Here is a 72,089-nt window from a genome sequence, read left to right as displayed (position 1 = left end):
ATGTTTTTAACTTCACATAATTAAGTCTTAAAAGACGTTTAACGTTTCGATTCAGTTCTAAACGTTTGTTGTAACGTTTGTGTAGTGTTAAAAAACTAAAACAGGAAGTGCGTCTGGACAAGCATTGTTTACATCATGCAAAAAGGTCTATACAGACACATCCAAAAACATCTGACACAAGACATATACTTGTATAACAGCAAGGCAAAGCCCTGCACTGTTTCCTCTCTCTCCATGCAGCAGCTGCAGTGGTGTGTAAGTATGACTCAGGTTCTCTCAGCAGGTGCATGATGGGAATCGTTAGGAGGGAGGACACCTTGCTGGGGGGTGGGGGTGTTCGCAGTCTGTTTATCAAGGTGTGCTGCACCGAGCCAGCCAGTGTTCCCCCTTATGCCTCTAATGTAATCCATCCATCTTTCAGTTCGTCCTTGTTTTCCACTCACCCTAATGTGCCCCCCTCTCTCTCTTATTGTGAGTGTCATGCTCTCTCTCCCTCTCTCAATTGTTAGTGCATTCGTCTTCATTAACAGAGTGAAAGTATTAATAGATTCCGAGGCGACTCATAAAGGGCGTTGCAGTTACTGTAGGTTTTAGAGGGGGATTTACTGAGCAAATAAATCGTTATAATGGAATGGGGTACTCTCGCTGTCGTTGTTTTCTGTCCCTCCTCTATAGCGCTCGACCAGCGTTTCATTTCACTCAGCTGTACTCTTGTTTCTCTAAAAGGGTTTGGCTTGAATTCAGAGACTTCAGCCCCTGTAATTGGTCTAAAAAATGGAGCTCATGCATGTTCGAGAGATATACTGTGACTTAATGCTGGGCAGAAGTGAGTGGCATTTCTCCTCCTCCGTGCCTTCATAAACAGATGAGAGATGTTAATTAAAATGTTCTTAAATTATATATTTTTCTCACATCCGAAGAAAACTCAGGGATTTGCGGTAATTGGCCAGCCTTCTGAAGCTTTGAAGTGAAATTGCTCAGGCAATGTCGGATAAAAAACTGGATTATGATTCATCAGGATATTCCTTTTCTTTCCTTTCTATTTTTTCCTTCTTTCACTTGCTCTCCTAAAATGGCACTTGTCCCTCAATAACCCTCTTTCTCTCTCCTCTCTGCGTGAGATGCCATATCAGAATTCACTTTCTTTCAGAAACAGATGAAAAAAATCGATTTCCCCATCGCTCCTGTTCAGTGGTCTCACCTCTCTGCTCGGTGTTGAGTTTGGCATGATGTGTTCTCCTCTGAGGCTATACTTGCTGCACTGGAGAGAGAATTCACACAGTTGTGCCACTGGGCTCGGATAAATGTGGCCAGCGGTGACGTTTGAGAATACAGCAGTCTGTGGAAAGATAACAGAAACATTCTCCATAATAATTGCTGTACTGTGAAGAAGCTATATGTGGAAATAAAACCAGTCTTCAAAACTGTTAACTCTTTTATTGATAATATAAACATACATTTGATAAATAAGGCTGATATTTAAAAACAGATGATACAAATGAAAAATGATATCCAGGTTAAAAACCATGGTTCTAATTTACAATAATAAACAGTACCGTGTTCAGACAGAGTACTCAACAATAGGGTAATTCCAGTGTTATGGACGTGACATTTTCAGTCAAAACTTGAATTATAACCTCTCAGAGAATGCATTTACTATATTGAACCATCTGTTTTTTTCCTAAAACCCCGTTGAGTCCAAACATCAGAAAAATATCAGTTTTCAACTAAAAAAATCTGAAGTTGCGATCGTTTGCACTTCCGTACTTTGACGCATTTCGGAGTTAAACAGACTGACGAATGAGAAAATAATGGCCGTGGCTTGCGTTTTTCGCTGCAAAATGATTGTATGTATACAAAGAGGAGTTGCATTTTGAAATGGAACTAGTAGCAGACTGACAGTTGAAGTGAAGGAGTTAACGGATGCTCGGCCTAACTGAGTGTTAACCAAACGCGACTTGTGCGAACGAATCGCGCAATTCGCGCCTAGTTGGACGCTTGAACATTTTGAGTTTACTCGCTTCATTCGCGCGTGAAATTCACAAAAGACGCAAGCTCGAAAAAATAAAATGGAAACAGGCCGAAACGCCTGTTGGAGCATAGTTTGTATAAATGTAAGTTTCATTTTCACTTTCAACAATTTCTGATTGCATTTCTACCGAGAAATTAGTATTGTAGTTTTTAAATATGTGATTAGTTATTGCAAAGACGCTCTCTGTTTATAATTCAAATGGACTTCAGTTGCGCTGCTTATCTGGGCTGCCTTGTGCACAGACGCTGCACGTCACTACTAGAGCAAGCTCCTGATTGGTTAACACAGCACGAATTTTCGCCAAAGTTCAGATTTTTCAACTTGCGCGAATCACGGGTCAAACGACCGAAACGCTCAATTCGCGCCGCCTCATTCGCGAGAATCGCACCGCAAGTAGGTCTATCGTGTCTTTGCATTGACTTAACATTTAAATCACTCGCGCTTAACGCTTCATTCGCGTCTGGTGGGAACACACAGTAAGCCATCAAATTTACGTCATTTGAGACGAATAGTCATAGGGGTGGAAGTGCATTTTCAGATTTTAAATAAAGATTATAAGGACACATGAATTTTTAAAACAGAATGACCCACACTGATCCACTATTTACAACGCTGCAATATTTAATGAAAATATAGGAATTGTAATTTTTTATTTCACTGGGACTTTAAGATGAAAGAAATACGTGTTATGGATGTGACAAAAAACACATGGAGATGACATACCTTGTAGGATTTCTGTAAATTAAAACGTACAAACCAGAAGCAATAATACAAACAAATGAAGGGATGGTTCTTCATGGAACATAATAGAGTTGTTATATTTTAATTTTCATGTACCCTTCATGAGGAATAATGAAGCGTTATGGATGTGACAATTCTGAAAGCAGCGCATTCTGTGACAATGGAAACTTTGTGACAGTATGGGGATTTGTTGTAAAAACAAAAATAAAGTGCTTTAAAAACCTCAAAGGGGTATTTAAACCACCAAATACTGACATTTGAGATGTCAGGAGGGTCATGGTGAAAACTCTTTTCATGGTAATATCAGATTTTCACTACATATATCATGATATAATATCACGATATCTATCCAAATAAAGTAATAAATAGAATTCCATCAGTCAACTTTATCTTTAAATTTGTTTGTTTTACATTTTCTTGAACAGTGAATCAAACTCTAAATACAAATGTAGGAGACAGAGAGTTTGTAACCATTGTGATTTTACCAAAAATTGTAAAAACGTATGCAAAACTGCCACTCATTACTGTATGTTAGAGTGTCTGATATTCTAACATAGATACCAGATACTGGTGCTGAATTATTAACAATGTTATCATATGTGTAGTAGTAACACAATATCAATAATCAAGGTGATGAAAGGGACAGTTCACCCAAAAATACATTTCCATGATCATTTAATCACCCTCATGTAATACAAAACCTGTATTTCTTTTATTCTTTTGTGGTTTTTGTGTCCATACAATGGAGGTCATTGGGAGTTAATGTTGTACGGTTACCAACATTCTTCAAAATATCTTCTTTTGTGTTCTGCAGAAGAAAGTCAAACAAGGTTTGGTAAATGATGAAAGAGTGGTAATGTTTTTGGATGAACTATCACAGTATATTGTGTCATGAAGCTCAAAAATATCACAATATTAAAATAAAATAAATCAAGATATTAAATATAAACAAGCAGTGAATTGAATGTAGATGAACTGAAATATAAATTTACAATAATTTGCATTAGAAGGTCAACAAAGTAACCATTAGTAACTATAAATGAGTTTTACATGTGTCTGATAGACAGGCTGCAGATTCTGGGGTGATGGGTACTTTGAGGACACAGACAACATTATGTCCTCAGAACATGTCTACGTCTGGGGTCAGATGTGAAGTGATGTAATGATTTATACACACTTTGGCTGGTAGTGAATGCTTGAGACAGAAGAGTGTGGGGGGCCTGACAGCTTGAATCACCTCATCATGTTTTTAATGGCTTCATGCACAGGTAACAGGAAGTGGCTCAGACAGCAGGTGGATGGAGAATCATTTTGTAAAAGCCCTTGAGAAAATCTCTCTCCCTCCGTTACCGCAGCATGTCAGCTATCTCTAACCCACGCACTCTTAAGGAGCACCGAGCATCTGGGGACATATTTGCATTTTTTCAATCAGATCTGAATATCTCGTATAATAATCTATATTTACGTGGCCCGTCGATTCAGCTGTTCCCGGTGTGAGGGAAGGTTGCGCGTGTCTGTGTGGGTCTTTTATTGTGTCGCAGAGGAGGCTGGGTTTCCTCCGATGGATCTGAAAGGTGATCAGATATCAGGCGGAAAACACATCAAGGGCATCTTTGGCTTGAGGGAGATTCCACCTTTATTCTGTAAATGTACACATTGTTCAAGGAACAGTTCACCCAAAAATGTTCTTGGACACCATTGACTACCATAGAAGGAAAAATGCTTTATAAATTTCTTTGTTCTGTTGAACACAAAAGAAGATATTTTGAAGTTCTGGGGCCCTTTTGACTACCATTGTAATTTTTCCTACTATGGCAGTCAATGGTGGCCAAGAACTGTTTGATTACAAGCATTCTTTCAAATATCTTTCTCTGTGTTCATCAAAACAAATACATTTATACTGATTTGGAACAACTCGAGGGTGAGTAAATGATGACAGAATTTTTATTTTTGGGTGTATGTCCCTTTAATGTTAGTTAATATCAATACAATCATTGTGCATTAACTAATGTTTCAACTTTTGACATTAATAAATGCAGATAAAAATGTTTCAGATGAGACAGCTGTCAAATGTTGTGCAACGCAAGATTAATTTCTCAAACTCAAAATCCTTTAGTAGCCTTTATGCTCGTAGAGTAAATGGCAGTATTAAATTCCAGGGTCTTGGCAGCCGTTTCCGTGCTGGCTCCGTACTGTCATGGCGACCTCGCAGTTCCTGTTCTCACTTGGACACGTCGTATTATGTTTATGGCAGGTTACGTAATGGCTCTTTTTACAAGGAGATGGAACGGATACTGTTTATGCAATGCGGGGTGTTCCACAAACAGTTTAATAGACGGCTGATCCGAACACATGCTTACACATACACGCGTGTTTGTATGTCTGAAATTAACCTCAACTCTGCACTCGGGATCAAAGGTAAATTATTACACCGAGCGAAAGCCTCATAATCCCGCTAAAGCTCCAGAGGCATTATGGGATGTTGTATGCATCTTATGTTTGTTAGCATCTGTGGTAAATTTCTATGCATTGAGCTTTGGTCAAACACACCCTTTCAAAGCACATTTTATTTTAACGGTGTCAAAATTACCCGAGAAGTGTTGGGAGGTAATTTACTAAATGTAGTGATGCTACAAACTCAGCTGCATTTTACAGTAGCTGAATGTGACATTTTCAAAGGCACTACAGCAACTGTGCTCCTGCAAAACTCTTACTCGGCATAAATGCTAATTACCCGTAATTGACTTTTCCCCAGTGTTCCCAACCTTGGGAAGCTTAAAATTCAAAACAAAGCACTCTTTTTTCATTGAACCATAAATAAATGGTAAAAGCACTCATTTACTAAATCATCTCCAAACTTGTTTCGCATCAGCGTTTCGCTGTTCTGAACAGGTTGTCTATAATTTATGCCGCGTTGTGCCAGTAGCATTTATTTCTGTTGTATTTATTTTCCACCCTTGAGTTTCGGAACGTCTACCGAGTGCTGCTGTGGGCGTCCAGGCATCAGTGCGTGGAGAAGAGACCTGATGTTGAAGCTGTCACAGTTTAAACAGACGTTCAAGTGAAAACTGTTCATACACTGACTCACAGATGACTGTGGTACCCTGGAACGAGAAGAGGGGGGCGGGGAACGGCGACGACTGAATCACCCTACAGAAAGTGGTGCTAGAGAAATCAAGAGCCACGAATACAGAGAAAAAAACGTCAGAGAAAAACATAAGAGTTATAATCGAGATGCCAGGTGAATTTGCCCAGTCATTTTGAATTATTCATGCCCGAGCTAGAAAAAAGCCAGGAGAGAGAGACTGCAGAATCAAAGAGAGCAAATAAATGAGTGCCAGTGAGAATAAGTGAGTGTTGGGTTCTCTAACTTCTCGATTCACGCCTGAGCTTCCTGTGAGTTGACACAAGACAATTCCCCAATACTTGCGTTTCGCTTTACTCTTTATCTCGTTGGGCAAAGTAAAAAAAAGCGTATTTCTCTTTATTTAAGTCAAATTTCCACAGAGTGTGATGATGCAAAGTGTCTTCATTATGAGAAATCTAACAGACACTTCAAGTAGGCTACAGTCAGAGCATACAAACTCAAAAAATGTTTTAACACCACCTCTCTGTAGCACACTTGAAGTGAGAGAATTCAGTGTGCGGAGAAGGAACTTATTAGCAGCTAACACTGAAGATTAAACAGACACCTGTTACCAGAAGCATTTTTTGAAACTTAAAAATGATCCTGTGTGCATAATAATCAGTTATTATTATGCTTCATAAAGGCGTTTACTAAGACAAAATCAACAAAAGTATGAAGTAATATTGAAAATAAAGAATGTGTGATTGATGAACACAAAAAATACATGAATGTGGCTGGATTGACTAAAAGTCTACATACCCAATAGCATGTGACAGCATGTTTGAAAAACTAAATGTAAATTATTGTTGCCTCAGCAATAAACTAAGTTGAGGGACTAAAATTATTAACTTAAAAAAAAAAAACTAGACTAAAACTTGTCATGATCCTGTCCTTCTTGTCAGGAGATTTCTAGTTCTGTGGACAGGGTCGTGACAGTACCATGAAGGGCTGTGCACGATTAATCGCGATTACCAATCAATCATGCTGAAATTGAGCTGGCTGCGATTATGCAAGGCATCGATTTTTTTTATTCGTAGCTTGCCCGTGAAGCACGGCTCTGGGATCAGTAGGAAATGCTGCTCGATCTAAAAGCAGTGCGAGTTTGAGTCGCTTATAATGTGCATTTAAAAAAAGCAGCACCCGTCAAACATGATCATTATAAATATACTTTAAAATCATGAAAATACCTGATGAGGCTTGAGTAACAGTGATAAAAACATGCCCTTTGGCTTTCGGGTGCAGCAGCATTTTACCGTACTTCACTTACAAGCTGTGCATAAATCACGTGATATATCTTTCGGTTAATCGTGCACCGCCCTATGTCTTTTGGGCTTGTTGTGTTCTGTGTGGAAACACGTGGCCTTTGTTGTGACTTTGCGCCACGTGTTCTCCTGTCGCATGCCTTGGCCACGCCCTCTTGTTTCCCGTTATCTTCCCATTAGCGTTTCCTTCCCCTTTTTGCACATTACTCCGATTTCACGCTGCATGTAAACGCCTTTACCGGTTTTCTCTCAGTTTTGTCTGACAGCGCAATAGTAAAAGTCCCAAACGGAAGTAATAGTAAAATAACGCATAAAAGTCTGCTCTCGAATCATGCAGTAGAAATGTCAAAATTAAGAACTATTGTTGCATATGCAGGTACTGCGGACACGAGAAGAGTTATAAAGATACAGCTTCTGACCGTTTTCCTGCTGCATTTTTATTACTAAACAGACTGTTGACGACGACGTCATTGCACGCGAGAAACCCAGCAAGCCTTACACTTCCATGTAAACGCGGTTTTCTGTGTAGCCGGTTTATTACTATGCATGTAAACACGTGAAAACAGGTTTCTTTTTAAGATGGTTTTTGATAGATATCCGTTTATTTTGTGCATGTAAACGCACTCATTGTTAATGTTCGTTTCTAGTCCTGATACTTGCCTTGTTCCAGTCTCGCCTTGCCTTGCCGTGTTTGTGGACTTATTATTCGTATTATTTGGACTTTGTTTATTTTGCCCCCTCGGGGGAAGTATTTGTTTTTGAGTCCTGTTTAAGTTAGTGTTTGCCCCCATCGTGGGTTTTTGTTTAATAAAGTTTTTTTGTGTTGCTACCTGCTGTCTGCGCGTTCTGTCCGCATTCCCTGACAAAAACTAAACTAAAAATATATTCAACTTAAATAGCAACATAAAAATAAATAAATAAATAATAATATAACAAAAGCACATAACAAAATAGCTAAAATTTAATCTAAAATTAACATTTAAAGAAATGTAAATGGCAATTTAAAATATTAATAAAACCACAATAAAACTGAAAACAAAAATATAATAACCTTGCTAAAGACATTCTTCAAAAATTCGAGGAAAATTTGCTAATTGACAAAGAAATATTTATACAAGTACAGAATGACAAATAGTTTGTTTCAACTTTACACCAAGACTCATTAAAACTGACATACGTTAAAACTCCATGTGACTTCCTTTTAACTTTCTGCACACACAGTGCTCAGTTTCAAAGTCTACACGATAACTTTTTTTAATACGTTTTTTTGTCCATTGTCTTCTATATAAGTGTCTTTTAGTTGCCTGTCAGACCTCTCTTTATATAGCCTAGCTCTTCTCTCTGACATCCTTTGCTTCTAAAGAATCTCTCTTAAAATGGCTTTCGAGCTCTGCCAGGCAGACACTAATGCCTTTACATAATGCCCTTCAAATGTTTTAATTAAACGGAAAATAAAGCATAAACCGGAGGTGTCTGACATTCAGCCAATAGCGGACAGTTTTAGACAGTTGGAGAACATCGTGTGTCTGATAATAGTGGAGCACCACGCCGATGTTTACAAGTGGCATTTAGTCATGCTTGTACTCGATTAGACAGATGTGAACTTCTCTAAACCGGAATTACTGCTAAAGCCCGGCACAATCGCGACAAATTACATCCGCGTTGCCGTGAATGATCTGAGGCGCTGCTCTATTGTGAGGATTAATCTCCCTCGGTAATGCTGACCAGACTGGAAATAGTCTGGCTTTCCCATCGCTTTCACACTCTTCAATCCTGCGTGTTTCTGCGTGCAATCCTGCGTGTGCGTGTTTCTAATGTAGCTAATCTGTCACACTTTTTATCCCTATATTAAGGGTTGCTCCGGGTGTGTCTAACAAACCAGTTTCGATAAGTTCCTTTTTCCATTTTTGCTTATATACATCGACTTTAATTTCAAGGGGACAATACAAAATATGGATCCATTGATATCATTCACTCTATTGGTTGGTCTGAGTACTGAGAAATCATAACAATACAATAAACTGGATTTTATGTACAACGTATAAACAACCTGAGAAGACCAGTCCAACAAACAAAAAACAGAATCGATGTTTATGTTGGCTAGAATCAATGAAGCAGGGTAAGTATGTGGTCTCAAATACATGTGACCATGTCTCAATATTTTCTTTTTTGGGACTCTTTTTACTCTGTATTTTCTATACAGTGTATTTAACGTAATATTTGTATATATAAACACAAACTCACAAGTGTTTGTAACTATTTTACAAGATGTTAATGGACCTTTTTCCACAAGCCTGTGATGACGCGTCCAACGGTCATCAGCATCGTAAATCCATCGTCATTTTTTTAATATTTTCATTGTTTAAAATGCATGTACGTTTATAACACCATACTTTGATTTATATTACCTTTGCATCAAGGGCCAGTTGCATGAACATAGCCACTACGTTATGACTGTGTCTTAACAACTGTCTCACTGACTAGCAATTACTTAGGATTTATAATTCTTACTTTTTAGAATTTAATTTGACCAATCTACATTTTTATGTGACTGAAGTTATGACCAGTTTTGAAGAAAAAAATGGATGACTAACTTTTGACTAACAGTTTATGCAACCGGTATAATGCCGAGAAATGCACCTGCCAGATTATGCACCCACCTTCCCCACAATGGTTAGAGTGAGGATTAGGTGTTAGGGGAGGGGTTAGAATTAGGTGTGGGGAGGGGTTAGAATTAGCCAATCGGACATCGTGTTATTGGAGGAGGTGCATAATCTGGCAGGGGTGCATTTCTCAGCACAACACCGGTGTCGTGCCGAAAACACACTCCCTGCCAGATTATGCACCCCCCCTCCCCACAATGGTTAGGGTGAGGATTAGGTGTTAGGGGAGGGGTTAGGATTAGGATTGGGTGTGGGGAGGGGTTAGAATTAGCCAATCGGACAGCGTGTTATTGAAGGGGGTTCATAATCTGGCGGGGAGTGTGTTTTCGGCACAACACCGGCACCAAATTACAAGAAAATAGTTAACGCTAATGCAAGGGTGTTTCTCAACAGCGTCTATGGAAGTCACGGTAAATTTGACATCATCTGGGTTCACACCAAATGCGAACAATCGCGTTCCACGCTCTTTATTACTCGCGGGAAAAGTTGTTATGTTCGGGTGAGTGACGCGATCTGACAAATATTTTCAACCTTCGCGGAAGATGAGATTGACGCGCGTTCGCAGCAATTTGCACCGCCCGATTCGCGTCATTCACACCGCCTGCCACAAGTTAGCGTCTACACGCGTCTTTGCATTGACTTTGTATGTAATTTACTCGCGCAAAACGCTTAATTCACGTAGGGCTGTCACGATTATGAAATTTGGCTGACGATTAATTGTCTAATAAATCATTGCGATTATGACGATTAATTGTCTGTTTTAGAGCTTTGACTTAACTCTCATACATTTTTTATTCAGTTTTGAAACGACCATATTGTTCTGAATATAAAGACTCTGCTCATTTTCTTGGAAATACATAGGAAAAAATTGGGTCATCATACTTAAGGTTAAGGCTTTTACCTGTCAATAATACAACCGCCAAATACTTGTAAATGAAGTAAATTGATCAGGTGTGAATTGAAGCCACCATTAAAATGCTATCAGTCATAGAAAAGCTTCTAGTCTGTTTTTTTCTCACTTGCAAGACTACAATAAAAGTTTACTTCTATGTTAATGAGATTTTGGTAGACTGGTTTTCACACTGAACTAATATTAAATTGTATAATAAGTGATTGTGTAGTGGTGGTACATTTTACAAGTATTACCATGCTTTAGTTACAATATATACACTAAAATATGCAATATGCAGATGCACTACAGCTCCCCCTAGTGTCTTCTATAGAGATGTGCAATAATTGCGATGATCTGAAACCATCGCGATGAGGTCAAACAATCGCGATGAGACGATTATTTAATAATCGTGACAGCCCTAAATTCACGTTTGGTTTGAACCCAGTGTAACATCATTCTCTCCTTTGACTGCCATTATCAGACTGTCTCTATTTTTTTTCATTTTGTTGAAAGTAGTGAAAACACTATCGTAGAGTTTTTCTTTTGCTATTTGAGTAAATGAAATGCAAAATATATTTGTGATTGTCTCCCACTCACAACTTTAGAAGTTTACCCAACTATGCAGACTTCTGCAGCTGAGAAACCCGGATATGTGAAAAAGGTCCATTCGTACGATCCTATTTGTACATTTCAGTATGATCTGCTTTGCACCAGTGACTGTTACATTTAGGGGTGGGGTTAGGGGAAGGGCTTCCGTATGACTTTTTTCCAATAATCGTATGTTTTTGTACGATTTACATCGTATAAATTCATACAAATTAGCCAACTTGTACAATAGTTATAAATTCCTTTGAGCTCAGGTTGCATAAACTTGTTCTGGACCACTTAGGGTTTTTTACATATTAGGCTACATGGAAGGCGGCAAGAGGAATTCTCCCACATGTGTACAGACACTTTACCATACACATGCAAAGCGATATTTAGCATGGAAGCACAACTGGTTACGATGGTAATGAATAATGACACTGTAACGGTTTCAGCACCACCGGCCACGCCCCCCATGTCGTCACCGTCAGCTCGCTTCACCCGTTCCCTTTCCCCGGAGTTCTGAACTCAGTTTCCCAGCATGCACCGCACATCCACCATTTTTGATTAGTCCACACCTGCATCACATCATCAGGATTCTATTTAAGTTTGCACCTTTTTGTTCTTCCCTGTTCAGTCTTGTTGTCTTCACTACAATTCTTTACCCCGATAAGTATACCTGTTTTTGGATATTCCTGTTTTTGGATATTCCTGTTTTTGAATTCTTACCTGTTTTTGGATATACCTGTTTTTGAATACTTACCTGTTTTTGGATATTCCTGTTTTTGAATACTTACCTGTTTTTGGATATACCTGTTTTTGAATACTTACCTGTTTTTGGATATACCTGTTTTTGAATACTTACCTGTTTTTGGATATACCTGTTTTTGAATACTTACCTGTTTTTGGATATACCTGTTTTTGAATACTTACCTGTTTTTGGATATACCTGTTTTTTGGATACTTACCTGTTTTTGGATATACCTGTTTTTGGATATTCCTGTTTTTTTTAAATAAACTCCTTTCTCTTATCTACCTCCGTGGTGTGCTCTCCGTCTACCAGAACCCTGACAGACCCCTGCTTGATCTTTCAAATGAAGTACATTCCACATCTGAGATAAATATTTTTAATACAATATTTCTGTATTGCATGCAAGTAAAATCTAATAAAAATAAAATGTTATTATTGAGACAATAAATCCTTATATTTATTAATTTAGGTAGATTCTTAACAAGCGGAGGAATGTGACTAACACACTGCCCTGCAAAGACAAAAAGCAGTAGCTACAACAACAGTAAAACTGAGTAAAGTTTGGTTTTACAGTAGATTTTATAGTTAGTACAGCACTTGTTGTGTACCATGCAAAAAACCTTTAGGAAAAAGCCATCTAACTGACATGTGAAGCAAACAACAACAGTTCACTTTGTTTTCACATGCCCAGTTTCAGAGCTTGTAAAATCTGAAAACAACAATAACAGTCCACATTCCACAAGCAATAAAGAGTGCATTTAGAAACCTAACATAAGCTAATAAGCAGCTAATGTTTTTTATGCGATATACATGTGGGCACTGTAGAGAATCTAGCATAAGCCAAATGGTCGGAGTCATTGAAAGAAGAGCCATCAACCCCCACTCCCTTTTGTCCTGGTTTCTTTTGCTATCATCATCAAAAGACCATAGCAAAAACCTGGCTCCAGGGGTCTGGTTTTAGAGTTTTGATAACGTTTTGTCTCTCTGTTTAATATTTACGACCCCTATGCTTCAAAGCATTGGTGATAAGTCTCTGTCTCATCTCTAACTTAACATCTGAGGCTAACCAGAGAAATGTCCCTGACAATAGGAACTTATGTGATTAAACTGTCCTTTTCTATACATATATCTAACTATCTAGGTTTTGTGTTGGCGCTCGTGCCATTTTAAATAGTCTGTGACAGTTAGATATACAAGTTTAATTCAGGCTTTGTTTGTATGCGTTCCATCTGAATGAATCATGACTTGTTGCAATTCAAACCTGTCCATTTTTGATATCTAAATGTTTGTCTTTACAATTCCCCCTTGTATATATACATTGTGTGACCATAGAACACTTTTTTTTCATTATGTTATAATTGGGAATGATATTTTGTAAAGTTGCCAGGAGGTCATAAAGATGCAAATTAGCTGTTGAGTGGACAAAGAACCTCTTCCCTGCTCAACTCTGATTGGTCGATTCAAACTCAGGTGGGCATGCCCTCTCATGAGGTTAAATATCGAGCCTGCTCTGAAAACCTTCTCTTGTCTTGTCGTCCTCTCTTCTCTTCCGGCTTCGTCCCTTCCTCCGGTCTCTTCGGAGACTGCCCTTCCCCCCCTGGGGAAAGGGATGGAACAATGGACTTCTACTGCCACGTGGTTAAGCCATGCGGGCCGATCACGAGGCCCGCAACTTTCGGCAGGACTTACCTTCTGAAACCTTTTGAACAATTCCATCTCTACACACGCATACGGATATCGGTCCAGCACAGAGCTTGCAAGTATCCGTTTCTATTTATAGAATAGCTGCGTTAAGTCTGTGCCTCTTTGTTAAAGATGATTTTTATTGGTGTTCAGAAATCGCTGCCATGCCCTCTCTCTCTCCCTCTCTCTCTCCCTCTCTCTCTCTCTCTCTCTCTCTCTCTTCTCACTCTTTCTCCCTCCGCGCTTCCAAGCGCATTTGTGTTTCATGTATTTGTTTGTTTTATGCGATCGTCATTGTTTTTGTTATCATGTAGAGTAGAGTTTAATAAACAACCATATATATTCATTTGTGATGGGTTTTCTGTATTCACGCTCACAGACTTGGTCCCTTTTACTGTGTTTCGATTTATGCTACCTTTGCTCTAAATCCTGTTTGGTAAAGTCACGTTACTTGTGTCATGGTTCTGCCTCACCTAGTCTTGGATTTCCTGGTCCTGAGACAGAGCCATGACAAAGTCTTTGGTTATGTGTGGAGAGAAACATATTATTGTCCTTTTGATAATAATATGCGTTCTCTCCAGTGTCTCGTCATTAGCCCCGCCCGTGTCATTGGATAACATTCTCTAATGCTGTACTAATCACGGGCATCATCATCTCCACACCAACACGTTCTAAAGCTGTCAGAAAATCACACGACTGTCTTTCCCACGACTCTGTGAAATGGTGACGAATCTTTGGTCCGAGTATGTGTCGTGAGTGCGTTTGCTTTAGTTTGTCCAGGTTGGTGTCCGTAAAAGAAGGTCCCGGGATTCACTTTGACTGGCAAACCAATGTCTAAACATTCCAGGAGAAACACCCCTCGCTCAGACTGCCTTTCGCATTCATCCGCTTGCTAGTGGCACGGAGTGCGCCATAGCAGCATAAGACATCAATTTTTCTTTCTTTTCAATTCGTTTCACGTATTGCTTGCCGTCTGTGTTTCATTACCCTCACCTGCCCTGTGTCATTATCCCTCGTTTGTATTCCCCTATATAATGCCCTCATGTTTCTTTGTCCTGTGCTCTTGGATTGTGTATGTACCGTGTACCTGTTCCTTGCGCTTGTGCTTGAATTCAGTGTTCCCGTTCCCGTCCCTAGCCTTGTCCGTGCTCTGTGAGGTTCGTGTGTTTTTACCCTGCCGTGTTTTTGTTTTGTGACATTGTGTCGAGTTTTTGTATTATTATTTACTTTTGCCCCATCGTGGGAAGTGTTCTGTTCTAGTTTTGTAGTTTTGTTCGTTCTCGTTTTTTGACACCCCCTCGTGGGTATTTCCTTTGTTCTGTACTTTGTCCCTTGTTATTAAATCCTTGTTTAACCCCTTCACTACCGCCTGCCTGCATTTGGGTTCTCTTCCACGCATTTCGTGACAACTTATGGCCATGAGATAATGTAAAGTATATAATATCATTGAGGCATTTGCTGGACGAATGCATACAAGTATTGTTATGCTTTATATTACTAATCAGAGACCGTAAAATATGTATATTTGATCACTAAACTAAACTAATTCCTTGACTGAAATTGATGATTTAAATAACTCATTTCATGGATATGATCTTGAAAGATCTGGTGGAGAACCATATTTGGTGAGCTTTGCTCGTCAATATAATAACGTTAGCTAAAACCGCTACAGCACGATGTATTAATCCGAATCTAAGTGTTGAAAACTATGAAACTATGAAGAAATATCTAAGCCTGTATTGCTGAAACACATCATGCAGTGTTCTAAAGTGTAGAGGTTTAAATCATACCCGTTTTCATTTCAATGAAGTCTTCATATTACACTTGAACCAACCCACACATTCATCACAGCAAACACAAGACTTAGAGCAGAAGAATGACTCCAAACCCTTAAGCTCAGCTCTTTCGGCTGAGGGACGAAACTGATTTATTGGACGTTTGATTGAACGCTTTTTAGAGACAAGCAATAAATGTATCATAAGTAACAGATGTGTCATAATGGCCAATATAGCAAGTGTCTGTTTTGTCATCTGATTCTCTGTGATGACAAAGCACAGATACTTTTCAAAGACACATTGATACCGATGATGAATTATGGCACAGGAGGAGGGCGATGCTGCAAAACTCGCACACGCACAGCTACTACTGTAAATTGGTTTGTGATGAGTTCAAACTCGGTGCCTTAAAGTCTGGACATACAGGTTACAATGTTTCAAACTCAAAGTATCTGGAAATACATCAAATATTAAAGTGACTTGTGGGTCACGTTTAAAGATTTAGTTATAATCTAATACTAAAAATCTTTTTTCCAACTCACCCAATCTCATGTTCACAGGCTGGTAGTTTGAGACCCTGCTTCAGGGTGTTCAGAATAGCGTATCCGACAGTTTTGTCTTTAAGTCTCACTTTATGATGTCTTACTTTTTTTGTCTCAGAAACACGCTGTATCTCTTGATCTGCGCGTCTGTCTCAGATGTGCTGCATTCGGGTACCTTAGATACTGAAACATCACAGAAGCGCAGGGTACAACACAGCAGTGTTATTACACCGACGTCTCCCCCTTTCTCCGACACGCACAAACACTGATGTTCAAACGCACACATCTCCGCCCACGGGACTTAACCGGTTTCTTCCTTTCTCGTCGATCTCCATCAGTATTTCACCGAGGCTGTTTGGAGAGAATAAAAGACCTCTCTCTCTAAATATACCCTGATAACAGAGACATGCTGAAGAAGGCCTCTTTTCCCCATCTGGAAGATTTTGAGTCAAATGAATCTTTCATATTTTTACTTTTAAATTCCTCATAGGGAAATTCAGAAAAAAACAGGGTCTAAAGAAGGGAATGAAGGGTTAGGGCGTGCAGATGCTGGGAACCCTGGGGTGTTGTCTTCTCACGAAAATTACCTCTCCCTTACTATCATTTTATCTGCTTAGAATATCAGGGGCTTACTACCAGTTGAGATCACAGATAAATTGCTCTGCTAAATCAGTAAGCATATACATAACTGTAGGGCGGCATAGAACTGAGCCATAGACGTGAATTATCCACCATTTCAGATTAAGTTAAATGATATCAGAGAGTTGTGACCGTCTCTGGAAAGCAAACATTTCTGCCTGCAAGCAAACATTTGCCATATTTATCATAATTTCTTCTTAAATATGTATTTTTGACATATTTTTGTATGCAAAACCATGAAGCGAGTTAGCATTTTAGCACGTTCGGTTTCATCGGCCCAAAGTCAACAGGTTTTTTTGAATGGGTTTTTGGTTAAATGCCTGAAATGAGCTGTGTGGTTAATATTTTCACGTTTTAATCTATGACATAAAACACTTGTTATAGCCCGCCTGTGATTTTTTTAAAGCTTTATTGTGTCTTAAAAACGCTGATGGCTAACAAATAAACAGTAAAAAACAGTTTTTCCCCTGTAAAATTACATCGTTTTTTGACCATATTTAAAAGTGGAGTGGTTGATTTGGAAAGGTGCTAACTTTAGCCTGCTAGCACTAAAATTATAATCCCACCCTCTATGCGATTCGCCGTCCAAAACCACGCCTCCTCCAAACACATGAATGCATTTCGTAAATCCACATAATGAATTACAAATTTAATCCATTAAATTCTTCTCGAAGTATGTACATACCTGTCCAGAAGAAAGAGAGCAACCATGGTATCGTCTTTCAGACCCTTTGCCTGCCGGAGCTGTAAAAGCTGAACCAATGTTAATTTGAGTTTTTCCTCTTTCATGATCCAGATGTTTCTTCGTCACTGCTTTTTCAAAAACTGACTTTCGTTTTGTAGATTTACTTCTTGTCAGTTCCGCAGGAAAGTTTGATTGTTGCTGATTGTCCGCCATTCTCCCTACATTGACACAGCGGACGTGAGCGCGCTGCGGCACTGATTACGTATGATGTCTGCGTGAACAGGGTGCGCAGTGATATGCAAAATACTTTGGATGAAAAAGTACACATGACCAGTCACAGCGTTCAACCAGAACGTTTTGATTGGGCGAACGTTTTTTGGTTCTACTCCTTTCACAGACGAAATATAATTATAAAAATATTATTTGACCACTATACTTCTTAATTGCTATCAGCATGTAAAGAGATTTCCAACCAACATGACAAAAAATGTTCACCCACCGTGCCTTTAAAAATTACATGAGAATTCAGTAAAAAAAAAGTTTTTTGACATTATATGTGGAAAAGTTTTTGCAAAATAACAGAATAATTCTGTAAAATTGCGGGTTTTGACAGTGTACCAGGGAACACGTTTTTTAAAAAGTTTGAGAGAGTTGTCGGAGGCTTGGTGGTAGTGGTGACGTTGATATCGAGGGACTGTGGTGTAGTCTGTTTATAGCCTTATGTTAGCTTTTTACTTCTGGCACTTGTATTTACGCATATTTACTTGTATTTATTGCCAATTTACTGTAAAAAATAGTAATGTTGTCAAGAATTCAAAGGGGAAGAACCCAAGCGCAGGCAGCAGCGGTGGTGAAGGGGTTAACAGATAAGTTTATTAACAAACAGAAACAAAAACACCCACGAGGGGGTAACGAGGACACGACTAATAATAAGAACAGAAACCAAAAAGACTTCCCACGAGGGGGGTAAAACAGCAAAACAAAAATAACTAAAAATATGACACGACACAACGTCTTACAAACAAGGAGGGGTAAATAAGGCAGGGCAAGGTAAAACACAAGACTCACAATTCAGCACAAAAGCACGACGGTACAAGAACAACTGCACAGGGTACACGCACAAGGTACAGGGTACACATCCACAATCCACGAGCACAGGACAAAGAAACATGAGGGCATTTTAAAGGCAAGACAAACGAGGGATAATGACACAGGGCAGGTGGGAAACATTAGACACGGCAGGGAAGCAATACATGAAACGAGAGGGGCGGGGCCAATGACAAGACACGAGAAAACACATGGAGTGTCAAAAGATAAAAACCCCATGGTTTTCTCACACAAAACCAAAGGCTTTGTCACGGCTCTGCCACAAGACCAAGAAAACCATGACAAGATAAGGCAGAGCCGTGACAGAAGCCCCCCCTTTAATGAGCACCTCCAAGTGCTCACCAAGGGGTAGACTGACAAGACAAGACCGACTGGGTGACAGACAGGACAAGGCAAAACAATGAAAACAAAATCAAGGGCAGACATGACAGGATAACAATGGGATTAGGGTGAGACATCAAAAATAATAAACATGGCAGGGGGGGGACAGACAAGGGCTTGTGGGGGGAACAGTCCTAGTCCCTGATTGCGCTTGAGGGCGCGGAGTTCTGGGGGACTTAAGGGAGGAAGTCCTGGGGGGAACCGCTGACTGGAATGTCGGCAGGACAAGGCTGGGCGCCGGCTGGAAGGCCGGCCGCACAAGGCTGGGGACCGGCTGGAAGACCGTCTGGAAGGCTGGCTGAGTCACCGGCTGGAAGGCCGGCTGGAGGGCCGGCTGAGTCACCAGCTGGAAGTCCGGCTGGACAGGGCTTGACGCCGGCTGGAAGTCCGGCTGGACAGGGCTTGACGCCGGCTGGAAGTCCGGCTGGACAGGGCTTGACGCCGGCTGGAAGGCTGGCTGGACAGGGCTTGACGCCGGCTGGAAGGCCGGCTGCTGCACTGGCTGGCAGGACAGGACACCGGAATGGACTCCGGCTGCACCCCACTGGATACCGGCTGCACCGGACTGGACACAGGACTGGGCGCCGGCTGCACCGGGCTGGGCACAAAACTGGACACCGGACTGGATGCCGGCTGGATCACCGGCTGGGCCGCCGGCTGGATCACTGGCTGGGATGCCGGCTGCACCGGACTGGACGCCGGCTGCACCGGACTGGATGCCGGCTGCACCAGACTGGATGCCGGCTGGATCACCGGCTGGGACGCCGGCTGCACCGGACTGGATAGTGCCCCCCTCCTCGGCTTCTTCTTCTTAGAGCAGCCCACGGAACGTGTGGCCGGCTGCAGAGAAGCGATGGGGGGCACGACTAGCTCCGTGTTGGAGGAGTCCCACGACTCCCTCCGTCCACGCCTGCCATGGATGCTAGCTGGTGGCAGAGAGGCTGCCGGGGGAGAGGAGGATGGCGTGGTGACACCCAAGACCCCGACCTGTAAGGGGCCATCCTCCTGGATGGTCGCCAGCCCCGTGAGAGGCTCCGCCATGGACATTCCCCTGGGTTCCTCACGATCCATCGCGAGTTGGACCTGGTCCACGAAGCCCAGGGGTCTCAACCGGCGCATCTCAGCTGGCTCGAAGGGTTCATCGAGGCAGCCGTTGAAGATTACCTTCAATTCTGCCTCGATGAACCCTGAGTAGCGCACAGTGTATTGGACACTGTAAAAGAATGCTAGTGCAGTGTTATTGTGCATAATTGATCAGCATGAGTGTTGGCCATTCATCAACCTTTAGTGACTGAATTGCCATAAATTCATCATCATGCTTCCATTAGAGGTCTGAAAGCCAGTGGATGGGTGGAGCGAGAATGATCTGTTGTCATTACAGACCTTCATTCAAAGACATGGTGAAGTCCCTGAAGAGAATGCAATAAAAATGATGCATGCGATTTAAAATTAGTGTTCACATATTATGTGCAACTATCCACTACAAACTACAAAAATAAGAGAGAGAAAGACGATTTACAAATATACATATGGACACGCTCACCAGTGTTGGGTGTAACTAGTTACTAAGTAATTAGTTACTGTAATTTAATTACTTTTCCCTTGAAAAAGTAAAGTAAGGCATTACTCTTATTTTTTCTGTAATTTAATTACAGTTACTTCTGATGTAATTAAACTAAATACGTTGTGTAATATATGTGTGTGCAATAGTGGAACTGACATCAAAATTCAAAGTCTAACTTTAAAATCCGTGCTTTAATGTCTAATTCTCACATTTGTAATACTTCGGTCAGTTAATAAGAGTACTTTATGTAGTTTAATATTATTTATTTGAAAGAATTAAACAAGCCGTTTCATGTCTATCCTTGAATCACTTAACTAATCAAGATGGATATAGGATATAGAAAGTAATTAGTAATAAATAACTAAATACTTTTTGGAGAGAGTAATTTGTACAGTAATCTAATTACACTATTGAATATGTAATTAGTAACTAGTAATTAATTACCTTTTCAGAGTAACTTACCCAACACTGACGCTCACACACAATCCACTAATCTGAATATCAGTGAAGCACTTTCAATTCAAGGCTAATTACAAGCTTGTGTGGGTAATAGGTCACAAATGAAAAGGCAACGCATACAACTCTCTTTTCCCTATTAAGATGTTGACCCAAAGGTCATGCAAATTATAAAAATAATTTTCGAAACATAATAAATGTAGATATTTTGCACACTTACATAATGGAAGGGGGATTATGAAAGAACACATCCTGTCATCTGTTCAGGCAATGATGAATAGAGTAGTGAGACAGAGAGAAAGAGATGAGATAAGACAGACTGAAATAGAGATAAGGCACTGGGAAAGACAGAAAGACAGAACTGGGCCAGTCGGGTCAGGCCGAGCACCGCAGACACATGGGGAAACAAGGGAGGAGGGTTTTTTGTGTTTGTCAGAGAGGTCAGGGAGACCTTTATGGAAAGGGGAAAGCAGAGGAAGGTTACACCACTCATAAATCTGCTAAATAAACTACTCTGGACTAGTATGTCTAGGATAAAGATGAAAAAAGGACTATTTCTGTCTTTGTTATTTACAATGACAGGAGATGGGGGAAAAATCACACACAAAAAAATGTTTTGTGGGATGATTTTGCTTTCCACAAAAGTACAAAAATGGTCTATACAGTATAAGTCATTCCAAGTCTCCTCAACTTATACAACATTCTCGTGTGGAAAACACTATTATGACCATTAACAGAATACTAAACAGAGAATAACTCTTGCGATAAAACTATAAAACCTGTCAAAAATGTTGTCTGTCAGCTGGCTCCCATACTTCAGTATTCATACTGAAAATTAAAATAAACATTTGGCTTGTGGCCTGATTTGTGAAAGCAGGTGTTCGAATTTAAAAAAGCTTGAAGTTTACTATACCTTCCTGTTCTCAAAAAGTGTAGAGGTTGCATTCGCTGTTCCGTGTGGAAAGTGGGGTAACAATCCCTGCTTTTTAAACGAATACTGCTTAAATTATTGCCATTTATCCATCTTTCTTAACAGCCAGGAACTTTAGCTGTCATCTGACGATCAGCTGTTGACGGATTGTGACCTTGCTTGTTGAGGCGACGTCATTTCTGAACCCGAGCTAAATCAAAACGACAGTCTCTTGGTACACCCACAGAAGGTCGCCAAATAAAATTTGATTGATTGACAGGGCCTGAAAAGCTGATTTATTGGAGACGCACTGAATAGCTGCAAATTTTTATGTCGTGGAAGCATCTTGTTATCGCTACAAGCTAAACAGCCAAGACAGATTCAATTACACCAAGCGCTTGCTAAACTTCTCAGCACTGCGTATCCATATAATCAATGCTAATCACGAAGCAATTTGGCACAGAGATCATGGTTGAGTGTTGTCCCTTAGGACGAAGTCTCCAGAAAACTTTGTATATTGGTGCGTGGGTGTTACGGTGCATATTGGACTGTTCTTGTGTGACTTTATGTGTGTCCATCAACTCTCAATGTAGGACTTTAGTGGGCCTTGGAACAACATTTAAATAAAAAATACAGAGCAACAAAGTGAACCACCCCTTAAAAAAAATGTCCCAGCCGCAGGAATACTGTCCCAGGATTGACAAGGATGTTGATCCAGATCTACTTGTCAAAATCCAACCCTTTACTTACATTTCCAAGCCTGCACTTGTGCTTGCATAAACGTCTGTGTTTGCATTATTTCGTACTTGAGTAATACAGACACAGCATGTCATAGACGAGAGGAAGGCAAAAAGGAGACGATTTCTGTCTCTACCTGTCTGTGTCACTATTAAAATGAAACAGCCTCCTGTCCTGTCGCACCCGCTCGGTGCCTGTCTGTCTCTTTAAGCAAACCGCCCCTTGGGTCCCGTTCATTTCACATGCTGTATTTGCAGAGTGCCAGGAGACTAGAAAATACACTCAGATAAAGAGAAACTGCAGTGATGCCAAAGAGAAGAATGAGAAGAGGATGGGAGGGGGGCTTGGGATGAGTAATAAAGTAAATGAGAAATAGAAAGATGGGATAAGAGACAAAAGAGAAGCTCTGATTCAAACCTTAGTAATCTGGTTTGATGCCGACTGCCTACATAGCTGACTTCAAACGTAACATCATGCTACCTCATAAGAGACCGATTTAGAATGTTCTACATAGGCTGCAAGTACACTTTACAAAATAGCACTGGAGACTCACAAGCAGTCGATTTCAAGTTTAGCTTGTTGCTAAGATAACTGTGTATTTTCATAGCCTGTGTCTCAATCAGCTCCCTTGTTCAGTAGTCAGGGCACTGACCAGGGAATCAGACATTTTAAGGGCTGTCTCATTCGCAAAATCATTCCAGTGCACTGAAACGATCATTCCCTAAAAATTCCCACAATGCACCGCAAAAACCAGGGAGCATCGATGCTCCCTAAATTCCCTTACCGGAAATCACGTGACAAGTTTTGAAGACGTTTAACCGAAATCGCAGGAGCCAACTCACACTTCATGAAACGCGATATAACTTTTGAAAAGACAAATGCTTATTTTATATCATGTATAAACAAACATTGCTAGACAGGCAGGCAACAAAACAGTTTAATTTCATAATCGACCAAATTTGTGCACTGATATGTAACAGAATAATAAAAGTGTTTCTCATATGTACTTCAACCAGTATTTGAAAAATAAAGTCAGAGAGATGTCGGTTTTGCCGGTTGTTCATTAATACCAGCTGTGAAGTATCATTACGCGCTTAAGCAGTTACGTCACAGGAAAATGTTTGCTAACATTCCAGAAACATTGTAGCCACGTCCTAAAATAACATTGTGAATTAATCCCATGAAGAACGTTGTAGTGACGTGGTATACTGGTCTTCAGATGACCTGAGCTGCATTTCCCAAAAGCATCGTAAGCCTACGTTGATCGTAGCTCCATTGCTTGTAGCTAAGCTAACATTGCATTACTCACACAAAAATACCCCCACACAAACATTGGGTAAACTTAATTATTTTTTTACTACACTAAACAATTTCTATTACATTTCAATATAAGTAAAAAAAAACACATTTTCATTTTATATTTATTTTTACTGAGATCTGTGAATTGCATTCTGGGTTTGGCTTATCTGCAATGAATATGCAGCGCCGTCTTCGATTCTGGCTTAAAACTATATCTTAGGAGGCAGCGTAATTAAGATGTCTATCTTTAAGAACAGCCTTCGAACGGGGAAAGCCAAAGACGTCTTAAAATTCTCTTACTTTTATTCCTTCAGAAAATGTGAAACACTTCCTGCACAAGAGAACAGAACGCAGGACGCTAAACCAATAAAAGAGGTACAATCCTAATCCAGTAAAAGTGATTGTGTACACGAGGATGTGTGTAGACGAGTGAGGGGGATAAATGTGTGTGAGAGTGTGTGTGTACTTGGCAGAGATAACCGACTACGAACGCTTGACTGCGATGTTCTTCCGGTGACTGAAAACTGTCACTATTGGCAGCTCACACACTCTCTCCTCCACTCTACTCATCAAGGACAGTCGTATCGTACGGTAGAGCGAGGGAGGAAAATAATAGCATTAACTCTCTCTCCTGTCTTTTTCTTCCTTCATCTCTCTCTTTTCTCTCCTCCCTTGTTCTCATTCATCATTCTTGTTTCACTCCCTCTCTTTTCCCCTCCCTCTCTCTCTCCCGATCGCTCTTGCTCTCCCTCCCTCACTTGTTCTCTCATGAATGTCACCTTTACTGGTGGTAGCCGCTGGATTTGCGCACACACACTCAAACAGACACACACACACTCGCTGGCTTTGGGGTGGAGGGGGGGTAATGTAGGGCTGTGGGGAGAGATAGCGTGTGCCAGAAGAGGCTGAAGGGAAATTTCTCGGAGTCCATTCTTCTTTTTGCCGGCTCCCGTCCTGCGACTCAGGGCTTTGTCGGTCCCAGCAGCTGAACCAGAAGTGCCTCTGGACGTCGGAGCCCTGGATTACCGCTCCAGATTATTATTTTTTTCAACACGAGTAAAGTTAGCCACAGGGACTGTAGGCTGACCATCTGCCTGGATCTGTTCCTGATTCGAGCTGTAAATCCTGCTAGTGGTGAGTGAAGAACTTTCTGTTATGGACCACCCAAGCAATGTTTTTCTCTGAAACAGTGTGCTAAACTTTAGGTTTGTCAGTGTCTTCGTCTTCCGAAAGAAGAAAGACACAGGGAGGGGAAGTGTGAGGAGCAGGGGGGGGGCAAATATGTCGGCAATGTCGCAACGATGACTTCGGCAGAGTCTTTCTGGTTCTTTTTGTGGAAATGTGACGTCGTCAATTTACGTTTCGCGGATTTGTTTCACCGTCAATATGTATTTTGCGAAACCAACATGAAGGACAATCCGTGGACGGGTTGTGAGTGGACCAGAACTTAACCGTTTCTCTTTTAGGATTGGGAAACACATCGGGAGACGTGAGGAACCTACTCTAATTCTTGCTCTCCGCTCCGGATTTGACCCTTGACTTTTATATCTTTGCGCTGCTGGTAAAGAAGGTGAAAAGTTTATCCAGAGAGGGTCTCCTAAGCAGACAGAGACCCCCCTCCCAAAGGTGAGAGGGGGGGGAAGATGGCAGCTCTCGCCAGTTCTCTCATCAGACAAAAACGGGCAGTCAAGGACGACCAGGCCAACCGACCGATAGCCACCAAACGCAAGCCCTGCCCCAAGAGCAACAAGTCCCTTTGCCAGAAACAAATTCTCGTTCTCATATCAAAAGTTCGGCTATGTGGCGGTCGCAGAGGAAGAACAGAAAAAAGGCCGGGTAAGTTCATTTCATGCTGGATTATACAAGTATTTTTGATTGGAGCAACTACATTCATAACTGGGCAAAAAATAACAGGTTCTTTGGTTTGAAAAGTTTTGACCTAATGTTACAAAGTGGTTTCATGGGTTTTCGTTAACACTTCACAGTGTCACTCAAGTTGTCACTGTAGTACAAATGTAAGCATACAAAGCTGTAATACATCGCATTCCAGTATGAAATCCAATTATGTCTCTGGAGTAGGTCACATAAAGGAGAAGCTCATTTAGTAGCAATCAGATTTATTTGGACTTTTATATGGGATGAAAAGGGTCTGACTGTCATTTATGACATGAACAAGCTGAAATAGGTGAGCCCTTTATAAGGTGTGATTTACAGTCTTTCGAAGCGTCCCACATGCATGGGCTATTCTGGGTTGCTTTAAGACCTGCCCTAAGGATGCTAATTACACAGAGACACACCATCTCCTCTACGCTCACGCACGAGCGAGCACGTCTGCGTATTAAAGCAACACTCCACTTAATTCCAATTGTTTTCCTTGAAAGATTGTTACTCTATGACATGCGATTGGAAGTTGGACTCCGGCCATGTTTTACTACCGTTAACCTTGCCATTGGCCCAACAGGAAAAAAACAGCACGCTCTCTGATTACAGCACTGATATTGAGACAAAAGCGCTGCAATTGTTATGCCAACCTACAGGGCAACAACGCAAACAGCAGCGTCCACAACTCAGTTCATGTTTTATTGAAATGACAACCTTTCTTTGCTTAGCCTTTGAGTCTTTGGGTGAAGATGGGGACCAAAGTGCTCATGTAAATATCCCGAGTTTGATTATAAAATTGACGCCACAGCCTGAGATTTATTGCACAGTGGATGAAAGAACAGTCAACGCAAAACAAAACTGAAGGAAGGATACAGAGATTAAGCAGTGAGTGAGTATGTGCTAGAGAGGGAGTGGGTGTTTTGTACGTAAATGAAAATGATTATAGTCAGGGATATTAATCTGGCTTTTTAGCCATCGCTCTTGCCATTGAACATGAAACGCACCGAGATGCAATCATGAGGGCTATAAATGCATGTAGAAGAGAAAAAACTGAGAGGGAAAAAGAAAAACATGAATGAAAGAGAGTGTGTTTGTGTGTATTTGTTATGGCACTGAAGTAACGCTGAAAGCCTATCAGGCTCCTGGGACCCTATTCTGTAATATTTACGTTCCTTTGAAATCTACCGAACACATTATCACATTACACTTCAGTACAGTAGTATAATGTGGCGGAATACACAAAAATGTATTTCCACACACGCAGACATGTACAAAAACAGGCTCAGGCAACTCCATTCTTATGGCATTATTAGTGTAAGTGATATTTCCATCGCATCTGGACCTCTGCACACCTGTCTTGCACACCTTTTTCTAGTTTAGGAAGGGTTCCCCTGCAGTGCTAAGATGGCAGCCAGGTCGACGCTGAGTGTACTGGTCTCTCGATCGATGCAGCTCATTAATGTATACTGATTAATCAATGATCACCCTCTCCGTTTGCCCAGTGCCCAATTTCACGCAAGCTGGAGATGGTATAGAAACGTGACACACACACACACACACACAATTCTCTTAATAGCAGAGGCTGTTTTACACCTTTACAGTTTTATGAAGCACTTGGCTTCCGCCGAGTGTTTGGTTTTATTCACCAACAAATCTTGTAACAGAGGAGAGAAAGAGGGAGGGAGAGAGGTGATAAATATCAGTAAAAGAGCAAGAAAACCCCTCTCATAGGGGCTGCGTTCACACAGTTAATGTTTGGGAAGGATGACTGTGTTTATTAACAGGAGTGAGTTAAGGATTGTCCTGTTCACACAAAAGCTTACAGAAGCGAACTGAATAATGGCCATATGAACAAATAACAGACGTATGGACATTTCTATTTTTGCAGCAGGTATGTGACCTTAGTGATAGTGATAATAAATGTAAAAATATAAAAAATGGTGACTTCCATGTCGCCACCACAATCTAGGGCATTCAATCGTGATTATCTATCAATTCTTTATAAACAAACTTAAAATAGCTGAAATAACTTCTGCCTCTATATCGCCATCTCTGTTTCAAACATAAAACTGCAAGTTACGTACTTATTTTTATGTGTGTTTCAGTTAAATGAAGTCAAACTGACATTTCCCATGAAATCATACCCAACAACGCAACTTAAAAATCTTTGTTATAAGCTAACCGTTGAGAATAATTGTGGGGTGCTAAAGGAACAGTTCACCCCAAAATGAAAATTCTGTCTTTATATACTCCCCCTCAGGTTGTTCCAAATCTATGTATACATTTCTTTTTTCTGATGAACACCGGTGAACACCTACTATGATTTTTAATACTATGGCAGTCAATGGTGGCCAAGAACTGTTTGGTTACAAGCATTCTTCCAAATATCTTTCTCCGTGTTCATCAGAACAAAGACATTTAAACAGATTTGGAACAACTCGAGGGTGAGAAAATGATGAAAGAAGTTTAAATTGTTGGGTTAAACTGTCCCTTTAAAGATTTAACACAGTGTACAAGCCTGATGTGATGCCACAACATAATACAAAATGTTTCTAATATAGAATCCACTGTTGTTAGTTGTGTATTGCTGATAAGGCTGGTTAGGACAAAAACACTTATTTTTTATGTACTTTCTCAAAAATCACTGAAAAAAAATAGTTACGGACTGCATCTTCAACTGACTTTGATTGAGTGTAAAATGCATCCTACTTCTTTTGTTGTTGTTGTTTTGCCAATGACCAAATTGTTTTTGCAGGGCTCTTAAGTTAACTAAGTGTAACTGATTAATACTACAGCTCAGATTGGTTTTAAACAAATAGTTTAACCTAGAACCATTGAAAAACAGAGTTACGACACTCGCATAGACGTCCGTTGGAAGACTAGAATGCGGAAGTAACTCGTGTCATGGAGTGACCAATAGTTCCAAACATTGCACTGAAGCCCATTAATTTCAATGTGTCCCAAGTGCATTTGCTGTACAGTTGGTGAAACAAAGGCATGTTTACATTTTAACGAGTTCGCAGACATATCTTGTATTCATATAAATATTATATTCATAGCAAAATGTATGCAAATATAGTTCCTGTTGTCTATCCTGCTTAAATTCATTCAAATAGGTTGACAGCAGGGATTTGTTTGGAAATATTGAGCGCTCCATGAACCACGCGACCACACGGTGGTGAAATAGAGTGTAATAACTCTGTTTTACAACGGCTCTGGTTTAATCCAAATGAAAATTATGTCATCATTTACTCTGCCTCTTGTCATTTTAAACATGTATGACTTTCTTTCTTCTGCAGAACACAAAAGGAGATATTTTGAAGAATGTCGGCAACAGAAGACCATGGGGACCAATGGTTTTTGTTTACCTACATTATTCAAAATATCTTCTTTTGTGTTTTGCAGATGAAAGAAAGTCATACAGGTTTAAAATGACAAGAGGCAGAGTAAATGATGACAGAAACTTCATTTTAGGGTGAACTATCCCTTTACGGTAATTGTATTTATGTAAAATTCCGGCGCTCATACAACCTTTAATATATCTACAAAGTCAGAAAGTTGAAAAAAGACAGAGGGAAGGTCTGCAGATGTGCAGGAAGGGGAATGCAGCAGTTCTGCACACTGGGTTGGGAGTAAAGGAGTCGCTCAGGGCACGAGGACGTGTCGCTGCAAGGAGGACACCATTAAGCTGACCGTTGAAGATGGGCTCTATCTCGCTTACTCGACAACACCTGATCGCACTGCACAGTGTTAGGTAGCCTCTCATCCGAGTACTCCGAGTGCCAGGGGTCAGAAAGAAAGAGAGAGTGAAAGAGACAGAGGTAAGAGATAGTAATGCAGAGAGGAAGGAAGTGGGGGAGAGAAGGAAGAAGGTGGACGAAAGGGGAAAGAGGAGGATAGGCAGGTGGAAACGCAAAACATGAAGAAAAAACAGATCAATGCAGAAAACAGAAGGGCAAGCGAAAGGAATGATGAAAAAAGAGAGGCAAGTAGTAAATTAAAATAGCAGTCAATATTTTCACAGCAACAAGGGTTTGCTCACTTACTTTTGCAATGATATAAGAAAACCTCCTAACAAAAACACAAAAGTTGTATTATCTTTGAGGAATGTTGAGTTCAAGATAAGGTAACCTTTACACTGAATTCTATTGATTACTACATAAAATGATTTAACTTATTCCTCAGTTTTTAAAAACAAACAAAGATTGAGTGTACAGTAATACACTTGATATGGAAGACTATAGGGAACAATATTTATAGGATACACATTAAATACACACTTTTATAAAGACTAACCACAAAACATACATAAAAATAAAAACAAAAGTGGTAGCTTTAAAATATTTCAGTCCCTTAGACTTCCACAGTATGTGTTTTACTAAAATACTTTTTTACAATCAGAGGGAAAATGTACTCTGTGGTTAGGGTTGTCATGATTATTAAACAATTGTCCAACTGAGGTTATTTGACCTAACCACAGTTATTTCAGATAATCACAACTACTGTGCACCTTAATGGTGTGAATATGAAGGGTGAAGGGTGAATATGTAGTATTTGCATCCACCGTCCCTGCTCTGCAAGTACTCTTACATTTTTCCATCATTTGAGTCGAATCAACTTTTTATTTTTGTGTTGATCAGTTTGTTCGAATTAATTCCAATTAATTCCAAAGTGTATCAATACTTGTGACAACTTACAAAGGATTAGAGTAAATAATCACAAAATTACTTAATAAATGAAGCACACAAAAGACAATTTGTAATCCTAATAATTAATAAAAAACCTAAAACAGACAATGAATCGCCATTAATCATAATTATTCATAAGACAACTAATAGACAACATGCACGCAAGGTGATGATGTACTTCCGTTGAAATCTCAGCCAGCTAAGCCACTTCCACTCTCATAGTGCTGAGGTGATTTGTCACCAAGCGATAACAACATGTTTACGTTTACTTAAAAAACGTTAAATTGTTGTCAAAAACATCAAGCCTCGCGTAAGTGCAAAAGTTTACTTCGTTTTTTTTTCATATTTGTGGATGTAGCTTGAAACGTATACGGTTAAAAAGTACATAACATGAGATCATGAAAATGACATTTCCTGTAATGTGTAATGTTGCCGTGTTTGAAAGTAAGCAGTGTGCAAAGTTGTAAATCCGAAGGTGAATGAATAACAAAGTTATTGGCTTGGAAAAAGGGAGTCGACTCTGAATCACGCAAACGAGTCATCCCTAGTCCGATTCGCGAACCGCCACGTATTTACGTCACTACATTTCGTCCCCGCCTACGTTTTGCTAGGACTGCCCGAGAAAACTTCACCCTTCTCCCACTGTACAGCTTGTGAGCCTCATTCGCGGTAGACCAATCACAGCAGACTAGACCATCTGACCAATCACATCAGACTAGGCTAGCGGAAAGGAGGGGATTAGACAGATGAATCGGGGAATGAATCATTTGAGAGTCAGTCAAGAAGTAAGGTAAGAATAACTGCCTATTATGACGTAATAATAGTGTTTTTACACCCTTTATGTACATAAACTTGTTGTTGGACACTCCATAAACCAAAGTAGGACCTTTAAAATCCCTAGATATGTACTCTTTAAATATATATTTTTACATTTTTATGAAATATTGCAGTGTTTTATTATAAATAATTTATCCGTGCAGATCATTTTTAACTAATGTGCCCTGATAGTCTTTCCTCAAGTAGCCTACATAAAATGTCTCGGCTGAGGCGGGACTATTCTGACTGTCCAATGGCCAGGCTTCCAACAATTCAGTAAATTCCCACATGCAACCAAACCCCATCCTATATTGTTTATTTTTTATTATTTCACCCAGACATACATCACAATTCATAAGAAACCACAACTTGCATTTCATGCCAACTTGGAAACTATTATACATGTACAGTAGTATTGATTATCTATCCGCTGGTACAGCCAAACTAACAGAATTCAGTTTGTTTTCTGTGGTCTAGCACACAGTACCTAATCAAGTAATTAACACAGTTCATTAATTACATTGTTAGCCCACAAATGAACAAAAAGATCAACACCTCTCAGGTCCTTCTGGATGATGCTAGAGGCCGAAATGTATGGTGATTTTAAATGAGAAAAAAATACAAACGACAGAAATGAAAGACATGGAGGCATCAGGTTACCGGGCGGTTAACACTATAGATCTGTGCGTCAGGGCCGAGTTGGACGATGTGTGATTGACCATCCAAAAGAGTTTAATAATGTGCCAGGGAAAAGAACCCAGATGTGACTAATGGCTCCTAAAGCACACATTTTATTGGTGTTAACATTAACCAAGGCGTTCTCGGAGCTAACAGCATTAATCTGCACTATCCTCCGCAAGAGAGCCATTAATATGAATTGAACTCTATTAAATGAAAAATTAGTGTGCTACCCATCTGTCAGGTTTCAGATGGGTACTAGTGCTTCGAGTTTTAGGCTCCCGAGTCTAAAATCTGCAACGTTTGACCCGACAACGGAAGCGCCCAAAATGTCTTCCAAATCTGCCATACCGGGAGCTCGGTTCCAGACAAATCCGAGCTCTGGCAATTGCTGCTCGCCACCATCTGTATGAAAGCAATATCCGATTAGTTTTTGGTGTGCAGCTGGAGTCGAACGAATTTCCCAGACTCCTTTGTTGATAATGAGGACGCCAAACATCAGCTTATGCCGTTACACAACCGAATATTAAGAAGGCTTCCATAATCTTTCAAAGAATTAAAATTTGAGATGTGAAGGGATTGATGATTTGGTTTTGGTGGATGATTTTGTTTTGGTGGGTTATTTTCGTGCAGCATATATATCACCCCTCGGGCATGAACGCTGGACTTAGCGTGCAGATGGGAGGGAAGGTCCATCAGTTCTGAAGAGATCAGATTAGGGCTTTATTTGTCTGAAAGAGATGAGAGAAGGCAACATTCATCATATGATCATATTCATCATATGCGTATGATTAGTAAAGTCAACTCATCCTGGAAAAAGAGTCACATACAGTACAGTACATGCAATGAACGTGCTAAAAAAATTAATCATATGTGGTAAAAGGTTTGACAGACTAGCATGACACTAAGAAAGGCTATGAGATTTCAAAAATTGTCAAGAAATATGGGGGAAAGGAGTACTATTGCAATGACGGATATGGTATTTGGTATTTGAGCAAACTAAACTAAAATTAGTGGGTGAAGCAGAGCTTAGTAATGAACAGAATAAAGAATGCTTTATCTTTTTGGTGAGCCAAAGGCGCTGTGTGGTAAAAGAGCAAAATGCATTTAATCTACTCCCTGTTGGACTTTTGTAGGGATATTTGTATAAATATGTGTAAGAATGTGTACATACATTTGCTAGATACCTGTTGTTATAGTACTAAATAAGTTTCATAACCATGTCTGATTGCCATGTACATTGTATGGTAAAACATATAGAATGAAATATGCACGCAGTTTGTACAGTATGATTACATACATTTCAAGACTCAACAGCAGGCATATAAATGTTACAGGCAGATACACAAATTTGTTTTAAAATGAAAAATACCACAAAGTTGAAAAAAAAAACATTGGCGAGGTCCAAGGATAACCAAAAATTAACTGATTATCATAATACAATTTGAAAGCATGTGACACTTTTATGGATATATAGGCTACATTGGTAAAACAACAGTTTGTTGATACGAGATGAAACAATTACCCCAAAATTAAATGAATTAATTTAAATTCATATGCTGCTTTTTGTATGTTACACACGGGTTGGGAATGACATGAAGGTGAATAAATGATTAACAGATTTTTTTTACTGTACTATTAAGATCTTTGTTGTTACTTTGCCATCAACAGTGGGCTTTTTAAAGCATTTAGAAATCTCTCGGAGTGCAATGAATGAATTCTGGCACCTTTTGGGAGTGACGGAAAGCTTTATTCCCCCCTAAAACGATGAGTAAACGCATCAGAATCGGAAACACCTTCCTGCCCTCTTGTCTCACTCCCTAATGACATTGCGAATGACAAAGAATGCCTTAATAGCCTCTCTCACACAGCGGTTGAAATTGAATTTGTGGATACTTTGATTAAACCTGACAAGGACAGATTGAGTTTGACCTCTAACAAGATGGACACACACAAAGGAGGAGTGCGTGTACGCGTGGGGCAGAGGATAAAGAGGAGCAGACAGAAAAAGTAGACATTTACCTCAGTAATTTCTGAGCACTTAAGAGCCTGGTGTTGACGTCATGAGCGAGCAAGGCTCCATTACTGGTGGGCTGCCATCCCAGAGACTCGGATTGCTTTATACTTAAGCAGAACACGTCCTCCACCGCAAGTACCGAAATCTAACCGGCATGTTAAATCACCTTTCATTCAAATTCTGAACATTCAGCAGCGTGCTATACAATATTTCAATGCTTGCTAGTCAGCATTTATCCATTCTTTCAGGCTGCCTCTCCATCTCATTTTGTCAATTCAAAACAAAAGAATGGGACGTGCCTGTCGTCTCAGGGGACGGTCCGTGAGGTCTCTGAATGACATTGACAGAGTCTTGTCAAACATACAACCCCAAGAAAGACTGCCTGGATCATCAATCCCTCAAAGAATAATACTAAAACACAAGCGGGGTATATACTGGAAATGAAATGTGCTCGATGATAGCATTGTTTATTTTTATACGCTGTTTGTGTTTATGTTGTACCTGGCACACTGAAGGAATAATGCAAATTAAGTAAGGATGGCAACACGTCCAACATGTTCTTGAAAAATGTGCTTGACTGCACCATGTGCATAGCATTAAAAAAAGTCTTTATCATTTGGTAAATTTCTGCTGCCATCAACAGAAAATGTACTAAAAAAAAAAAAATTAAGTACCACCTGCTAATTTCATTAAATATTCAGTTGCCCTAAGACAAGATTTTTAAATTGTACAAACTTTATAAATCGGATAAGAAAAACAGGTTTTGGTGCCAAAATATTGTGTGCAAAAAAAGCAGTACTCAATATGATATTCACGCAACTGGGTCTTGTGATAGAAATGTGTTTCGTAAGCCTCAGGGAGATGTGCGAGTGCAAAAGCAGCTCACATGGGTGCCTACTTTACTTATTCCTGCTATTTTCACCTTTGCTGATATTTCACACAGCGAACCCAACACACAGATGTAAGTAAAATGCGGTAGAGGGGTGCGGAAAGATAAGGAAGGGAGGTAAAGAAAGAGAGGCAATATCTGATGATGAAAAGAAGAATTTAAAAAGGTCTGACGGTCAAGGAGGACGAGTTCCGGAACCAATATTCCCTACTGCAATGAATGATAATGTAACAGATGGTGGATTTTACTATTTATTCATTCACGTTACATTATTTATTGAAAATCTGATGTATAATACAGTACAATTATTATTTTCTGAATGCCATGTGCACTCAACGGCATGTCATTTAAGATGGTATATCTACTAGATACGCACAACTGGTCTCTATTTAATTAAATTTGGGACATTATGCAAATTATCATTGGCTACATTCCTAAAGATCATTGACAAAAAATATTTATATGTTGACTGGCACAAAGCACAGAACCGGGCATAGAGGTAAATGAACTGGAGAATGAAAAGTCAAAGATTTTAGAAGTAATTCATACTTCGTTATGGTAAGGGTTAACGTTACTGACATTGTGGAGACTATACTTTGTTTGACTGCAATGTTAATCCAGGACTAAGCAAAAGAGGCTGACCAGGAACACATCCTTCTTGGCAAAAGCGGTCACGATTGAGAGAGATCAAAAGATTGACAAGCAGGGTATGAGAAAAGAGAGGAGAAAAGACTTGATGAAGAAGAGAAAGAGTGCAGAGGCGGAAAGATAATGGCGAGAGAGGGGAGAGATAAGACTGTAAAACTGCTGAGAGGTGCAGAGAGCAAGAGACAGTGGGGAGAAAGAACCTGGTAGGGAGTCCTAATAAAGGTTGAGGGAAGCCCTGGTAGTTTGGCCTTAGTCAGGGAGGGGAGTCACAGATGCCCTTGGCTGCTCGCTGAAGCAGCGCCTGTAATTACTCTGTACTCTCTTATCATTATGGGGTAAGCCTGCATCTCACAACTATAAAGCAGCAGGCCACACCATACCAGACGTTTTTACACTCTGTTACAGAACCTCTCTCATACACATACACAAAATAGAAACGTGCAGAAATCCGACTAAGTTGTTTCAAACATGCTAGCTAGTCCATAAAATGTGGTAGGCAATCTGGTATCTTGGACCACCAGAAACAAACAAGTTACCTGCTGGTTATACCAGGGTAAAGCGGTCAAGCTGTTTTTACAACGTGATAGCTGGTTGACCAACTAATGGCCCGCGTACACTATAAACCAGCTAGCATGACCGAGAACACAGCTTCAAAGGGATGGTTCACCTAAAAATTCTGTATCATTTACTCACTCATGTCATTCCAAAACTGTATGACTATTTCTTCTGCAAAACACACCAAAAATATAAATATATAAAAAATATTTTAAAGAATGTTGGTAACCAAACAACACTGTCCTCCATTGAATCACAAAACCACTGTGACGTTTCTCAAAATACCTTCATTTGTGTTGCGCGCAACAAAATCATATACAGGTTTTGAACAACATGAGGGCGAATAAATGATGACAAAGTTATTACTAACGGGAGAATGCTTTCCTGTAGCTCAGTGATTAGAGCGTGGCGCTAGCAATGCCAAGGTCATGGGTTCGATCCCAGGGATTGCACATACTTAGAAACAAATATGTAGTGCAATGCAAGTCACTTTGGATAAAACGTCTGCCAAAATGCATGAATGTAATGTAAATGAATGACACAAAAATCTGTTTTCTATGGTACACAAAAAGATGTTTGTGGCTGACAGCCTCGGTCACTATTCCTTTTAATTCTAAGACCATTCTACAAAATTAGTGACATTGTTCCATTAAAGAAAGTCACGATTAAACAAGACTGTGATTAAATAACAATTTTTTTGTGAACTAACCCGTCAAGCAGGATTTCCACCAAGGAAACACACACACAAATGCAGTTCATGCACGCACACACTTACGTACACATAAGGCTACAGCACAGTTAACCTCTATCGATCCATCAAACCGTCTCCGTACACCAGCAGAAAAATTAGGGTGCAACTTTTGGCTCTGTTTCAGCGTGGCTGATCAAACCACATACACATAATTGAACGCACACACAGAGGTCTCATCTCGCTTATTGGATTTTCTGTCTTTGAGAAGCAGTACAGGCAGTGCCGCATTTTAAATAAACAGTCACCGTTTTCGATACGGAAAGCAGTTGCTCCTTACAAGAAAGTGCATATTACAGTTTGCTTGTTGATTTTGTAAGTGGCCAAAAGATACTAATCAAATACAAAGCCGGATAGAACCAGAGAGAAAAGATTGATTATCTTAAACACACATTTGTATCATTTTAGCCAGTGTAGGGAATATCTGTGCATCAGTAATTCTACAAAACCAGCATCGCTCAATGCTGTTCCCAGGGGAACACAGAGAGAAGGATATGAGATTTTGTCGCATGTATGTACGTTAGCTGTTCAATTGCTTCACCGGGGGTGACAGAAGCGAGCATGAGAAACACAATGAAACAGTACAAGAATCCCACAGCCAATCATATTAATTAAAAGTTATCAATGCGTGAGATTAAATTAGACAAAGCAAGGGGTGAAAGGGGATCGTGGTAAGGTGGGGGGAGAGAGAAAAATATTGCTACAAACAATATGGAGAATATGATCTGTTGCAATGCAGAATATGCAAAAAGAGAGAACTGATTGAAAGATTGGACAAACGAAAGAGGAAAAGCCAATTGAGTCATAATGTGTTACCAATGTATTCAATCTACCCAACTGGGAATTCATTAATTTGTGTCATTTTGTGATACAAAGAGGAAAGAAAGCCATCCGGGTTGGAATATCATTATGGCAAATGATGAGACAATCTTTATCAGTCAAACTGTTGTCAATATTTACAAATCAATCTCGAATCAAACAAGACATTTATTTTGCAGTACGTTTATTAAACTCGGTTTCAAACAAAATGGCAGCAAAAAGGCACTTTCAATCCAGTGTTGATATGGTGCGGTCAGACAATGAACAACATCAAGGGACCAAAGTGTGAAGTGATTCAAGAACAGAGCAAAAACAGATGGCATTTCCTCTGTGAAAAACTGCAGTTTGCCAGCAAAGAAAATAAGGCAGAAAAAAAGCTGATGTCTGGGTTTATCAGTCAAAAGAAAGTTAGATCACTTCACATTAGCATTTTGACAATTGAGTGATAATGTGTTGCCAATGTATTCAATCTACCCAATTGGGAATTCGTTAATTTGTGTCATTTTGTGATACAAAGAGGAAAGAAAGTCATAAGGTTGGAATATCATTATGGCAAATGATGAGACAATCTTTTTCAGTCAAACTGTTGTCAAAATTTACAAATCAATCTCAAATCAAACAAGACATTTATTTTGCAGTACGTTTATTAAGCTCGGTTTCAAACAAAATGGCAGCAAAAAGGCACTTTCAATCCAGTGTTGATATGGTGCGGTCAGACAATGAACAACATCAAGGGACCAAAGTGTGAAGTGATTCAAAAACAGAGCAAAAACGGATGGCATTTCCTCTGCTGAAAAACTGCAGTTTGCCAGCAAAGAAAATAAGGCAGAAAAAAAGCTGATGTCTGGGTTTATCAGTCAAAAGAAAGTTAGATCACTTCACATTAGCATTTTGACTTAGTCAAAAGCAACAATTGAATACTTTCAAAGAGTAAAATTGACCCAAGACCTTCATAAGACACACTTTTACTTAATGTCGTAAAAACAGCTATTTGTAGTATCTGTAATAAAAAAATGTTTTTTTTTTCCAAAATGTATGTCGCATGCTAACATAATGCGCTGCATGCCAATTCGCAAATTATCTGTCTCTAATGACATTCATAATCAGTTTTTTAACCCTGATGTATCCGGATGGTCTCCAAATTACAAGTGAAAATCCGAAGCATTCCAAAGCACTCTAAAAGCTGACATTTCCAAAAACTCATTGCGAGAGGGAGGAGTTTAGTCACTGAATTAATAAATAAAAGTGATGCACCACTAAAGTAAACATTACAAAATTTGTCTATTTATTTTAATTAGGACGCAGCAATAGTGATGACTCATGTATTATACTGCTCTTTCTGGAGTCTACACACTGTAGTATGAAAGCCCTCAGTATCTAAATATATTAAATACTTTGAATTAAAAGTTTAATGTATAGTAAAATAGTGTAAAAGGAACCATGGTTTAACGATAGCAACCAATCACCACATCTTAAATGGTTTTATTTGTGATAAAACCATAGTAATCACAATTTACTGTTACCACAAAAACCACTAGTTTATTTATAGTATTTGTAGTAAAACTATATGCATGGCTGGGGAATAACGAAATACATGTAACTTTTGAGTTTAAAAATATGAGGTGGTAAAATAGGTGGTAATCAAATTACAGTTAGGGCTAAATTACCAATGTTATTAATTGGAATTTTAATGTCATTTATTTCGTTACAGATTACTTTTTAAATCACGTATTTTGTAATCTGTGTGAAATACATTTGAAAAGTAACCTTCCCAGCCCTGACTAGCCTATATGCAAATGGAAATCAATCACTAAAGATTATTCATGTAATTTAACTTCTCATCTTCATGAATTTAACCCAAACAAGTTATTACAAGATAACGTTCACCTTATGAGGCAGCAAATGGACAAAGTAAATAGATTTACTTTCAATACATTAACCACATCGATAGAAACGGAAACTTAGTTAGACCTAGAAAATAGTCATGTGACAGAAGTGGTCAATGTTCTCAAAATTGCGATTGCAAAAATTGCCATGAAAGTTCGATGGAAGTTATCAATTGCATTAAATTGGAAAAAATTAGATTTTCAATATTGGGTTCCCTAAAGACCTTTGACACAGTATGGCAACCCTTCCTGGATAAAGAACTGACTGACTATCTATTATTCTTATTACTTGATTACTATATTGTTATTTTTTTATTCCTAATTTACCTTTTTTTTATTAATAACTTGTTTCTCCTTGTTTACTTTCCTTGTGTATTTACTTAATTATCTGTTTATTAATTTATTTTATTTATGTTGAAGTTCTGGAGAGTTCGTTTAAAGGAGCACTATGTTGTAAAATTGTTAAAGTTTGATGGGATTTAAGAGGGTACAATTTTTATGGGGGTAATAATATAGCAGCACACTGCCTCATGATCATTATCTGTTTGTTGGTTATTCTGCTGGAAAATGAATAAAGAAATTGATAATACATTTTTGTCTAAACTTGTTAATTAAAAGAAATACCTGTTTTAAATCTGAAAGCTAATTCCTGAGTGATCCAGTGTCAGCTAGTGAGTGAATGTGTGTGATAAATAAAAAGGGAGAGTTTAAGGTAGTGACTGGCCCTCACAGGAAAGATTCCTGCTCAGCACACCAGCCGTCACTTGCTGTATCTCCAGCGTTGGGTTGGCAGCAGCTCAGTGATTTCTGACAAAATTACCATCTGTAACAGACTGGAATTGGACTCAGTACACTACCTCTCTCCACACACACCTCACCTCCACCGGATAAACAGCACCCAGGGGGGAGACCAGAGCGGTCATCCTTTCTCTCTCTCTCTCTCTCTCTCTCTCTCTCTCTCTCTCTCTCTCTCTCTCTCTCTCTCTCTCTCTCTCTCTCTCTCTCTCTCTCTCTATAGTTTTAGTCCCTTAGCTCAAATTACTTTTTCGGGTCATTTTTAAGTTTCAAGAAATTTACCTAAGTAAATTTTTTGAGTTGCAATGCAAAGATAGGTTAGCATGAAATTCCACACTGCATTAAATGCAGTTAAACACTGTAACTCATTAGTGTGTGCATGCTGTCATGCTGCCAGGGGTACGTTTCTCGAAAAACAACATAACTCGCTGGTTAACCACCATAGTACGATGCATCGTTGGGGAAATTAACGATGTAGTTACGACTGTTTCCCGAAACTGTAGTAACTCTGTCGGAGATAAATTGTTTGAACCAAGTTGGGTCAGCAATCTAGTTGATGAATCCACACAGGTGGTGGGGTAATGACGTCTACTAATAAATACGTTCAGATCGAATTAAAGTCAAATTCTTGCTGTAAATAACATACATTGCATTTAAGGACTACTTTTCTTGTCCTATTTTTGTTATCTGTTTATTTATTTCACGATATTTCATTCATTCATAAGTGTCCTCCTATTTGTATATATTTAGAATGATGGCTATGGAATGCACTGCATGTTGCTTAATTGCTTTGATCAAAAGCTTGATGCATGTAAGTCTACATGTCATAATTTAGACCTGTAGTTCCAACCACGCAACTTTGCGATGCTGCTTGCGATTGATCGTTGGAACAATGGTTTTGGGAAACGCTTAAATCGTTGAACTATGCTAGAACGACGGAACTTGCGACAGTAGTTGGCTAACGATGCTTTTGGGAAACGCACCTGGTTTGTGGATACAGTGATGAAGAGATGTGATATTAACTGAGATTCTGCTTAGCCCTGTCATGCTCGAGCTGCTTATCAAATGAGGGTGTAAGTATACGTTTTATGTCCGTCCAACACATATAGAGTTATATTCTCTAATGAAATGAGAGTATATGCGCTATTTTGCCACCGTGCCTGCCAAATGATCACTTAACTTCTTTTTTTAATGGCTAATGCATCACGTCAAGTTAGAAAGTGCCAGAGACAGAATTTCCTATTGCTAACAACCTATACCTTCTTGATGATCTCAGAAAAGAGAACTACTGCGACAACCATCACTCTGAGCTTTCGCAACTTCTTTGTGTCAGTGGAATTTTTATCAGGATTTGTGGGGGTGAGATCAATATGAGCTTTCACAGGTCCTGGGAAAAGTTCAGCAGATTCTACAGTCTTCTGAATCATTAAAGGTGTCGAGAAAAGCCACACATTCAAAAACGTTTTTCCTCACTCTCTCTTTGTGCGGGATGCTTAGTAAAAAAATAATTAAGCAGCCACCAGCTAAAGCAAAACAAGTGCAGACCATATTTCAACCAGGCTCACAATTAGACAATATAAACCTTTAACTAATATTCTTCACAGTGGAAACTCATAAGCCATCCTACCCTTTCAGATAACCACTTTGTAATTTTCTCTTTCATGAGAGATTTGTTTTGTGCACCTCAGGAGATCAAACTAAATATTATAGGTGCAGTTTTATTTAATATTTTTTCAATATTTGCTACCCTGTTAACAAACTTTGGGACTGTTTAAAACACTAAATTGTGTGGTTCTGTAAGCATGAAATGTTTACATAGATATTAAATAAACATGTTAATGAAATCCTAGGTTAAACGTTTTTATCAAATAAAAATACACCAGATTGGGTAACAGGGAGTTATATTGCAAGCCAGTGCAGCCCACATTTTCCATGGGCTTACAATTATAAGATACAATTTACCCAGTGGAAACTCATAACAAGCCAACCCACCCCTCTTGATAATGACTTTGAAATTACCCCGCTACCCCGCGAGTTTTATTTCATCAGAACTTTCATCAGAACGGATTGTAAAGAAACAGCACCTAACGCAACAACAACATGTTTTTTTTAAAGCTAGTGTGTTTACACAGAAGCGTAATGACACACTTTTGGTTTGTGATGGGGACATATTTCAAAACCTGCATGCTGACAGAATGGAACAAGCACCTTTCCCACTTGTTTGTCAAATGAACACAAAGTAGGCCAGAGGGACTGTGCTAATAAAACATTCAGCTTCTGTTGTTCTCCTCCAGTCTCATAAATAAACGTGCGATGCAAATAAATCTTTTAGGGAGTAGGATGCACTTTTACTTCCGTCAGTCATGCAGTGAGTTTCTTTAAAACTAAAAATGAGGTAAAACCGTAAAAGTAAATACAAAGCTTTAGATTAAGAAGGAATATCATAGAGCATGAGAATGCAAATGTTGTCTTGGAGCATTTTTACACGAATATGTTTTAAGTTGCATGGCAAAAGTTCAGGACTAAATCATGATCTGGCCCATATGTGAAGCCTGGAATAGGTGGCCTAGTCCGATCTGACCCATCAGGTCTTTGGAGTAGATGTTTGGAGATCTCAAGTGTAACAGCTGCAATCTGGATAGTGATGTTAAATTAGTCAATACCTGAAAAGCGATAGTCAATGTGGACAACTCTGGTTTGCTCAGTTTTTGTTGAAGTTCAACTGAAATTGATTATTTTTCCTTTAGTGGACTACATTTACATACACATAACAACCTCGTAATTTCTTTGCATTATCAAACCAAAGCAATTCGAAGCAAATCCTGACCTGCCAATCATGTTGATTGATGCTAGTGGTGCTGAAATTACTTAAAGGGGTCCTAGTTTGACTATTTTCAAAGTCTTTCTTATGTTTATGATGTGCTGAACAATAGGTTTATATTTTTCCATTTTCAATTTTTTTTATATTACATATTTCACCTGTGTTTTACACCGTCATCTCGATTCTCAGAAAACAGGCTGTTGAGTTTCTGGTTCTATGAAGTCCCTCCTTCTGAAATGCTCTGATTGGTCAAGCCGAGCCAGTCTTCTGTGATTGGTCTACTGCTTAGAGTGTGTGTTGAGATGTCCCGCCAATTTCCCTATTCGTGTTCCAGGGGGCAGGGTCGATGTTAATTTTGGGATTCATGATGTTACTAACTCACGAAAAAGTTTGTTGTTGTCCCAACGAGCCATTCGTTGTTCTGTTCAGAAAATATCTCCCTTTCTGTGAACTTTAAAACCGTGTCTACACCGGACGCAACCGCGCCGCATCCAGCGTGGACAAAATGTAAAATTATAATGAGTTCTAATGCATTCTATTGTCTCTTGCCGCGTCGCGCCGTGTCCGGTGTAGACACGGTGTAAGCGGTGCGACTCGGCAGATGTTGTTTATGCTCAAACAGCCTTACTGTTCACTAACTAAATTTAAAGAAGTGAAATTCCATCAGACCTCCCCTTTAAATGCAACATGGTTGTTATCTGATAACATTTAATTATACTGTACTCTACATTTATAAGTGCCCATAAGAAAAATCCCAGATGAGATTTTTTGATATCTCAGTTGTTCCTCCTAGACCAATGAGATTTAATGGAGAGCAAATGGAAACTTATGCTTAAACTTTCTGGGTCTCAGAAAATTCTTCTGATAAAATGAAACCCAGAAATCTCACAAATTTCTCCATTATTAGTATTAGAAGAGATCTCAATGACTTCACAAACAGAGCCCAGATTTGCCAAGTCTGCAATCAAGTCAATATTATTGAAGATTTCAGTGTGAACTCATTCATATCCCATTTCATTTCATCATTATTTCTAATCAAATTTACCCAAATCCAGATTCATTATTGATAAATCTGCAATAATTTAACAGCTTTATACTGTTAATGTATTTTAACATTTGTGTCATTTCTTTCTATTTTTTATTTTCCTTTAGGATTAATATTTGAAACTAAGTTGATACTAGTTGAAACACAACTGACATCTCCTTTGATTATAGTGAAGAACAATGTATTTGAGCATTTGTTGTTTTGTTTTAATATATTGTTTACACTAGGATGTTTTGTATGAATTCCAAATAAAATCTTTTTCATGTTGTGCACAACATGACGTGCGCTCCGTGTAAACTGTCATGCATGTAAAACACAAGCTGTGATGTTTTCTCCTCAGGCTAACAGCGTGTCATGTTCTCACTCTGCAGAGCCGCAGCTGAAAGGCATCGTCACCCGCCTGTACAGCCAGCATGGCTATTACCTGCAGATGCTGTCGGATGGCACCATGGACGGCATAAGGGACGAGAACAGCTGCTTCTGTGAGTGTGTGTGTGCACGTGCTCTTTCCCGCTCATTATTCACACCTGACATGCTCAACGTGACCCCTGATTGGTCAGTTGTCGAAAGCCTTATTGTTATGAGTTGTGTCGCGTCTGCGCGTGTCCGCGGCCATGACCGCTAGACAGACGTAAAATAAACTTCTGCTGTCCGCATCACTCATTTTCTTCGTCTTTGAGTCTCCTCACGCACGTTTCTGTCTGTCTGTCCGTTGTAATTAATTTGAGAGCTCAGTGTTGGCATGTGTCCGGTGTGTGAGGCCTTAGGCCAGGTGTATAACACTTAGCCTACGGTCACTGGTGCCAGTTTGAAGATTCACACTCCGTAACGTGATTGAAGATCACACTCGGTGCACTTTCTCAGCTGAAATGACAAGCTTAATGGTTTAATGCTGATTATTGCTGCTTTATATTTACGTATAGTCATCGAACAGTTGTTTTATACAAAATGATGTAAAATGAGCGAGCAGGAGCCAAAACAGCTACTCACCAACAGTTCACCCAAAAATAAAAATAAAAAACCTTTATGTGAGTCTCTCTTCTGTGGAACACAAAAAAAGCTATTTTGAGAAATGTCTCAGTGGTTTTGTGTCCATACAATGGAGGTCAATGGGGGCCAGTGTTGTTTGGTTACCAACGTTCTTCAAAATATCCTGTGTTCTGCAAAAGAAGGAATGAGATGAGGGTGTTAAAATGATGAAATCATTTTCATTTTTGGGTGAACTATCCCTTTAATAGGGACAATCTGTACTATATGGTCAAAACTTTGTGGACACCTAAAGACAACACCCATGTGCTTGTCGAACAAAACCACGGGCATTAATAGAAAGTTGGATGTCTCTTTTTTGCTATAACAACTTAACTGGATTGGTCTTCAACTAGATGTTAAAACATATCTGTGGAGATTTGATGCCATTCAGACAAGAGAGCATCAAAAGGTCAGGCACTGATGTTGGCCGATGGGGGTCTGGCTCAGCATTCCAAATACTCCCAAAAGTGTTCAGTGGGGTTCAGATCTGAGCTTTGTGCAAGCCAGTACTTTCATACAGCTCAGTAAATCATTTGGACCTCACTTTGTCCTCCGAGACATTGACATGCTGGAGCAGAAAAGCACCTCACAGAACCGTTGCCACAAAGTTGGAGGCACACAGTTCTCTTGAATGTCATTGTTAATAGATTTACCTTTACTGAAATTAGAGGTGCAGCCAATCCTATTAATTAGAAGTGGATATCATACTTTTGGCCATGCTGTGTATTTGAATCAGATGTCTGGACGTAATTCACTTATTCACTCTTGGACGTTGTCGTACTTAGTTAAAAAAAAAAGGTTTAAAACCAGACACAATAGGAAAATCACAATAAGAATTCCACAATATACGTTTTTCCTCTAGTTCCTCTAAAAACGATCTGCACACTCATGCAAGTCTTGTTTAAACCAACGTATTCTGTATGAGTTCAATTTGAGGTCTATGTCCTTGACTGATTGGTACAATAATCATTTTTTATGTTGAGTCAAAAGAACATCCCGAAAAAAGGAAACGAGAAAGGAAAACATACCAATGAAGGCAGACATGTGATGTAAGTTTGCTTGTGTTTTTTGTGTGTACATATAACAGATTAAGAATTACATTGGCTTGGCAGTTGTCTTTGTGCACTAGTGTAGCACATTCCTGGTGGTTTGTCAAAGACTAGCGTACATGTCACGGTTGTCTGTTGCAATGATGACAGTCGCACATGTTAAATAATCCTACATCCACAGCGTCCCATGAACATTGTGAAATGGTGTACATCAATACACAATAAAGCGCTATATAAATGCCTCCATTCATTCATTCATGCATCCGAACACTCCATGCCCAACGGGGTGAGTTTGATGTTGCTAAATACTGTCGGACACTAATTAGATACTGTCATGTACTGTATATGTCAGGCTCTTTGACGGCTAATTGTAGAAATAATCTTCCCCCATATTTTCTATGTTTATCATATTTTTATGTCATCATTTACATGCCCTTGTAACATTTCTGCCCTTGTGACGTGCTTCTGTTGAATACAAGAGGAGAAATTTTGAAGAATATTTTTACTGTTTCTTTCCCATGAAGACATTTTCCACCCTGCCAACATTCTTCTCTTGTGTCACACAAAAGATCGTCTGGAGCATGAAAATTAGTAAATGGTGACAAAATTGTGATTCTTGACTAAACTGTTCGTTTAAATGTGCAATATGGTATCTTGATAAATATCATGGATGATACATATCAAACAGTATCCGTCTTTCTATCAAGGACAAAGGACTGAAGACAGATAGTGTCTCTCGGACTCCCACATGCACGCACTTCCTGCCATTATCTTTGCCATCTCTGTTAGTCATTTATCCTATGTTAGCGTTGAGTCTAGTCCTTATTGCAGCCTTTTCTGGACCTTCTGGACTGGAAGAAGCCATCTGACTGACATGTAAAGCAGTGGTCCTCAAAAGGCGACAGCGGCCCAAAAGGGGACCACAGCTGACTCCCAAGTGGCCCCAAGATGACTAATATTTTAAAATGAGACAAAATGAGCATTGAAATACATTAAAAAAACTAAAAATCAAGATATGTCTTAATATTTGGCCATTTTTGTTACAACATTTTTCTATAGTTAATACAAAGCTCTGTTTAACTGGGTAGAAAGTGGGATGGGGGCCTTTGAATATTGTTGAATACAATGGGGGTCCTCAGAGTCAAAATGGTTGAGAATCCCTAATGTTAAGCACAGCTTTACTGTGGCTCAGTCAAGGTCATGGGTTCGATCCCAGGGATTGCTCATACAAAAATCGATTGTGTAATGTAAGTCGCTTTGGATGAAAGCGTCTGCCAAATGCATGTAAATGTAAAATGACTCATTTGTCTTGTTGTACTGAAAACTTTGTAAAAACATGCAGAATATGTATCTTTCTCCAAAGCGCTCTTTGTCAACCATATACCTTGTAAACACGTAATGTCTGCTTACCTACTGTTTCTCCTCACACACTCCATATGTTCCCCTGACATCCCTGACAATGATTTATATTCTTCCTCCTGTGTTTTATGTGGTTTTCTGAGCACACACCTCTTTGATTTTGGTCCACAGCACAGTTCAACTTGATTCCTGTGGGTCTGCGGATAGTGGCGATTCAGGGAGCAAAGACTGGCTTCTACCTGGGCATGAACAGCGAGGGGTACCTCTACACCTCCGTAAGTGACTGAAAGCTCTTTTGAAGATCGTGATTATTATCATAATTAGAATGATTATAATGATGCCCTCCGTGTGTCTCCACAATAATGATTCACAGATAATTGAAAATGTGCAGCTATTTGAGAGGTAAATTATACTGCAGAGAGGATAATTACTCGTTTCATATGAAAGAGTTGGGCCAAACAAACTGGCCTGAAAAAGTGAATGTTGGGTAATCAGGAAGATGCAGTTTCTGTCCGTGGTGCTGAAACCCTCAGGCGCTGTCTGCGGCACTGAATTCCTTGAGTTTTCCATTGGGTCACAGTTTGCTGCCGAGCTTCTGCGATTTTCCCTTGCTGGCAGATGCAATATTCACACTAACATGCAGACAATATTAAAAGCAAAGTAATACTTCTTTGCAGATCCCTAATACTTTATTTACAGATCCAAATTCACTCCACATACTCATTCTACTAACATGTAGACAACAACTTTTTGCACATGTTTATTTATTTACTACTGAAGCTTTTGTTGTCAAGATAGATCCTAATATACAGTATAGCAATATAGAGTCACGTGGCTTGTGACTGGCTCAAAAAATCCCTGTGTCCTCTGCTTAGTATCAGATTCCTCAAGCTCTCCCCATAGTGCCAAATTCCTTGGGTTCTCAACTTGCCATCAAATTTCTCAGGCCCTCTCCTTGGGGCCAAATTTTAAGTTCTCCTCTCAGTTTCAGATTCATCAGGTTCATACATCGATTCTGCTTATAGTGTCGATTTTGTTCGCATCAGGGTTGGGTATCGTTTGATTTTTAGCAATTCAGATTCTGATTCTGCTTATCGATTCCAACTCTTATTGATTCCCAGTTTCAGCTACAAAGTTGTAAAAAGATATTAACTTGTATGGTAATGTAGCCTACTTATTATCTGGTTTGCAAAATATATATACAGCCGCAGAAAGAATTAAGAAACCATTACAAATTTTTACTGAATGAGCATTTGAGGTCTGGAAAATACAGTTTTGTAAAGGTTATTCAATTTTCATAAAGGCTTTTATTGAGATATCAGCAGATCACAAGTTAACACATGGACATTTCTGAAAATGTGCACAGGAATTGATAAGAAGAATTGAAATTTTATATCAAGTATCCTGTTCCTAACCTTCGATTTTCGATTACCAACTCTAGTGCAAATTCAGATTTGTAGCAATCCACCAGAATGGTTTAGTATGCAGTTCTGTATGCTACAAAACATGTTTGAAAAAGTAACACTATAAGGAAAACCCAAAAGCCATGCACGCACACACGCGCACGCACGCACACACACACACACACACACACACACACACACACACACACACACACACACACACACACACACACACACACACACTAATCAGAAACCTCATATGGCTCTGGGAGCATTTTGAATCCTGTGTTAAGCGCACGAGAAACACTACTGCTGTATTAAATGTTTGCCGTTACCGCTCCCAAAGGTCAAGCTTTCTCATATAAATAAACACAACAATAACAAAGGATTAGCCAGTGCAGTGTGACCAATTACCCAAATTGTGTTTGATGTGGAGCAGAGTGGAGAGCAGCAGCATTAGAAGTCAAGGTGGAGCAGATATTTAGACTGTGTCACGTCTAGAGCGGGATAAAAGGCAAGAGAACGTGATGAGACAGCTCGCAGAGAGAGAGAGATCGAGTGTGTGTTTGTTAAGCTGTGTATATGTGTGTGCGAGTGCGCATCCCAGAGCTGGCGATTAGAATGTGGGGATGAGAGAGCTTTTGTCTACCGCCTCTCTGTGAACTGAGAAATGAGGGGATTTTCTTCTCAGAAGTGGTTCAAAGGAAACCGACTCTAAATCAAACCCAGCGTACTGATGCACCGCGATTGGGACATCCTGTCCTGTTATGGCTTACCTGAAACCGTCCCAACTGTAGATCTCGGTTTGGTAACTTCCATTTTTACTGTTTTTGAGTTAACTAACATAACCGTCCTGTGTCATTTGTACTCCCTGTCCCCTGTTTATTACTTTGGCTACAAGAGGAGTCAATTATTAGATTGAATTCTGGGTAATATCGTGCGAGACGGGCAGGTTCATTTTAATCAATGTCAGAAGGGTTATATAAGCGGATTAATTTGCCAACAATATCTTTGTTTACAATGCTGCTTATCTGGCATCTGGATGCAGTAAATCATGGAAATCATTTCTAGGTTCTGTTATATCACCAGCGCGTCTGTAACCCACGCGTGCGTATTTGCGCACGTTTGCGTACAAGACCGCACGAGCGTGTTCGATAACGATCAGCTTAGCAAAGTGTGTGTTGCCGAACAAACAAATGGGAGAGAGAGGACACAGCCAATGGGGAAACACCTCACTCCTTGGGGAATGGTGCTCCTCCCCTCCCCTCTTCTCCTCACTGCAGTTAAAGAGAAGGTCATTCATAATATGCCAGTATATTGTCAAGCCCTGCGAGTATCTCATTGTAATAAGCTCATGTAAATTAGAAGAGCTGCTTCAGGGACTGTGCTCTTCTGCTACATAATGGATTTTATACATCCCCTCGAGGAGACGTCACTCGCGTCTTCATCCACCATTTGGTGCAAAGCCTATAATGACCATTAGAGTTTTAAATGCCCCATCAAATGTGAAAGGAACTATTCGGCTGCATTGATTTAAAATCCACTCAATTTCCAGTTATGTCGATATTCCATTGCCATTCGATTTAGAAAGCAACACAATTGGGAAAGAATAACATTGTTCAATTCATGAAGGGATAGTTCACCCAAAATAAAAATGTTTTCATCATTTATTCACCCTCATGTTGTTTAAATCCTGGATATGACTTTCTTTTGTGGAGCACAAAAGAAGATATTTGGCAAAATGTCTCAGTGGTTTTGAATCCATACAATGCAAGTCAATGGGGTCAATGTTTTTTGGTCACCAATGTTCTTTAAAATATCTTCTTTTGTGTTCTGCAGAAAAAAACATTCTGTCCTAACTTTTTCTTTCGGTTTTATTGCAGCTTGGGAACCAGCTGTAGAGGTGCATACCGTAGGGATGCTTTTTGCAGCTGATATCGAATACCGAGTACAGATCCTGATTGGTATATAACTGATATATGAGCTTGCTGATCCCGTTAGCCTTTTATCAGATAAACGAATACTATAAATGTTGCCTATGTTATATTTTTATAGTAAAAAAACTTAAGTGCCATGTCAGGTTCGTCGTATTAAATGCGTTAGCCACTCTATTGGCCCTACATACAGGGCAAATAGTGAATTTTTCATTGTTTCTCGAAAGGTCATAGTTATTCCACACCGGCCATGACATGACTGCGGCACCGAACCGTTCGTCATGCATGTCCTCAAGCATTGATGTCATCAAATTGTGATTGGTTCGTGAGATCGGCCTAGTTTATTGAGTGCGGATCAAGTCATAAAATGTGATTATCAGCAGTTACCGATTTGCGGCCGATCGATCGGAACATCACTAGGACCATCACCAACTGTGATGAAGTGTGAAGAGAAATCTAGCCCAACTGTAACGTGCTATGATTATTAGGGGTGGGAATCTTTTGGTACCTCACGATTCGATTCATATCTATTCTTGGGGTCACGATTCGATTAAAAATCGATTCACGGTTTTTCCATTTTTAATAACGAATCTTTCTCAAAATTAGATGTGATTTATGTTGAGCCCCTTAACTGGCGCTGTCCCATATCCGGGACAGCTGTTTTACTTAAAGATTTTGCATGTGAATTCTTTTCTTATTGTGACAAACATTATATCATTGGAAAGTCTCTAGAAAACATATTTCATCACCGTTTTATAGAATAATGTGTGTAGGAAGAGTAATTGTTTCTTTTTTTAAAAGAGTGGGCTTAAAAATGTTTGTGTACTTTCCCTTCTCACAGTATAGTTTCATACAAATATATTGCTTTTTATTTTGTTTCTGTGCTTGTGTATTTTTTCATTGTGTCTGTTAATTGGAAAAGTAAAAAAGCTCAATGTCTGTTGTGGTCAAATTTCAGATCAAGTGTTAAAAACCAATGGAAAGCATATGGGCCCCTAGTGGATTTTTGCAATATTGCAGCTAAAAAACTCAGACATCAAAATTTGATGAAGACCGAAAGACCAAACTTGATACAACCATTGGTGATCCTTGAGACTTTGACTTGTGAAATTTTGGGACTGATCTGTAATTCCGTAATGTATTTTTTTATAAAAGAAATGAAATCTTTTATAGTTTTTTTATTACAATAAACATAGCAAAATCACTTAAAAGAAATTTGTGATTTCTTTTTTTGCAAGAATCTGCTAATTTTCTTCTTTCATGAATTCATGAGTTACAGCCATTTTAGTGCATTTCACGTGTGGGCTCAAAAAGGGCTGCGCCAGTTACGACTTTTACATTTGAACCCACGGCCCGCCCGCGAGAGCGGGGGACGCACCTACGGGTACCCACCGGGGGCGGTGGGGGCCGGGGGAGCCGGGCAGGACGCAGTGTCGGTCAATCGTCCTGCGCCGGGCTCCCGAGGACCGGCCGGGGGTCTCCCCCTTACACACGCTACCGCGCACGGTCCGGTCCTCCTCGTGGGTCCTCCGTCAAGTGAGAGTCTGGTTGGGGGCCCCCGGGGAGACGGGACGGGGGCCGTGGTCCCCGCCGCCGCTCTGGATACGGGCGCGTGCCTTGGTCCCCGCCGCCGCTCTGGATCCGGGCGCGCGCCCGGCAACCGACAATGATCCTTCTGCAGGTTCATCTACGGAAACCTTGTTATGACTTTTACTTCCTCTAGATAGTCAAGTTTGATCGTCTTCTCGGCGCTCAGCCAGGGCCCGCGAGGAGCCCCGGCGAGGCCGATCCGAGGACCTAGCTAAACCATCCGATCGGTAGTAGCAACGGGCGGTGTTTACAAAGGGCAGAGACTTAATCGACGCGGGCTCGTGACCCGCGCCTACTGGGAATTCCTCGTTCGTGGGAAACAGTTGCAATCCCCGGTCCCGATCACGAGCGGGGTTCAGCGGGTTACCCGCGCCTCTTGGCACATAGGTAGGCACACGCTGATCCGCCCATTGTGGCGCGCGTGCAGCACCGGACATCTAAGGGCATCACAGACCTGGTATCGCTCCGTCTCGCGTGGCTAAATGCCACTTGTCCCTCTAAGAAGTTGGACGCCGACCGCGCGGGCCGCGTAACTATTTAGCAGGAGGGAATCTCGTTAGTTATCGGAATCAACCAGACAAATCACTCCACCAACTAAGAACGGCCATGCACCACCACCCACGGTATCGAGAAAGAGCTATCGATCTGTCAATCCTTTCCATGTCCGGGCCGGGTGAGGTTCCCCGTGTTGAGGCAAATTTAGCCGCAGGCTCCACTCCTGGTGGTGCCCTTCCGTCAATTCCTTTAAGTTTCAGCTTTGCAACCATACTCCCCCCGGAACCCAAAGACTCGTGGTTTCCCCCACACTGCCCGGCGGGTCATGGGAATAACGCCGCCGGATTGCGGGTCGGCATTGGTTAAGGTCGGAACTACAACGGTATCTGATCGTCTTCGAACCGCCGACTTTCGTTCTTGATTAATGAAAACGTTCTTGGCAAATGCTTTCGCTCTCATCTGTCTTGCGCCAGTTTAGATTTTATTCCATTTTGCTGGAATGATGGCATTCGAGTCTTTATGTCTAGTGTTCTCAAATTACTTCACCTTCGCTTTACAAAGCTTGCATATTGCATACGTCTTGTCAAGCTCCTTCTTACCATAGAGTTGATAAAATCCGAAGTATTTCCAAAAACTTGCCCTCGCTAAAAATGGGACGGGGTGTATTTCTTTTAGCCCCGCCATCACTGTTGCTGAGCTTAAGGTGTGCGGTCTCTCGACTGTCCGGGTGCCGCACCGTTCTCGCAAAAAAGTTCCGCCTTTTTTGTTCCGACAGCATCAACAATTGTTATTTTAACTAGAAAATCGATTTTTGGAAATCTGTGAATCGACAAGAATCGCTAGGGGACTGAATCGCGATTCATATGTGAATCGATTTTTTCACCTACCCCTAATGATCATGTGACTTTTTTATATGCCAAACTCTGAGCACTTCCCCCTTGTCCAGGGAGAGGTTTCCAGGCCCAGTAACGCAGCTACTCACAGCTTCCATTGAACAGAAAAGATATTCTGTAATATTAACTAATGATTTGAATATTCTGTCAAGTTTTTTTCCCTTTATGGAACACTTATTTTGGAAATGGACTTAAAAGTGAATGATGACAGAATTTTGATTTTAGTGTGAATTGTACCTTTAAGTTCCAACTGTACCGAGCTCAGAGCTTCAGTACGGTGCTGAAGGTATGGACTAGTTCGATCAGCAAGTGTGGGCAGGAGTTTTTGGCCGGCAAATATGGGCGTTTTTTAGATATCTAAAATCTAAAACTATGGACTCGTTGGCGGCTTCGTGCAACTAGTCCATTGCTCTACTTGTTTGACTATCGGTGCTGTAGCCCTGGAGAGCGATGGAGGATGGACTGCAGAGGGAACCTCCAAGTTATTGGTCTACGTTGAGGGAGTTGTGTGGGCATCGAGCTCTGTGAGATACCTGTTGTGAAGTTATGAAAATGGTTTTCGGTTAAAAATAGAGCACGGTTCCGTCCTGACCCATTTTTTAGACAGTATGCTCTGGAAAAACCCTCCCGGGCTGAACGCGAGGGTGAGGAAGAGAGCACAGAGAGGAAATGCAGAGGGGGAGGCGCTGACACAGTTGTAAGATTCTTGACAGAAATACTGATCAGCCATTATTCAGATGTTTAAACCTTAGATGTAGGACGACTTGCTGCAAACAAAGTTTCAAACTTGATGGTGTAGGTGCATGCATGTGTGTATGTGAACTCTACGAGAAGTGCCTAGCGTGTTTTTGTGCCTTTATCTCAGGTTTGATAAATGGTTTCTATAGACTGCTCTCTGCACCACGGATTATATTGAGATTCAGAAAGCTCCCATCATCGAGATGCAATCACACGCTGCAGATTCAGAGAGTGATGTCGTTTGTAAGGTAAATGAAAAGCCTGAGACGTACCGATAGGAATCCAAATTAGAACACATGCCGTTTCATAAACAAACCTCATTCCCAGAATTCCCTCACAGACAGAGGATGTGGAAGGGTGGGAGAGAAACAGAGAGCTTAAGCGATTCGCTAATCATCTCCTTTTCCCTTGCAGATAATGAACTGCAGATTTTAGCCGTTCATCCCCGTAAACCCTCTACAGAATTTTAAGCTGTAGCCATTTCCTGTAAGCCCTGTTATGAACCCTGGCATCCTTCATTTGGGATTCACATTATTTCATGACTCCTCTGTCTCATGTCTCACATCTGTATTAGTGATGACTTGAAGAGGGGTGGGCCGTACAGGTCAATGAGTTTTAAGGGGCCCAGCAAATCACGTCAGCTGTAATGTTAAAAAGAAAAAATTGGATGTAATTCAGTAAGTTAATAATATCTTTGGATGCAGGGTTAATTTAAATAAACAGTTGTGGCCGAAAGTGCATGTAGATGGCATATTTGCACAATTTTTGCTTTTAAAGACCCGTCAGTCCAATGAAAGCATCATGATATGAGCTTTATAATTCAAAACTAGAGAACAATCAACTTGGTTAAGGCATTTATTTGGCAAAAAAGTCAAAATACAGCATATGAGGCAATGTGTGTTTTCATAATATACTAAAATATATAGAAATAACAAAAATCTCATCAATTAAGAATACTTTGACTACAGTTTTATCACATAATTATATTTTATTGATTTTATTGAGTCTATTGTTTATAAATACATCATTATTTAAAATATAAATATGTACCCATTGTCATGGGCCTTGACTCAGTTAGCTTTGTACTGTGTATATTGTATATGATGTGTGATTTTTTGGCCAATCCGTTCATTTTGAAGCTGAGCTTCAATTTAAAGGTCATGTGTGTAATTTTGTGGAAGATCTATTGACAAAAATGCAATATGATATACATAACTATGTCTTTAGAGGGGTATAAAGAACTTACATAATGAAGAGTTATGTTTTTATTACCTTAGAATGAGCTATTTCTATCTACATACACCACGGGTCCCCTTACATGGAATTTGTCATGTTGTTTCTACAGTAAATACATTATCTCCTTCGACAAAGACGAAAACTTGATGACATTTTAGTCCTGTGTCAGCCCCCGTAGTGCTTCGAAAGGGAGGGGGAGGGGTGTAGTGAGCCGTTGGTTGCAATTCGCAACCTCCCCACTTGATGTTGCTAAATTTCATACACTGGACCTTTAATCCAAGCCCATCGACACAACATGCATTTCAATTTTTAAAACATATTTTTAATATGAACTTTTAATAAAGGGCAAAGTTGTCCGTTTTACAAAGCTGGACATCAGTTTTAGCCATTATTGTATGTTCTCTCATTTCAAAAGCCCATCCACACATATGCTTGATTAAATATAATCTAAACAACTATTTAATAATATGAAGTGCTTTTTTAAATTAGTTTGGAAACTAAAGAGCACTTTAGTACCCCCATCACAGGTCACCTAATATTCCATAACATGAATCTTATTGACAGTGACTCTCCATTCATCATCTGAAACAAAGATGAATGCCATCAGTGATCAGCAATAACCCCACCCACGCTCACCAGCTCTGCGCCCATCAGTGAAGCGTCACCACAGTCACAACATAAATGGATTATGACCCAATCTGCATTTGTTTCATCTCTCCATTGACGTGTCTTGCCACTGACATGTTCTAGACTTATCCCATGTATAAGTAGCAAGACACAGTACTCGTACATACGCTCACATGTGCACTTCTGATGTGAAGTGGAAAGCTTAATTGATGCATAAACATAAATGGCAACACACTCATTATTAAGGATAAGCTTCATTAAGGAGCTTTATGTTGAGATATGATTATTGAGAGGAGTGGCTCCAAACATAGACGTAATTTGCGGGTGGGACAGCTGGAACATGTCCCCACCAATTTTTGGAAGAAATTAAGAAATGTTTGCGGACGATGTGTAGGCTATTGTTTAGGGGCCATTAACATCTAAAATTCGTGTAAAACGCAGAGATGCGCTGCTTTCTCACCATCTCCCGTTGCTCACACACGTAAGGTATATTTGCGGAAGACAGAGAGCCGCGACTCTAGAAACGCGGCCAGTATAAAATGCATGCATTATCCGTGCTTGCTTGTGCATCCAGTGTCCGAGCACAAAAACGCGTAAACCAATGAACAAGTGACATTTTTAGTCACAGGAATAAACTGTTTTTAAGTGTAAGACAGCACAACAGCCAAGTGACCTTCCCCAAATGACAGTTTGTTAACCACATATGCCTACTGTGAAAGCTGGAGTCGAAAAGCGGAGTAGCCAATGGATGGACCGCCCACTATATGATAAATATTCCCAACGAGTTATTACAGAAACAATTTATTAAAGTGTTGTTTTTGTCATCTCTGTCCCCACCACTTTTAAAAACAAAGTTAAGCCACTGGCCCCAAATCATATATACATCAAAGATGACTGTTGTGTAATGGCCACTTTCATTCAGACCACATCAGACTCACTCTACAAACCAAGGTCAAGGTTGGGCTGGTTATCGTGGTCCAGTTAACCCCTGTTGGTAGATGCTGTAACTACACCTTTTGGCATTTAAATATAATACTAAAATATCCTTTTTTTTATTTCGTTTCCAAAGCACCAAATGCTAACTTTTTAAAGGATATGGACACCTCTAAACTTAAATGTATGCTATAACTAAAGAAATATAATACAGTAGATGAGTATTTTGATGAGTACAGTTTCCTTTTGCAAAAAAATGAATTTGTTTATTGTTATTATTATTAGTAATATTTTGATTCTTTAATGACACTGTTTGAATTATGGGCTAAGAAATTATGGTTATAAGAAGATAAGATATATACATAGTGGCTATTGACTTTTGTTGTGTGTGTGTGTGTGTGTGTGTGTGTGCGTGTGTGTGTGCGTGCGTGCGTGCGTGCATGTGTGTGTGTGTGTATGCGTGTTCATGTTTGTATATCCTGGTGGGGACCTACACCTGAATGCACACCAACACATGGGGACTCGTGTCACTGTGGGGACCAAAATTGAGGTCCTCATGGGCACAAAAGCTTATAAACTGTACAGAACAATATTTTTTTTAAATCTCAAAAATGCAAAAAGTGTTCTATGATCTTTAGGTTTAGGGGTTGGGTTAGGGGTAGGGGATAAAATATACAGTTTGTACAGTATACAACTCATTACGCCTATGGACTGTCCCCACAGAGATAGTAAACCAAACATGTGTGTGTGTGTGTGTGCGTGTGTGTGTGTGGTGCGTGCGTGCGTGCGTGCGTGCGTGCGTGCGTGTGTGTGTGTGTGTGCGTGTGTGTGTGTGCGTGTGTGTGCGCGTGTGTTGGTGTGTGTTGTTACAAAAGGAACAAATCAAATTAAAACAAAGCAATAAATTAGTGTGAAAAAAAGTTCTTTATGTTTACTTGTCACAGAAATACTGTATATATAATATTAAACTCTTTAAAACGAAGGAATAACATATAACTGAATATAACTAAGGGAATTACGTTGTGACTAAAAATCCTAAATAAATTAACACGGTTGTTTGACTCATTAAAACACTTTGTATTTTAACATTTTACTTTAAATTTGCATTTTATCAATCTTCTTGAGGTCTCATCCGGAGACCCTTGAGGTCTCATCTTATTGGCTGATTTTTCTTTATTATTTGGTCTAAGTCATCCATTTCAAATCAAATTCATCAATTTTTGTTCTCCACATGACTAACTTTCAAGCATGTCTTCAGATTAACATGTTTTTAATATCATTGAAAACATTTCAGTCTTGAAACCGTAAACTGGAAGGGTTGTATATAAACAGTATACTCAATATACTAAATTGGTTTGCATTTGCACAACACTTCAGTTGTAACTCAGTTGTAGTACATTGTCTGAATAGTTGTCTTGTTTGTTTAAACCAGACATCACTTCTAACAGAATTTATCTAGAGCTGCTTATGCTGGTGAGGGCCATTCTGATTCTTCTTCCCAGCATGCCTTGCATTACTTAGCTGCTAGCTATCGGCTTCCTCTCTTTCAATTTCCGTTCTTCACTCTTTGCAAATTACTGCCATGGGCCAGCTCCATTCATAGGATGCGTGACACTTGTTTAGAGCTTGAATTGTGTTGTGTCGAGAATGCTTGTTTTGTGTGTTTCACATGATTTGAGATGAAGGCCACATTTTTCTTTCTACTTCCTGTCTCGATATAACGCCTGTAGCTGAAGTCGTGGATTTGGGACTAATACAAAGTTTCACTGAATAATACATGCGTCTTTGAAATAGCATAATTGATATAAATTATTCAAGTGTGTCTTCAGCATTGTGTTACGTTTCAGAACTTATCTATCACAGAATAGACACAGAATAGAGGTCATGTTTGTTTCGTTCTACCAAAAATCTCCCCCCAAAATTTGTTCAAAGTGGCTGTGTTGCAAAACTCCAGTGAACTTAATCTTCTGTAACAAGCTCCAGGCTGTGTCTCGTTCGAAGGTCTCTCGTGGACATTATAGAGAGTTTTAAAAATGCTGAATCGTGCACTTTTCTTGTCTTGAAGATCGTCGCCGGCTTAACGTCGCTGTAAATCTTCCCCATTGTTTTGCTTATCGCCATGACGACCATTAAAGGTGCGACGGGCCTTATGAAACATTGCAGATTGCTCTTTGTAGCACTTCAGCGGCCGCCGTAAACTGCCCCCCAAGTAAAATGTTTCTGAGTTTGCCATGTGGCAGTTACAAGGTCATTAACTCCATTTCAACGAGAGATAGAAACAGTGCAGCAGTCGGATCCCACACCCTCCGTCTGTCAATTTCATGCTCTCTGAACCAAAAGCTGCGAGAAGTTTGCAGAATGTCTTGGTTGGGGACGTCATAGCTTAAAAGCCTGTAGCGTCTGCAGAGTGTGCGCGGGCGTGTTTTTGGTCGGGCCTACGTGTTTGTTTGTATATGAGGGTCACACTTGAATAAAATCAAGAGAAAAAAGAACAAAAGTTTTTTAAAGGAATAGTTCAGGCAAAATGAAAATTCTGTCTTCATTTACTCATCCTCAAGTTGTTCCAAATCTGTATACATTTCTTTGTTCTGATGAACAAAGAGAAAGATATTTGAAAGAATGCTTGTAACCAAACAGTTCTTGGACCCCATTGACTACAATTGTAGGAACGATTTCTTGGTAAATTTCTGTGTTCTGTTGAACACAAAAGAAGATATTTTGAAGAATGTAGGAAAGCAAACAATTCTGCGGCACTTGACTACCATTGTCATTTTTCCTATGGTAGTCAATGGTGGCCAAGGTTTGGTTGCAAGCATTCTTTCAAATATCTTTAATACAGTATTAGTATTATTACAGTACATGATACAGTAGCTATAGGAACAGTTTCTCTAAAAAAAAAACACATAGCATATCCTTTATCTAAACATTGTATTATTCATACAATTAAGGGTTTTCTCAACCAGGAAAGACCAAAAACGTCTGTGAAGGACGTCTGAAGGTTAAGAAGGATTTTTTGGTGTCTTTCTGAAAATACACAGAAAATATATTGATGGTGTTAATATACTCTGTTTAAAAGCATAAAAACCTGAATTCATTATAACACAAAGTAGGCTTTATGTTTATTTTAGACACATTATGACTATTTACATTTTTGTAGAAGATTGATGTCACACCATATACCTGTTTAGGCTACAAAAATGAAAGAATGTGGCTTGAATGTGGGACTATACTTCAACAAATAGATTGAAAAAGATTCGATTTTTCACCATATAGGAATAGTTTACTTCAAAATTTGCCCCCATTTACTTTCCATAATAATTCCATAATACTCCTTAAGTGTGTATAAACCCCTTTTATTGATAAAAGCCAGACGTTTATCTCTGTGTTTATATCCAGTTAACAGATCTAGTCGTGTAGTGTTGCCACACGTTCATAAAGGGGTGTGTTTTTATTACGACCAGGTGAAAGAGATATAATCCGACATTGTGTACATGGATGGAGAAAATGATGGGAGGTGGGGAGTAGGTGGAGATGAGGACGAGAGGGGGCGGAGCAAGGGAAACTTCAGAGATTTGCTCTGCATTGTAAAGAGGCTGAAGCGGTCATCGGAATTCTCGGCACGCAGGCCGGATATTACTTCTTTCTCAAGATGTCATTTCAGTTTATTCCTTCAGGACAAGCCTGTCTAACTCCCTCAATGAGGATTAGCTTTTTATTTATCCCCATAATCAAGATACATCTCAATGTGAACTCTCACATTGACACAGCTGGACATCTAGAATGGTCATAGAAATCTTTTAGAGAGATAGAGTCAGAGTCCAACTTGGGCTTGGGAATAGAGGTCAAGTTTGGTTTTGGCTTTATTTCTGTTTGATGTAGAATAAAGCCAGTTTTGCACCATGCGTGCAAGCATTGCATATTGGATGCGTTCAAATCATAGACCGTAAAAAGGATGGATGAAGGGTCCCTCATTTACTTCTTTTATAGGTTGCTTTATTTTACACGGAGAGGGTGTGGTTTATGACCTATACTGCAGCCAGCCACCATGGGGCGAAAGAAATGCTTTGGTCTCACTTTTCAAGGCGTGTGGCGGTACACCTTGTCCAAATATAAGATATAAGAGGATTGAATGTAAAAATATGCTCATCTAAATATTGTGGTTACATCACTGTAGCCTATAAACACTTTTTATTCAGTAAATCTAAATCTAGATGATGAAACAGTTTATAGCGAAACTTTGGGGATTTTGGGTTGTATTCTGTGTAGATTAATTATGATCTGTAAAAGTGATCGTCGTCTTTATCTACATTAAATTTGTACATTTTGACAGCTTTGTATGCATTGTTTTGGATATGATGTCTATCAATTAAAATCATTTTGTTTAGAAAATACATTAAATATAATGGCTGTAATAAAGTTAAATAATGTACTGTAGTAACTCAATTTTTTTGTTTTAGAGCTACAAGTAGGTTACGGAAACACAGTTTGTGTAACAGCACAACATCGCCTGCGATTCCTATGGCTGCCACAAGCTTATAATGTAGCATGTGATGTATTTTGAACAAATGAGTTCAGAGGTCAATTTTCAGGTCGTATTTTAAAAGGTTGGAGGCTTGAGTTGATGTCCTTCAGTTCCCCGATGGGTAACTTGATTCACACGATTAGATTGTCATTAGTATTCCTTGAGGCTAATCATGTATTGATCTCAGTCTGTGATGGAGATTCCTAGGACATCAAATGGAGCCAAAAGCTGCTTAGTTTGATGCGTAGGGTTGGAGGGAGGGTGGGCTGGATAAAATGAGAGAAAGATAAAAAACCAACAGAGCTGATGAAGACAATTCTTAGAAAAACTACTGAGTGCTGCATGGACTAAAAACAGACAGCCAAAAAAATTTGCCCGCATTCGCTGGTTTTCACTCAAATCGAGCTGAGCTGCTTCATATTGCGGGGAGAAGAACACCGTAACCCTTTTGTGCTCTTCCAGATGCCCGCATGTCTTCCGTCTGTCCTTCGCTATCTCCATCCGATTCCCTCAATCTCCGTTGGGTTGCTGAAAGGTCTCAGTCAGCCATTTCTGCTTGGCTACCCTCGCTAAATCAATCCTGCTGATTGGGTCTGCTCTCTGACAGGGCAAGGACCCTGACGAAGACTAAGAGAGATGTATACATGTCGCTCTTGGTTACAGTCATCCGGCAACAGTGGCTCGGATTGGTGGGATGAGCTGTAAGCGGCGGGGAGATGAATGGAAGCCGCGAGGTTATCTTCTGAACCGACCAAATTAAAATTTTAGCTGGAAAGTGGAAGGTATTTTTCTTCATCTAAGGCCGTGACATTTCAAGTATCTCGTTGATTTGTGGGTTGTGCTGTAAGCATGTACCTTTGGGGCCAGTATTAAAATCATCAGTCATGCAAATGAATGCGCAGTTAGAGTAGAATAATCTACCTCCTGCTTTCTGGAGAACATTGCTTTCGAAGAAACACCATAAAGAGGTTTTCATTTACTTTCAATATATGCAACCCAACCAGTCAAATGTACAAACAATGTTATTTTGGTTCATAACGTGCAAACTGTTTCTTGTGTTCATGCACATGAATGTGCATGCAATTCAGATGAAAGATCTTATTAGCATGTTTGTGTTTTGACAGGAGAACTTCAACCCAGAGTGTAAATTCAAAGAGAGCGTGTTCGAGAATTACTACGTGACGTACTCCTCTTTGCTGTACCGCCAAAGCCAGTCGGGACGGTCGTGGTATATCGGCATCAACCGGGACGGCCAAGTGATGAAGGGCAACCGTGTGAAGAAGACCAAAGCGGCCGCACACTTTCTACCTAAAGTCATCGAAGGTCAGATCAGATTTTTGAATAGATTGAAGACAAGCAGATCAAAACGGTCTCTTGTCAGATGTAGATTTGGTTAAAAGCATTTTTGGATTTGACACACAAACGGCTGACACAGAGCTAAGATGTTGTCACGTTTTCGCATCTTTGCTGAAGGAGATAACGTATTTATGAAACTCTGTAGAGCAGTTTGTCCGTTTAGGGCTACTGTAGAAACAACATGGTGAATTCCATGTAAGGGGACCCGCGGTATATGTACTGTACTTTGTAGATAGAAATAGCTCTTTCTAAGATATTCAAAACATAATGCTTCATTATGTAAGGTCTTTATACACCTCTGAAGACATAGTTATGTATATTATATTGCATTTCTGTCAACAGATCCTCCCCAAAATGACACATTGGACCTTTAAAGGGATATTTCACCCAAAATTGACATAATTGTATCATCATTTACCCGCCACCATACAGTTTCAAAACCATGTGACCTTTCTTGGTCTACAAAATATTATTTTTTAAAGAATATACTGACAATTTCCTCAAGTGTGGGATAAGGCATCTGCCAAATGAATAAATGTAAATGTACATTTTTTGTGTAATGAAAGGGAAGTGAGACTAAAGCTGACAAAATGAAAAGCACTATTAAAGAATCAAAAAGCAGTCTGTACTATAGGTTAGTTTGATGAAAAGACCAACATTCATTATTTACTGAAAATCTTAGTATCCGCTGTGGTTCTCTAGTCAAAATGGCCCATTAGACTTCCTGCAAGAGGTTTAATGTCATTTGGTTATGAGGTACAGGAAAATGACAGAAAGAATGACATTTTTATGGAGCTTTTTATGGATGCACTTTCTTAAAAAAAACTTTTTCTATTTCACAAAAGAAAGCTATACAGCTTTGGAACAACATGGCAGTGAGTAAACGAGTCCAGAATTTTTGTTTTGGAATGAAATATTTCATTCAGTTTCACATTTGGACAATCTTGAACATTCGGCTTCCATTTGCGTTTGGATCTGAATGGTTGCACTATTTATGAGACAGTAATTTATTTGCGTTCGTCTGTTGTTGCCTAAAATAACATCAATCTCTCTTTGTTCTCCTCCATTTCCTTCAGTGGCCATGTACAAGGAACCTTCGCTGCATGCGCTTGTTGCTGAGCAGAGTCCTCCACGCAAAACCGTAAAGACTTCAGACTCCCCCTCCCACCAGAACGGCAGGAAAGAGGCCCCCAGAGCTGATGCTTCATAGCACGGGGGCCACACACAGGGAGGGTGAGGGACTACTATTGAGAACTCCATTTCCCATCATGCAATGGGGCAGGAAGAGTGGGGCAAGATCAGACAGCGGCCCCTGGCTAAATGCAGGGTGAGAGGACCCCCATCCCACGGATTGCTTCACAGACATATGAGTCCACACTCCCATGCAAAGCCATGTTTCAGAAATACGCCCCCTCAAGCCCTACACATAGTGTCCGTCTGCCAAAAATTCAGTGGCTATAAAGCAAAATACAAACATCATCCATCCTGCCAGGTTTCCACTAAATATATTGACTTTCTTTCCCTATGGTTTCTTTTTGTTAAAGCGATTTGTTAGGTGACTTTATGTGTGAGAGCAAAAGAGAGAGAGATTATTTTTTAATATCCCCATTTTGATTCTAGCATATGAGACCCTTGCTGGTTCATTTTTTGCCATCACATTGCGAACATCTGCCCTCTGTTTTCTGTGCCAGTCGAAGCTTTAAACTAAAGGAGGGAGTATAAATTGTTTTTTATTGGGTCATTCATGAAGAATCCATTTCTATTGGACAGCGGGTGTAGACTAATACCTGCCAGAATTCATTATGTGGGACAGAATCAGATCTCAACAAAACACATTAGATTACATTTACATTCTTCTGCTGTCTTTTATTGTAAACAACACCAGACTTGATTTGATCTTGACAGCGATGATGAGTTTAAAGCGAATCCACAACCCAAAGCATCTGTTTTGGTTCGGATGTAACATTTACCTGCGGGCGAAAAAGAAAAGCAAGTAAATTCTCTCGTGACAACTCCATTCATGTTTAATGGCCAGTGCGCTCTGCGCGGCATCCGTATCATTGGCAGACTATCGAGATTATTACGGGGCTGTTGCTTGATAGTTCTTTGATGGAATTCGTACATGCAGTCCAGCCACGATTGCTTGAATTATTTACTCCAAACGTTCGACTCGTTCAACCAGCGCAGACGAGACATTTTAATATGCAAATTTAAATTGTGGAGAGCTGATCAATGACACGGTGTTCAGAAGTGTTAGTACGTGCGTGGTGGAGTGTGAAAAAAACAGAAGGATGTGAAATTCGCTTCTGTTATTTATTTGCGGCGTGGGCACACGTGTGTAAACACTTGGCTCACGCGCACAGTTGATCATTTTAATGGCTGAGTCAAGTCTGGGCATTTTAATCTGCGTGGAGATGTTGACTGACGACCCTCTCTGGATGTCATAATTGACACATAACCGCAAGGAAGTGCTGTGACATGGAAGCAGAAGGGATGTGGGAGCGAACAAGCTCTTTGTAATTCCACGGGTGTCTTTCCTGCTGCAGAAACCAGCATCGATTTTTATTTCATGCGTTTATGTTGGTTAGCTCTAGTTTGGGGCAGCGTTACCAAACCATTTACCAGCAAAACTTTGTGAAGTTGATTTATCAGCATTAACACACCAGCATTCCATGATGGGAATCAGCATCCAAAACACAAAACATTAGCGCTTTTTTTTAGCAGGGTGATGTCACTTCCTGTTCATGCCTGTCACATGCGACTCTGCAAAATGATTGTGTGTGCATGGGTTTGTTTAATAGCTGTTCACCCTTTTGTCCTTCAGAATGTAAGGGACTATGTCCTGCTGTTATGACATCATTCATTTGTTGGCCAATAGCAACCACTGTGGCTGCAGATGATGTGACCTGATTGGCTGCAGCTTTTGTCAGTCAAGGACGAATAGCAAGTAAGGGTGCAGTCAGACAACAGCGGCAGAGTATAGGGAGTATTCTGTGCTTGTTTTGTTCTGTGTGAACAGGGTCACGTGTTCATGTGTATGTGTTTGTGTCGCATGGTCACCTTGATGTCCTTGAGTTGTGGCCTGATTACCTGTTCTGAACACCCAGACTGCAAAAATTAAACTCAGCGCTTACTAAGGATAAAAAAGCAACAGAAAGTTGGAAGAATGTTAAGCGAATGTTGTTGAGGGTTTGCGCGTGTTGCCGAAAGTTTTAAGCATGTTGAAAAACAGTTTGTGTATGTTGATGTCCGTCTTAATGAAGTTTGTTAATAAAAGGAAGCTTAACTCTTTTTCCGCCATTGACAGATTTTTATTTCATGAGACAATGCTGCCATTTACGGAAATATTCGGCTTTTCATGTCTTTAGTGTTATACAGTAGGGGGCGCTGTGATACGTTTGAACGAGTACAAAATCTGCCGATCCAAAAGCAGCAAATACTTTATCTATGTTGACAAAGGCTTTGACCAAAATGCTAATTTCTCAACTTTTAGTTTAAGATCTATTTTTGAACAAACCTACTTACATTCTAAAGATAAAGAACAAAAGAAAATGTGATAAAATAAAGTTTTATTTTTCCTTTAAAATCAGAGGCTTTGTTCTTTAATTTGACATATTGTATGTTCATTGAAGAAAATATTTTTGGGGCCATCAAAGATCTGGCTTTGGACTTTGTTCAAAACATGGCGGAGAAAGAGTTGAAAGGAATTCTAGCGTGTAGCAAACGTAACAGGATGAAGACTTTTGTAGATAAACTAGAAGATGTTTGGCTGTGCGAGACAGGTGTTAGGAGGTGGGCGACTGTCTCAATGAAAGATGTACGTAAGTAGAAAATTAAAGGTAAGAGTATGTAGCTGTAACTGTAACCGGATAAGGACTTTTCTGAATAAACTTTGTGAAATGTTTTGGCTGTTCGAAAATATCGGCGACTGTCTCAATGTAAGTTAAAAATGAGTAACAAGAGTAACTGGATAAGGACTATTTTCAAATAAACTCTAGAAAACTCTGGCTGTGCGAGACGAGTTTTGGGACGCAGACGATTGACTGCGTTCACGCTGCATGAGTTTCTGAAAGTCCTGAGGGTATACGTGTATGATTGAGGTTAGCTGGTGGAGAAAAAGACTAGATTATGAGAAAGAAAACTAGAAGTTGATTTAGCTGGATTCTTGGAGGAGATGTGTTCTTTGGTAATGATGAGAGCGGGAAAGACTGAGATGATGAACAAATTTCTTGCTGATTGAGCTGAAGATGGTCCTCTGAGGGTGGAGGGAGGGCATTTATGTGTGTGCGGTACCTACCTGGCCAACTGAGATGTTGAGAACACAAGGACGAATGTGGCGCAGACACGCCCCCTCATGTGTGCTCCAAAGTCACGCTCCATTTCCCGTGCAATCTCCCCAAACCCTCTCCTGTGTGTCCTGTGGCTATTAACCTTCCCTCCAGCTCAGTGTGTGTGTGTGTGTGTGTATGCGCGCGTGTGTGCGTGTGTGTGTGTGGTGTGTGTGTGCGTGTGTGCGTGGTGTGCGTGTTCGTGTTGGTGGTGTGTGGTGTGTGTGTGTGTGTTGTTGGTGTGTGTGTGTGTGTGTGTGTGTGTGTGTGTGTGTGTGTGTGTGTGTGTGTGTGTGTGCGTGTGTGTGTGTGTGTGTGTGAGAAAGTAACGATCGATTGACTTAATAAAAGCCAAACTGGAGAGCAATAGCCCAGCGCTGTGAGCAATAATTTCCCTGTGCAAGTGAGGAAACCGAGGACATTAGCAGACGATGAACTGGGAGTTTTTTGTTGGGACTTTATATGGAGAATACACAGATCTTAAGCCTAAACTTTGTATTGAATATCCCCAAATAGGGCTCTCTCTCTCGCTCGCCAGACCTGGTTTTGCTGTGAAGTTAGTAGTATTATGCTCCCGGATCTCTCGACTCTTTCTCTTTGAAATCAGGGCAAGTTCTCAAGGACGATGAGTGTTTTCTGTTTCATTTGTCCTCAATTCAAGCATGCAAAAAGAGTCACACATGCGTGTTCCACAATGGCCGGGGGTACGCCTATGAAACTCATGCTGTGTTTTTGTGATGAACGACAAATTTCATACTATTTATCTCAGAGAAGTATACGAGAAAAAAATATATATGTGTATATATTACATGCAATCAAAAAAAAGATGACAGTACTGTATGTGGCTGCTTTGGGGGGAAATGACTGTCTGGACTTGCCAAAACTGCTGTGAGCCATAAGGACTGTGGACAGATTTGAAATTTTCTTTGTTTTTTGTATTTGTTTTTTATTATTACTTTATCAAATAATGATGTTAATTGCAACTGAAGGCCATTTTACCCACAGTAAAATCCAGGGAGTCAGCAGTAAACAAAAAGTCACTTTGAAGAACTGATTGGTGCTTCCTTGATCCAATAATTTATGAATAGATCATTTTTATAAGACGATTATGTATGAAGCTGAAACCTTGTGTTTGATTGTGTTCGTTTTTCTGCAATATTTTTCTGAAATGTATGTCCCGTGTGGTACCTTGGTTTTATATTAATTTCACTGAAAACACATTGTTTTCTTAAAGCCATGTTGCTAACCAAGGTTTGATTTTTCAAGACCTCCTCACCTCCTACAACGAACTATTGACTTTAGAGATGCTTTCCAAGTTGCAAACTGAAACCTGCTCAACCTGAAAGCCAACCTCTCTTCATCAGGATTTACTGCAGGTGTCTTCCAAACGAAACGAAAGCCAGACCCTTAACTTCCCTATCCTTGCGTCTTCCAAAATTCCAAGAGAAGTCTTCCACTAGCCAGGGCTTGTCTGAGTGTGGCAATAACTGCCGATTAAAAAGTGGCTTCCTGCCTAGATCCAAACCCCAATCTTATGGTGAACACAGGAGGCGGAGCTTAATACACCTGCCCTTTCAAACAGCTTGGAGACCTAAGAGGAGACTCACGGACAAACGTATATGTACGAACTCTTCATGGCACCACAGCGTGACCGCAGACTAACATCATCTGGGCATCATCTGCTCGGACTACGCACACTCAGAGCCCCTAACCAGCATGGCGGTGTGTCAGCGAGCCGCTCTGAATCATGTACCTGCGAGAGTTGACTCTTGTACTGCATGCATCCCTCATTGGACGTACTAGGAGAGGACTACCCATTACAGAGCACAGGTTGCACCCTCTCCTGGCCTCAAAACTTGCCAACCTGTCTACTTTCTAGAGCAATTATACATCTGTGGGCCGGGAGAAGGGTGGGTGGGCGTGTCTTATTATTATTATTACATATTATTGAATAAAACAGTTATATTTGTATGATTGTAAGAAGTCTGATGGACTGTATTGGAAACGTGTGTGGGTTTGATGCGAGTATGTGTAAATACAAGTGTCACAAAATTATGATGCACGATATCCCAGGCATGCAGGAAACAGATGGTACGGACAGCTGCAGCAGGTACTCACAGGTGAGAGACAGGTGACAGGTGACAGACAACCTCTGCTCCCATCACTTAGCATTGGCACGCCGCACATGGACAGCACATTCTCACAAACACGCTCTCCGCGTGCCGTATTCATTAAACGACCCGTTTTGTGTCACCAGAACTTGAGTAATCCTCTCATTGGCCACCTACGGACAGCCGCATTATGTCACTGCATTACAGGAAGTCTCTCTAATCAGATGAGCGAGAAAATTTATACTGCAGGGTGGACTATAAACTAGCCCACAGAATGCTTAATACACACAGCTCACTCACGCTCATGCGTCCAACTCATCATCATGCATTATATTCCAGAGCCTTTAATCTGCCAATTGTCATGCAGAGGTACAAACTCTTAAAACAAAGTTCTGCAAATTTATGGGTGAATAGGCAGTCGATAGATTAAGAGAACAAGTGTTTTTGTTAAATTTCAGAGTGGGAAGGCTTCATTCAAATCCCTCCGCTCTTAACTAACGGTAATCATAAAGCTAATTCTGTATCGGAGTTCCTGCTGTGAGAATATTTAGAACGGTTCCGCGAGCAGATTGCTAATCTCAGATATTGACAGCATGTGGGCTAAACACGGAAGAAAACGACGACAAATGCGGTGCATAAATCATAAAAGTTTGCAGCCGTAATTATTTCTCAACAAAATGAAGGTTTCTGAAAGTTATGGGAAGACGACATCGCAGATTTGGGAAAACATCCGCAGTTTACGCACCCGGCAACGTCTGCGCACGACAACCTGGTTTCTCCCCATGCAGGCTGAGCTTTATGAGTCAGTAAGCGTTGTATCAGCTCCTCACCTGCAGCAAAACTCTGCGCGATAAAGGTAAACCACAACAGTAATGCACAAATCTGTCAGGGGTGATAAATGCTCCGTTGCTTTCCCATAGTTAAATTCAAGTGCTAAGACTTCCAACTGACCACATAAAAGCTGATTGCAGGGTAGCCGCTGCAATCACTCATGTGCTCTGGAGGAAATACTGCGAAATGTTAGAAGTAATAATTCATCCATGCATTATTCATAGACGTGTCCCGGGGGAGGAAGGGGAAAGAGAGGCGAGGGTGGCAGGGTCAGACCAGTACCCCTTCATGCTGCTCCTCATTACATTTGCCATCTGGGCTGAGCGTTCAGACCGGGGCTTCCCTCGGTAATCTTAGGACGATTTCACACATAAGGGTTTGTTTCGGAACCTGGTGCGTTTTCTCTCTTGGTTCAGTTCGTTTGGGCATATGTGAACACGGAAATCGCGCTAGGATCCGCCACAAAACAATCGCTCCGAGACCGCCTGAACAAGGTAGTCTCGGCCCGATTGCAAACGAACTCTGGAGCGGTTCGCTAGACGTGTGAAAGCCATATCCGACCTAACGGACCAACGAACCAGGCTGTATCACAATGTATGATGGGTAATTACGTAAAGTTGCGTGACGCAGAAGGGATTGTTTTGCTAATGGCTCCCAAAATGAATCGTGGGCTCACTTGGAGCAGGGAAGAAGTGAGATGTTTAATTGAAATTTGGTCAGACAAAACACATTGCCGAACAGCTCTCCAGAACACACAAAAACACCAAAATGTATAAAGTGTTTAGCGAGCGCTTAAAACAAATGGGCTTGAAGTAATATAACAGAAGTTACCAAACAAGACACAATAATGCCGCGTAGCTGCGGTCTGTCCATGGATGACATCTTTGAGCGGAATCCCGGGAAATAAACAGATGCACTCTGACCAATCGAAGGAGAGTTTACTCGCACGTGACTTGTATTAACAAGTCTTGTGAATGCGAACCGAACTAAAATAAATTGCAACATTGTAGCGATTTAACCCCCGGTTTCGGAACAAAGCAATCGATCCACAGGTGTGAAAACGCCCTTAGTCCACGGAGGCGCACGCACACAGGCCTCAAGTATAATGCACACACAAAGAGGGTTGTGTGGGCACATACACATACACAGACACACGCGTTTGTTTCCCTATAAGTCTCTCTGATCTCTCAGATGCTGATTTTGATCCAACGTGGCACTTTCTCAAAGCCTATCGCTCTGTATGCTGTGTGCATCCAAACCTGGTGTTGTACACAGCATTTGAACTCTTCCCTGAATCCTCCAGCTCTGCCCTGAGGCCTCTGGAACATTACTCACGACTCGCCGCTGAGCTTAAAGATTGTAACACTTAAACTAACCGTCAGGGGCTTTAACTCAAAGCACTGGGAAGAGTTCAAGACTTGTTTTACACTGCTCTCTAGTGGAAGTAGGAGACATTGCTCTGACTATTCAAATATAACCTCAGTCAGCATATTTCAGTCAGAGTGGTTGTGCAGTGATGTAATAAAAATATTTTTAA

The 72,089-nt window shown here is 40.2% G+C and overlaps 1 protein-coding gene across 2 annotated transcripts; it reads left to right on the top strand.

Annotated features, from left to right (window-relative positions):
* Window positions 1-24,435: 24,435 nt before the first annotated feature.
* fgf11b (fibroblast growth factor 11b) lies at window positions 24,436-67,771 on the top strand. Of its 2 annotated transcripts, none has more exons than XM_057320417.1 (5): window positions 24,436-25,668; window positions 44,490-44,600; window positions 47,727-47,830; window positions 63,051-63,249; window positions 64,359-67,771. In XM_057320417.1, exons 1-5 carry the CDS (start codon window positions 25,476-25,478, stop codon window positions 64,490-64,492), a joined length of 741 nt encoding a protein of 246 aa, XP_057176400.1. In that variant the 5' UTR covers window positions 24,436-25,475; the 3' UTR covers window positions 64,493-67,771. The 2 variants fall into 2 exon arrangements, with proteins under 2 accessions (XP_057176400.1, XP_057176402.1); XM_057320419.1 differs by having other exon boundaries at window positions 25,607-25,668; window positions 44,459-44,600.
* The last annotated feature ends 4,318 nt before the right edge of the window (window positions 67,772-72,089 follow it).

Source organism: Triplophysa rosa, linkage group LG22, assembly GCF_024868665.1.
Source record: "Triplophysa rosa linkage group LG22, Trosa_1v2, whole genome shotgun sequence".
In the NCBI taxonomy this organism is placed as follows: Eukaryota; Metazoa; Chordata; class Actinopteri; order Cypriniformes; family Nemacheilidae; genus Triplophysa; species Triplophysa rosa.
This window is presented reverse-complemented; position numbering and strand designations above follow the sequence as displayed.

Coding starts and splice junctions, on each gene's coding strand:
- fgf11b (XM_057320417.1), top strand. CDS start 25,476: ATGGCAGCTCTCGCCAGTTCTCTCATCAGACAAAAACGGGCAGTCAAG. Junction 25,669..44,489: donor AAGAACAGAAAAAAGGCCGG/GTAAGTTCATTT, acceptor CTCACTCTGCAG/AGCCGCAGCTGAAAGGCATC. Junction 47,831..63,050: donor AGGGGTACCTCTACACCTCC/GTAAGTGACTGA, acceptor GTGTTTTGACAG/GAGAACTTCAACCCAGAGTG.